This window comes from Lissotriton helveticus, chromosome 2_1 (genome assembly GCF_964261635.1).
Source record: "Lissotriton helveticus chromosome 2_1, aLisHel1.1, whole genome shotgun sequence".
In the NCBI taxonomy this organism is placed as follows: Eukaryota; Metazoa; Chordata; class Amphibia; order Caudata; family Salamandridae; genus Lissotriton; species Lissotriton helveticus.
This window is the reverse complement of record NC_136059.1, coordinates 894,324,498-894,396,586: the sequence shown is the minus strand read 5'-3', so window position 1 is coordinate 894,396,586 and position 72,089 is coordinate 894,324,498.

Genomic DNA, 72,089 nt, shown 5'->3' with positions numbered 1-72,089 from the left:
TATGGTAAAATAAGGAGGCCAAATAGATATATGTCACTGCCACAGGAAAGAGGTGGGTTGGGACTCCCAGATCTAAGGAGCTATCACTGGGCATGTCTTCTTATTGATATGGCAATCCTATTTCATCCAGGTGGTCCAACCTTTAGGCAGGAGGATATACCATCAATCTTTCAGCTAACACTGGGTAGTGAAGCAGTAGGTGTGTTGCTGAGGAGAACCCAGAAGAGCTATTATAAGAAACTTGGGTATAAAACGTTGGAAGATGTATGGCGTATGTGGTCAATCGTTAAGAAAACCCTAGTTATACCCAGGTATCACCATCTCACACCACTTTGGAATTCAACACTATTCCCAAACCTGAGTAGGGATGGACCATGGCGGTACTGGGAGAGTCAGGGTATTGTCACGTTGGGGCAAATAATGGTTAAGGATGAGTGCAGATCGTTGGAAGAACTCAAGCAGCGTTTTTTGCTACAAGGTTGTCAAGAGTTTAAGTACTTACAGATTGTTAACGGAATTAAATCAATAAGGCCACGTATCACCCTGATGAAGAGATGTGAATTATTGGAGTATTTGAAGTCGGGGGCCGGAGAATTAAGGACATATACAAAATATTTATTGAAGGGTCATCGGACGATATGGTTAAAATGGAATCAGTTTGGTCCATAAAGTTGGGAGATCCGGAAGTAGATCTGGATAAGTCCCTAGCGATGGATAAAAGATTTCTTCGATCCTCGAATCTTAGGGCCCAACATTATAAAACTTTATTCAACTTGTATTACACACCGGCAAAATTATTTTCCTGGGGGAAAATGGCGGACAGCAATTGTCCTAGGTGTGGAAATGGACCAGCTGACATTATACACATTTTCTATGGCTGCGAAAAATTGAATATTATCAAAACTGAGATAGAGTTGTTTTTAGAGGGGCCGCTAGATGTTAAGATTAATCTATCCCCAACCCTGATAATTACTGGATGTGATGCGAAATTGAATATGTGCACTGAGGCTGAAGCGCTAGTTTTTATCTTTGTAGCAATACTGAGGATTTTAATTAGCGCTGCATGGAAGGATACAGAAGCACCGACTTTTCAAATGTGGATGTGTAGAATGTTGGGTATACATAATATCGAGGAAGCATTTTATGAATTAAAGGGAGCTAAGACAAGGGAAATGGGTCTGCGACTCTGGGATCCGGTTGCGGCCTGGAGGGTGGCAAGAGTCTAATGGCTACTGGAAATTTTTTATCATTGATGGCATATATATATATTTATGTATTTAAAATGGGAAAAATTCGTTTTACTGTGTATTGCATTGTATTTGTATGAACTCTCAATAATAAATACATTTTTTTTAAAAAGGAGCCCACAAGTCTATATCAGTTTTAAATAGATCCCCTGGCACCCATCAGGGCCGGGTGCTTTGTTAGATTGTAATCGGGAAATGGCTGCTATAACCCCAGGTAATTGAAAAACAATTTGCTGATTACTCCTTTTGTCATTCAATTCCCCATCCTCAATTTCAAAGCTGTAGATGGCCTTAAAATGATCAACCGAGGCTTGTGCTGTAATTGTGCAAGCCTGGTTAGAAACATGATCATTGCTGAGATGGAGGGTAATGAGCATTCAACGTGGTAGCCAACCAAGGAACTACTTTATTCTTGAGCCATGAATAATTTTCCTGAGAGTCCTTCCTTATAGGGGGCACATCGACCAATAAAGGGATGTATGGAGTCACAGTAGGAGGCAGCTGGAGAGTGGTGTTACAAGGGAGATCCCCCAAGGGGATTATTGGGATGCTTGGGGAGCTGTCATTACCAAGGTGAAGTGATTGCTATGACCTGACAGCATGTCAAGAAACAGTAGCTGGCCGATAGGAGATGTCACCATTATCCAATGAAGAAATAATTTGATGCAGTGAGCAAGCATTAGGAGGGACGGGTAATGAGGTAGTACATATATGAGACTGAGGCTGGAGGGCACCCCTTCACCCAGATTGTGATTAGGATCACTTGTAGAAATCGTATCACCTAACATAGGCGTAAGTCTTGAGGGAAGATTGCTGGGCCGGTTATGAATGAGCAGTTGTAAATTATCCACAGACACTTTGAAAGTTCCCACTACTTTCTCCAGTGCAGTGATGTGGGTGGCAAAAGTTTTTTAAACTGCGGAAATCTTAAGCTCCAATTTATTAATAAGTTCCACAAGGAAACTCTCCATTCTGTCTTGTAGCGGGCAGCATTAATGTCCTGAACTCATTTAGCTGGGGACTTCCTAAGGCCGATTGTAGGCTTCCTATTTGACTTAATAGAGTGAATCTGTCCCAAATGTGTTGCTTTACGGCGGGCACCCAATTTTGGAGTAATTTTAGAATTCTTACATGTAATATCACTATCTTGGTGTGGTGGGCCTTGGTGTTTAGAAGATTAGCCATTGGGACTTGAGGGCGAGATGATGGCTTAAGAGAAATACTGATGGGGGCCGTACCAGAACCAGTAGCCCCCTCACTTTCTCTATCTATTTCTTGGACAGTGGCATGTTGGTTAACCGTCTACTCTATCTCAGCACTGGTGATCTCATCCAAAAGCACCCCAACAGCCTAGTTTAAAAAGGACAGTATGTTCTTTCCAGCTCTAGGTCTTTTCTCTGTCCCACAGGAGGTTACTGCTTTTCTCCTCCCCATGCTCAAAGATCTACATTTCAATGAAAATACAAGGCCACACAAGGAGATGCCACTCTGTTAGAGGAAGGCCGCGGGGCTACAAGAAAATTTTTAAATGACCACCAACTCACCACCTCCATGATGGCGCTGGAATCCATACATAAGGGGGGCCCAGTCCAGTCTTCTCCAAGCGTAGGACAGGCCCGTACTTGGTACGTGCTTTGCCCACGAGCGTCCTGTGCAGCAGGACCCACTGCAACAATGTAAAGCACCTCTGGGCGCCACGGTGACATCCACAAAGACCAGGTAGTCTGGGGGATGAAGTCCTCTCCCCACTGTGGTCATGGCAGGATTGACCCACTGCGGGACCCGCGACAACAATTTAAAGAGCCTCCGGGCGCTGCAGTGACATATACAAAGACCAGGGAGGCTGGGGGATGAAGTCCTCTCCCCACTGCGGTCATGGCGGTCACGGCAGGCACCCGGCGCTGCGGGACCCGCAGGAACAATTTAAAGCACCTCCAGACACAGCAGTCATGTCCACAAAGACCAGGGAGTCTGGGGGATGAGGTCCTCTCCTCAATGCTGTCACAGCGGGCTTCCCGCGCTGTGGGACCCGCTGCTACAATTTGAAGCACATCCAAGTGTGGCGGTGACATCCACAAAGACTAAGGAGTCTGGGGGATGAAGTCCTCTCCCCACTGCGCTCACGGCGGGCTTCCTGCACTGCGGGACCCACGGCAACAATTAAAAGCGCTTTCAGGTGCGGGGGTGATGTCCACAAAGACCAGGGAGTCTGGGGGATAAAGTCATCTCTCCACTACGCTTCAGGCAGGATTCCTGTGCTGCTGGACCCACTGCAACAATTTAAAGCTCCTCCGGCATGGTGGTGACATCCACAAAGACCAGGGAATCTGGGGGATGAAGTCCTCTCCCCACTACGGTCACAGTGGTTACACAATTAATAACAATTTTAGTATATGCATAAATGTCAATACCACAACACGAGCTCTTCAAGTTAATATTTGCTGCTAGTTACATTCACCTTCTTCATTAATTCTCCATGTTACTTTTAAAAGGCCTAAACACATCACGTTTCATGGTATTACATTTCAAAATTCTAACACTTCACTTTAATGTGATAAACGTTATATACAGGTGCACTCTACATGTGTGATTATAATACACAAATGCTACAAATAAATTGTGGTTTCCACTACATCACTACAATGCCGCAACGCTACCCAACACAAAGAAATACAACAGAACACGTTAAACTGCCTTTCTCACATACACTCATCACAGTTCAGATATGTAATTAGTTGATATCACAGAACTCCCAACAGGACCTAGCATTCAACCATGCATTTTATTCGGACTCATCTATATGTTTATATTTCTAAATCGCTCAACTCTAGAAAGACGTGAGATGGGTCCCCTGGCAGCCTGTAGTGCAGAAAACAACACCAAAAGCCACATAGTCGGCACCATTTTTTGACCTAAGACGCATAGCCCAATCTTTTCACAAACATCCATCTGAGAGCCATGCAGAACAAGTTACCCTATCTGTAGCACACCGACAATTCCACAGCATTATATCAAAAGTAAATAATTGACTAGAGCCAATTACAGTCAGTCTCCTCAGGTTGGGCAGTGATCAATCTGACATCCACACACATACTCGAGTACAACATTTTCTGACAGGTAAAACATATGTTATATATCCCATTAACACTAGGAATCATTTCTAAATAATACATTCAATATATTAGTCTTCCAGTATTCTCAAATCAATCATAATGGCACCAGTTCCCTTAACATCTGTCTATGAGAATTGCATTTAAAGGGTGTCCAGGCTCTTAACATGCTACAGGGATACAGAAACGTGCTATATAAACTGGAAAGCATGACATAACAATGCAACATCTTGTTGGTATCCAAACAACGTTATTCTATGTTTTAATAGAAGTCTGTGATCTGCAGTTTAACACTTCCTGCTGGTTTTTTTTCTTTTAGGTTTGATGTCCTTTCAAAAATCCGCTATTCACTGGTGTTTTCCAGATGGTGATTAATTTACAGGATTTTCTCACCCCATCTGCTGCGGTTACATTAGGGAGGACGTCCAATCACAGACTTGTTCTAGACAAAAGTTAATTTAATGAATATTGCAACACCTCAGAATTCCCAAATGCATATTTGTAATCTGGTTTCAAGAATAAAAAATGTCCTTGCACAGAAAATAGAGATTCTGATTGCGTTCTAAATCTTGCTGTTTGCCATAAGAAGGTAAGAAACTCTTGAACTTCCATTCTGAATTATACAAGTTTTAAACACGTTCTTAAAAAATATACTAATTTTGACAAAGACAGTGCATTTGTTGAATGCGTATGTCCCCTGGGAGCAGCCAAAAAACTTCGAAGCTCCTATTTATAATGATTTATTTATCATTGTAACAAGAAAGTAGATACTGGCAATCCCATTCCACTGTGCAATTAACAGCTTAAAAAATAGCTAAAGCTAAATCTGTGCAAATCACTACACAAAAAGGGGGCTGAGCTCCCTATCCTATCAGCTTTTCCCCTGGAGTTCCTAAAAGCATCCACATTTCATGAAATGACTCCATCCTATTATTAATATATTTAGAATGAGTCTTCCACTGAAGCAAATCCTGAGAGCTCCTGTAGCCATGAAAGGACATCCTCGCCCACTGGCAGCTCGATGGTTCTGGTCATTTCAGCATTTCTTGGCCATCAGCGATGAACACTTGCCTCTCGCGTGCCTTGCAGTACGCGGCTAATTTCCAAGTCATACTTCAGTTTCTTGTTTTCCCAAACAACTGTTTTTTATTTCCATGCTAGTTTGTGCTGACTGCGAATGCAAATTGAACCTTAATGCTGCCGCTCTTTGTTCTTTGCCTGTGGACGTGTGGTTTGTATTAGGGTGCATGCATAAAGCAGAACAGCCTGCATATCACCCTTCAGCTTTTGTTTAGCATAAGAGCCAAGAACAGATAGAGCATGTGCTTTATGCCGAACAGATGGGACAATTCGTATCATCGACTTTTTTATGTAAAGAGTTCGCGGGTTCAGTCTCCATCTGGACACTTCTTGGAGTCTACATTACATCTGAAATATGTATTCACAATGGCAATAAAAAGCAGCACTTGCCCTGGGGCTAGGAAGCATGCTGTTTTCTTGAATGTATAATAGTGGCTCGCCTCCCTGACCCGCAGCCCTGAGGTGTTTTTCCCCGCTCAATCTGCCATTGTCGCATGAAATATTGAAGTCCTGTGCCTGAGGGAAATGTTCAGAAAGGCCCACTATTGAAGACTGTCCCTGCCGCAGGACATCAATATCTGAGATAGGTGCAATGTTACATTGAAGTTAAAGGATTTCAAGAACTTGACGAAATCATGTCTAATCTATTAAGGTTGGTAAATGGTCTTTGATGACAAATCTAGGAGTATTTGAACTCAAAATTCCAGTTGCCTCAGCCACAGTCAATCTATTAGCCTTAGTGAGCTCCTAATGCTTCTTAGCAGGTGGCCCTCCCTTCTGAGTGCTAGTAAGCAAACTCAGGGTCTTATTTATGAGAAGTGATGCATCGCTGCGTGAAAACAGCGATGCGTCACTTCTCAGTGCGCACTCCTTGCGACATGATGGATGCGTCATATTTACTGTATGATGCATTGTGTTGCAAGTAACGACAGCTACGTCTGTCGGCCCAAGACTAACGCATTGCTGCAGTTTGGTCTGAAGCATTACACAACTCCAGCAATGCAGGGGGGAGGGCTATGAATATAGCACTGTGTCACCCTTATGCCTGCTAGCAGGCATAAGGATTTGATGCAATGGCGTCCTACAAGTGGTGCACTGCAATCTTATAGATTTCAGTGCGCCACTTCTACGACGCTTGGATGCGGGGTAACGGCCACCCTGCATACCTTATACCTGACGCAGGTATAATGTAGTGCAGGGATTTACAAAGTGACACATCTGCCTAGATGCATCACTTTGTAAATAGGTTGCAACATGGTGCGTCACAAAAAGTGACGCACCGGCGGAGCAAAAGTGTTGCAAGGGCTCATAAATGATCAACTCAATTCGGGAGAGGAGTAAACTGAAAGTATGTTCTAACCCCAGGAAGTGAGGCTTATAAAAGGGACGAATGTGCTACAAGTGAAAGTGGTGAAAGTTATTGCACACCCAACCATTTTTGCCGGGGAAGGGGGGGGGGGGTGCTGAAGAAGCTTTTGGTAGCCATGCCCGATGCCCCATTTACCTTGTCAGCCTGAGTGCTATTTTAGTCTCTAGGTAAGCAGCACGGAAGGGAAAAAGAAGGGTATTTTAGCTGAAACTGTCCCATCCATTCCGAGTTGGAGCCCAGGCTGCTGCACCAGCATCATGAAGCAGCCTTTCCCTCCTTACTTCATATGCTTCCAGGTATGCAAATCAAATCAGTTTCAAAGGCACTAACGCTGTGCCAACAGGCCTAGATTATTGACCCGGGGTGCAGGACTCAGTTTATTGTAACACACTATGCTACTGTGCATAGTTACAGTAGATAGGACCAGATGTAATAAGGCATTTTGCTTTCGCAAACCATGCGAATTGCTGAATCAGTCCATTTGTGAATGCAAAAGGCCTTTTGTTATGTACTAAAGCCATTCACTGTGCAATTTAGGGTGTTTGAATGGTTACCAAATCGCTACAACTGCGACTCCTAATTGGTAATCACATTTATCAATTTCCTATTCCCTGTTCGCTATTTCAATGTACTAAGGGCCATATGTATCATACTTCCCGTTTTGCGAATTCCAAATAGCGAATTTTAAGGAATCGCTATTTGGAATTCACAAAACGGTATGTATGTACAAAATCGCTATTTAATAGCGATTCCTTACCATTCCTAATTTGCGATTAGCAAATGGCTAATCGCAAATTACCCATTCATTTCTATGGGCCAGGAGGCCCATAGGAATGAAGGGGCAATTTGCGATTAGCAATTAGCTAATCGCAAATTAGGAATTTTTTCAAGGGTGCAGGGGTGTCTCAAGAACACCCTGCTGCACTCCTGAAAAAGACATTTGGGGGAATATGGCGCACATACATGCCCTAAGGGCATGTATGGGCGTCATATGGCACCTTTTGTTTTTTGGAAAAAAGATTTTTGAAAAGAATTCGCAAATTACCACCAACTAGAAGTTGGTGGTAATTTGCGAATCCTTAACGGCAATTTTTGAATATTTTTTGTTTGATACATTGCATTTAAGGAATCGCAAAATTTGCGATTCCTTAAGTGCAATCGCAAAATAAGAAATTGCAAATTTTGCTATTCCTTATTTTGCATCAAACATGTTTGATACATACCATTTGTCAAATTAGCATTCGCAAAGGCCGAAATTCGCAGAATTTCGGCCTTTGCGAATGCTAATTAGCTTGATACATATGGCCCTAAGCATTAGTAATTTGCGACTATTTGCAAAATGCTAACTTTTCATGTGCATTTTACCACCAACTCTAAACAGGTGGTACCAAGGTGCAGCCTATATAAACAGACCCAGCATGTATCTGCGTTTCCACAATGGCTGCTTTGTACGTGATGATGAGGAGGATGAGTATGTTGGCTGTGTGCAGAGAAGGAGGTGACAGGACCACATGTTTTTTAGGTAGAGTTACTGTTTTTTGATCAGACAGAGGAGGAAATCTTTGACAATTACAGGCTAATTAGTGCACTTACATTTAACAGCTGAAGTTAAACCTCAGCCAGAGAGTAACTCTTCCAGGAGCAATTCTGTATACTCACTATCCCCACCCATGTGCAGCTATTATACTCACTGCACTACTTTGTCTCTGGGAGCTACGCTAGGGCGTGACCGCTGCAACAGGTGGGGTTTCCCAAAGTGGGCTCTCATGCTTTTCCAGGGCATTTCTAGATGCAATGCTAAGCAAAATCAATGATTACATTACATTTCCTACTACAGAACAGGAATTGTAGCTATCAATATTCATTGTTATCATGTCCCTCATGTCATAGTCTGCATTGATGGTACTTATGTTCATACATGCCCTTTATCTGAGAATTAGTTTATATTTAGAAATCGTGAAAACAGTCATTCATGAAACATTCAAGTTGTCTCAAATTTAATTACTGCTATAGTGGCCAGATTCTGAGGAAGTAAACCGGATGTCTTCTACATACGCAGGCTTTTTTAGAGGAGAATTTGGTGAAATATATATACTTGGTAATTGTTTTATACGTGCCTAAGTACATAGTAAAGATGTAACAATGTATCTCCTTTGTGCAATTCATTTTTACCTTTACATTGTAGGAGGCATTGCGTTTGCTTTGTGCTCCTGGATTTGAAACCCTTATCTGAACCCAGCTTCAGCAAGTGAGAGCCTCTATAATGCTGCACTGAAATGTGCAAGAACTTTAATGAGGAAAACGTACGGGTCTCCTCATAAGTCGCTTTCAATGGCATCACAAGAGCAGTGGGGCACTACAACTTAGACAAGACACCTGCTGCCAAATAGTAGCATGTGGTATATTGCGCAACATCCCCACATTAAGGCAGGCTCATTGTTTCCTGACTAAAATGCTACTAAGGCTTGAAACCAGCTCACTTTCCCGTAACCAAATTCACCTTTTCCATAGAGGTTGGATGTTTGGATGTTTTCCACTGCACTGGTGTCTTGAACTTGGCCATGTGCTGTATCACCACTGTAGTGATCTATCTCTGCCTGCACGTTCACCTCGTGCCTTGATAATGCTGCTGTTGAATGTGTGAGCAGGTGAACAGACCAACTTCATTAGTATGCATAAGTTTGTTAAAGCATCGGTGAGTTGTGAGAAAGTGTCTGAAACAAGTGTTGTTTAGTTTTTCTAAGCCAACTTTTATTTTAATAATGCTTTATTCATTGCCACTAACTGTATCTTCATCGATGTAATGTTCTTATATTGTAGGCGTTGCACAGATAACATTAACACCTCCAAACCACTAAAAAGAGCAGTATTATCACCTTCATCTGATGCTCCACTAACACGTAAATCTCGCCTTCTGCTTGCATTGCATTGGCATTGAAGAAGGGACTTAAGCATTTATCTGGGTCTAGTACCAGAATGACTTGTAGGCATGTCTGATAATTAGTTCTCGGTTTCCTATGTAAACTCATGCAGTGGAGAGACTATTGCTCTGCTTCTGGGTGGCATGGGTGTTGTGAGTGTTGGTGTCGTAGTGTTGTCGTGAAAAAACAGTAGGGAGAGCAAGGGTTTCTGTTCACATGCGTGAACGGGGAGTACTCCTGTACCCCTGGGTATATCAATAGAAACAGAAAAAGGAGTACCACCAAAGTGGAATCACAGATTCCTAATGGGGTGTGTGGTTGTACAAAAGTGAGAAATTGTCCTTTTGTTAAAAACCCCTCACTCACCACCTAGTGGTGACATGCTTCATCATCGGGGTCCACCCTAATGACCTAGCGTCATCAGGGTGTGCTACAACACCTGTTTACAGTGGAGCAGGTTGTGAGTGAAGGTGCATGAAAAAATAATAAGTGTGTTAAAAATTGTCCTGGTTTAACTTGGGAAAAATAAAACTTTATTTTCAAGCAACTGGACAATGTTAAAAACAATGGCGAGATAAGGTGAGGGTGATTATGAGCCCATGTATCTCTATGTGTGTCTGGGCTACATGTTTCAACCGTAAAGGTATAATTTAACCAGGTTTTCTTCAGGACCAAAAAACCAAGGGAGTGGATGGTCTGCGTCCCCTAAAAGACGCACCTGGTCCTACTCTCTGGGACCACAAAAGGGCAAAAGTGTGCCTGTGGTGTCAGCTTATACCACAATGGGTAAGCGTAAAAAAATGATCAAAATACCTGTAAAAGAAGGTGAAGACAAATGTCAAAATTTAAACTTCTACATGCCTGTTACGTTGTGCAGTGCCTCAAAATCGTGCCTGCATGCTGTCACTCCCATTAGGAAAATTTAATTGCTCGGCGTCGCAAAAATCAGGACGCAAAGAGTTGCTGGATATGCCTTTTCTCAGTGAGAGGATGTGGTTGTGCATGGCCGTGGATAGGCGGTTGAAATTTACCACAACTTGCAAGCTTTACAATTGTACGTGCTGCGTGGTAACTATGTTTCTAAAAAACTCACACGCTTCTCGTCATTTTAAGTGGCGTGATCATATCTCGCATTCAGAATCGTGAGGGCGAGGCTATATCTTATATATAGAAATGCCAGAAACCGGTCCCCGGAAGCTTGTATCCTTTCTGGTGAAGAATTGGCTTGGTAGTTTGGTCTGCCCTGTTCCCATGATGCACTGGGCCAGGGACAGACTAATTTGCATATAGCCAGGTTCTGAGCTGGGATGGGGCAGTGAGCTAAATAACGGTGATGGATCAAGCCCTGATCTTTGGACTGGGTAAGAGTGGTCTGCTTAATTCAGACACTCTGTTCATCACCACCCCCTTTTCTGAATCGTTTGTGGCCACTATAGGTGTGGCAGGGTATACTCAGACATGAGTCCCTTGCTCACTGCTCCATCAGGATTCAAGCAAGCCGGGCCGACGAGGCTGAAATGCCAGAAACCGGTCCCCGGAAGCTTGTATCCTTTCTGGTGAAGAATTGGCTTGGTAGTTTGGTCTGCCCTGTTCCCATGATGCACTGGGCCAGGGACAGACTAATTTGCATATAGCCAGGTTCTGAGCTGGGATGGGGCAGTGAGCTAAATAACGGTGATGGATCAAGCCCTGATCTTTGGACTGGGTAAGAGTGGTCTGCTTAATTCAGACACTCTGTTCATCACCACCCCCTTTTCTGAATCGTTTGTGGCCACTATAGGTGTGGCAGGGTATACTCAGACATGAGTCCCTTGCTCACTGCTCCATCAGGATTCAAGCAAGCCGGGCCGACGAGGCTGAAATGCCAGAAACCGGTCCCCGGAAGCTTGTATCCTTTCTGGTGAAGAATTGGCTTGGTAGTTTGGTCTGCCCTGTTCCCATGATGCACTGGGCCAGGGACAGACTAATTTGCATATAGCCAGGTTCTGAGCTGGGATGGGGCAGTGAGCTAAATAACGGTGATGGATCAAGCCCTGATCTTTGGACTGGGTAAGAGTGATCTGCTTAATTCAGACACTCTGTTCATCACCACCCCCTTTTCTGAATCGTTTGTGGCCACTATAGGTGTGGCAGGGTATACTCAGACATGAGTCCCTTGCTCACTGCTCCATCAGGATTCAAGCAAGCCGGGCCGACGAGGCTGAAATGCCAGAAACCGGTCCCCGGAAGCTTGTATCCTTTCTGGTGAAGAATTGGCTTGGTAGTTTGGTCTGCCCTGTTCCCATGATGCACTGGGCCAGGGACAGACTAATTTGCATATAGCCAGGTTCTGAGCTGGGATGGGGCAGTGAGCTAAATAACGGTGATGGATCAAGCCCTGATCTTTGGACTGGGTAAGAGTGGTCTGCTTAATTCAGACACTCTGTTCATCACCACCCCCTTTTCTGAATCGTTTGTGGCCACTATAGGTGTGGCAGGGTATACTCAGACATGAGTCCCTTGCTCACTGCTCCATCAGGATTCAAGCAAGCCGGGCCGACGAGGCTGAAATGCCAGAAACCGGTCCCCGGAAGCTTGTATCCTTTCTGGTGAAGAATTGGCTTGGTAGTTTGGTCTGCCCTGTTCCCATGATGCACTGTGCCAGGGTCAGACTAATTTGCATATAGCCAGGTTCTGAGCTGGGATGGGGCAGTGAGCTAAATAACGGTGATGGATCAAGCCCTGATCTTTGGACTGGGTAAGAGTGGTCTGCTTAATTCAGACACTCTGTTCATCACCACCCCCTTTTCTGAATCATATCTTATAGATAGTGCATGTGCTGCCATACTTCACATACTCAACATAAAACAGACTCACTCACATTAATACATGTAGGACATACAAACATATAGTTGATAATATGAGGCTTACTCTCAATGGGGTATTGATAGACATCATAGGGCAGGGAAAGGTTATCCTCACTATGAAACGTATTCTGAAACAAAAAATCGGTAAATCGTTTCATGAATAGCGTTTTGGGGAGACCGTCAGAAAGCACTGGGCCGTGTCTGGAAAAAACGCTACGGAGCTTGGTTGAAAAGCGGTGCCCATAGTAGTTCTATGACTATGGGCAGGTCTGACAGGTTTTGAACTTACAGTTTTGATGAGAGGTATGAGGCCGTTAACCTACTTCCGTCCGCCGCCCTACTACAGTGAGACCGGGCGCTCGGGAACTGAAATACGGAAGTTGGGCTTCCGCGTAGGGCGGAGCTACGTTCCGGTCACGTGGGGCGTTGCTATGGGCGCCTGGGAGACAGCATCGAATATGGAAGCTGTATAGGTTCATACCCGGCTTTCACGGAAGGAGTTCGATCCTGGGTTGAGGGTCCGATACAAGGGTGCTAAATTAGATGGCTGGAATCATAAAACAATATTTTATGAGAAAGGAATATCCACATTATGTATCAGCAATTTTGGAATCATGATTTCCAGTTGTTAAAATGAGTACAATGATCTCGGGTTATACATGGGTCATTGTAACACTGTAATAAAGATGGGTGATACTAGCGTCATTCAGTGCAATGCTGGTAAATTTCTAGGGTGAGTTACCCAGTGGGGTGAACCTATAGTTTGGCGCTATTAACAGGAATATGGTTGAGGTGGGGTAGGGAATATACAGTTGGTCTGATTCATTTTTGTGCTGATACCAAACGCCCGGGTATGTTAATACAACTGTGGCATGACTGTCATAATAGTGGTTGATACTAGTGCCGTTCACTTCCAGAATAATAGATTATTGGGTTGGTTGCCCAGTGGGGTAAACCTAATGTATGGCGCTATTAACAAGGATATGGTTGTGATGGTGTAGGGAATATAAGGTAGGTCTAGTTTATTTTAGTACTGATGCCCACGGGATATTGTCATTAAGGCCTGTTTTGTGGGTCGACAATCTATAGACCCAGCGTTGCTCTTTTTCGTATAAGAGCTGTTGTGTATTGGGTCCAGATGGGATCTGTTCAATGATGGTCCATCTCATATCATTTGGTGTGTGGTGTGCTTCTAGAAAATGATCTGTCAGTTTTGTCGCATTCTTCTTGCAGCGTATGGTGCTGCGGTGCTCACAAATGCGTTGCTTGACTTTGCGTGTAGTCATGCCGATGTAGGATTTTCCGCATGCACACTTGATCAGGTATACAACATTTGCACTGTTGCAGTTTGTATGTGTTCGTTGTTCCCAGAGCTTTCCTTCCTCCAAATTTAGAGTCTTTGTGTTCTCTGTGAGGTGACACACACTGCAATCCCCGCATTTGAAGTGTCCTGTTACTGGTGGAAGGTTCCACACCTCTGTGACACTCGGGTTCAGATTAGTTGGGACTGAGAATCAAGTCCACATTCATACCGCCACCCCATACCATTCCTGTGGAGATTAACACGTTTGAACAGGCAGTGTTCAATGACATCGAGCAAATGAGAGTAACCAAACAATTCCAAAATAATAGCAAGGCAGAACAAGATGCCATCCTGAAACTAAAAGCAGACAACACTGTCATAATCAAACCAGCAGACAAAGGAGGTGGCCTGGTCAAAATGAACAAAACTGACTACAACACAGAATGCAGGAGATTGTTAGGGGATGTTAGGAACTACCAACCCCTACTAAGGGATCCCACAGAAGACCTTAGAGCAGAAATTCTACAACTGGTAGAGACGGCAGAGGCAACAGGAAAAATTTCCAAACAGGAAGCGGATTATCTGAGCAAGACGGAAGGCAAGATCCCGTATTTCTATATAGTGCCCAAAATGCACAAAGGAAAAATCCCCCTTCCAGGCAGGCCAATCGTTTCAGGGATTGGTTCACTGTTAGAACCACTCTCAAGGTTCTGTGACTTTTTCCTCAAAACTATCGTGCAATCTACATCCACATATTTGAAGGACACTAAAAACATGTTGGTACTCCTCAATGAAATCAGAGTTGATGATGAAACCATCTTACTTAGCTTTGACATCGAAAGCTTATACACCAGCATACCACAGGATGCCACCATCAATGTACTCAAAACCACCCTGGAAGGGAACACCTGGGAGCATCAAACACCAAAATCATTTATCCTACAATGTGCCACTCAAAAAGGAACTATTTTGAGTATGAAGGTTCACTGTACCTCCAAACCTGAGAGAGTGTCCTGAGCTTCCTCAACTCCTGCTGATGATACATCTGTGAGATATGAGAAGTATTTGAGTTTACTGTCTACCAAAGTTGTTTTTTTGCGATCAATTAAAATGTTTACTTATGACTAAGTTTCTTCTCTCGTTCTTCATTGTCAATGCTTTTTGCTTACTAGTTATGGACAGCAAAAATTGCCAAAAATAAATCTCAAACACAGGTTTACACTATGGACTATAACTCCCAGAACTCAGCAGTAAGGTAATAGTATGGATTGTTCAAGATTGTTTTTTATAAGAATTAATTAAAAAAGAGCTCTTCTCCTGAGCACGGGGGGACGGCTACGGTGGAGTTCCATGGCTCCACGTAGTTCCCGGGCTTCCTGTTCCTTGACTCCTCCCCCCTTCCATGAGGCTGATGGCGGCAACATTGTAGCGGCGTTCTTCGTGACCTTCCCAATTCCACAGACTTTCTTCGAGTGGCTCTCGAATTTTCGCGCTGGTATGCGCTGATTGAGGTAGCCGATTGTAATACTGTATTATTCAGCTTGCTGGGTTACATGCTGCAAGTTCTTTTGCTGGTCGGTCTCCGGTGGCTGAGCTCCGTTCCTATAGCTGCAACAGACCGTGTTGAAGTGCTTTATGGAATACGTCTTGGAGGGCTAGATCAAGAGCGTTTGGACTAATTAGTTAACTGCACGCTCGTATTTGCGATTGCCCGTGACAGCCCTGTCTCCGTAACTCTTTTTAAGTTTTCTCATTCTGCTTATCAAACGTGATACTCCTTCCGTATTCACCAGTGCCTGCTAAATAATATCTGTTCACCCCACTGTCCACCCCACTGTGGCAGCCTCTCTGGATACGAGGCGACCGCAGTGTGGGTAGGACTACAGTGTCCAGCATTCCCGGTGATTTGGATTGTAGCCTGGGATTTTGACCTTTTTGTCTTGACGGCATTGGGGGATAAATATCAGTAATACGATACTTTGTTTCTATGGACCGAGTACATATTTTTTAGCAGATTACGCAGCAGATTACGTTGGTAATGGGAAAGCAATTAACGGCACGTGCAAAAGCGAGAGCACGTCGTCAACAAGCCAAAGAAGTGGTAGAGGTGGCAAAACGGACTGATGTGGTAGGAGATAAAGGACTCTCTTCTGTAGAAGTCTTGGAAAGTTCTGGTGAAGGAGAAGACGAGCCCCCGGTTGTTTCTATTCCAGCCCTGCAGATTTATGCTGCGAACTCCTGTAATAACATGGCGCAAGAGGTGCTAGAAGCGCCCACAACGGATATGGATACGGATAAAATAGCGGATAAGACAGCGAATAAATCAGTGACTTTAGTAACAAAAGTGACAACAGCCACCGAGTGCTCTAGCCCAAACAGCTTGCAAATATCTAAAGATGCGAAAACACTTGGGGCACCAAAATTGCTAAAGTTACTAAACAATTCCCTTTATTTGAGAGGAAATCTATGACACCTGCACTTAACAACATGGCTCTACCGGTTATAGACCTGATGGCCGGCTCTCATGCTGAGTCCCCATTAGTTTCAGGTACTATCGTCTCTCAGAAAAATGTGGAGAAATTGAGTCTTGGACTGGGGCTAAGTCCTGCTGATATAATTGATGTAGAAGGTGTAGCAGTGACAGGCTTTTCAGCGTCCAGGGAAAATATTTCATCATCTGGCAACAAAGGAACTGGGGCTTTAGCCCTACCCCCACCTGTCGTGTCTCAATCGAGCCTAGTCTCTGTTGGCGTAACCAGTGCGCAGAGGTCGATTCTGGAAATAGACACTGAGACAACTGGCGATTTCCAGATATCAGTAAGAGATATGCTTAACCTGATTTTAGGCGAGGTGAGAGAGATGAAGCAATTCCAACAAACGGAGCTTACTGTGATTAATCAACGTTTAGACAAAATCGAGGATTCAATAACTTCATTTCACATTCGTCTTTAAGAGGCCGAGACCAGGATCTCGGGTTTAGAGGACAATATGTCAGAGGTGAAGAAGGATGCTGTAACTATGTCAAAACTCTCAAGAGACTTCGAATCTAAACTTGATGAGCTGGAAAATTATAATAGAAGGTCGAACCTTAGAATAGTGGGCGTACCAGAAAACATTGAGGGGTCGGATATGAAGCAATGGATTACTTCTTTTTTTTTGCATGAGGTTATCCCTGAGTTTAGAGGAGACTTAACAATTACTCGGGCACACCGAGTTCCAGCCCGTCAATTCTCCAATTCCACGTTTCCCTGAACTATCTTGGTGAACTTCTCTGGCGTGCGCATCAAAGAAACAATCCTTTCTAAAGCGTTTAAACAAAGATAATTTGTGGCGAATCCTACTACCAAATGTCAAATTTTTTCAGACATGTCTGCTGCCGCCGCAAGAAGGAGAAAATAATTTGTTAAGACACTCCAGCTATTTAAAGATAAAGGTGCACAAGCTATGATTGCGCAGCAATCAAAGTTAAAAGTTTTGGTAAAGGGTAAATTCTATATGTTTACGGAGATTGATGAAGCAAGGGAGCTTCTTGCCCGGATCCCACAGGGCTAAGAAGACTTATGATTCGACCTTAGCGTTTCTACTGCATCCACTATGATTCTGTATGGTGTTATAATGCTATAATATGGTGCTGTAATGAGTATTTTTCTTTTTGGCTTATTTAAGTTATTGTTAGATGGGGGCGGGGGAGTATGGAGGAACAGGGATGTCACAGGGTTAAGAGGTGCAATACCAAGGCACCTCCATGATAGGAGTTAGTACCTTGTGGCCAGCGTGGCAGGGTGAAGGAAATGAGGAGCAGGGCCACGGGGTAGGGTACAGGATGTTGGGGGGGAGGTCATGGTCATGGGAGTTGTTGGGGAGAAAAAGTGAAAAAATTGAAGTGTCTTTGGGTAAAGATAGCAGCATAAGTATACTGAGAAAGAGCATGATAATGGTGGGGAACGCTCTTCTTAAGGCGCAGAATTTTTTTTGTTTATAATGTCTATTAGGACTCTAAAAATAATTTCTTTTAATGTTAACGGATTGCATAATAAAAAAAAAATGCGAGCTATTGAGTCTTGGATTAAAACGGAGAATCCAGCAGTTGTAATATTGCAAGAAACCCATATTGCCGCTGCAAAAATGGTTAATTTTTCTATGTTTAAATTTTGGGCTTCGTATCGTGGGTTTTCATGTTCTATAGAATCTCAACGAGGTGTAGCTCTTTTTGTTAATCGTAATTTAGAACCTGAGATTCTTCATTTCGAAGAGGGTGGGGAGGGACGATGGTGTTGGGTTACATGTATAGTGAAAAATAGACACAGGCCAATTACCTTTGTTTGCTTTTACGCCCCAGTGGATGATTGCCACCAAATTTATGACAATATGTTTCAATCATCGTATATGATTCAGGGGGACATTGTGATTGGGGGGGATTTTAATATTCTCATGGATGTAAAACTGGATTCAACTGTTTTGTCTAAAAACAGTTTAAGCCCAAATCACGAAGATCTATTATCCACAATATAACAATACTTGATCTCTGCGACCCTTGGCGTCTACATAACTCACAAAAAAGGAGTTTACCTGTTGGTCGGGAAGACATAAATCTTCCTCCCGCATGGACTTTTTTTTGGCCTCCAGGCAGTTAGAATTCTCTCGTCAAAATTTCTTTCACAATGGGTTTTCAGATCACGCTATGCTGGCTATTGAATTCGTGTTTGGAGAAGATATTAAAACCCCTAAAAGATGGCTATTTAATAAGAGATACTTACAGGATGATAATTGGATTATCTCATTAAAACCGGAGATCTCAGTGTTTATAATACGTAATTCGGATACTGCCCCTCTTCATATCGTCTGGGATTCGTTGAAAGCTTTTATCCGCGGCATTATAAAAAGTAAGGATGCATCGGAATGGCTTGCTGCTTTACCAAAAAATAAATACCTTAACGTTATTACGGCAATCTGATCCCTCTAGTATTGTTCAAAATAAATTAAATGAAGTAAAACGGGAACTTAGTGACTTTTTTTTAAACAAAGCGAGAAGCAATTTCGAAGACAATCGCAGAAAACCTATGAGGAGAGCAATTTTACCGGTAAACTCTTGGCCCGGCAGGCAAAAGAACAGGCTGCCGCGAATCAGATTCGCTTGATAAAATGCCCAATTACAAGTGTAGAGACATCACAGGCGGCAGCAATCGGTACTATAATGCTCTCACATTACCAACAAATATATAGTCAACATCAAAAGGTAGATCACTTTAAACTCGCTAATTTCTTAGATAGATATGAAATGCCTTCTCTTTTACAAAGGGATCAGGAAGTAATGTCGAGCCCAATCACTAAGGCCGAATTAGAACTGGTGGTCAAGGACTTGCCAATTGGTAAGGCTTGTGGCCCGGATGGCTTTCCAGCCAAATTCTTTAAAGCCTTTTTTAACTTTTTCTGACTTATTGCTTCAATTGCTAAATTCCATGTTAGACGGTGGGCAAGTACCGGTGTCCTTCTGTGAGGGTACTGTTGTAAGTTTTCCTAAAAAAAGGTAAAGATTCTAAAGACCCTAACTCATATAGGCCTATTACCTTACTGAATACTGACAACAAGATCACTACCAAATTACTCTCTATGCGTTTTAATACCATTGCGGCGGATCTTATTCATCCCGACCAAAATGGATTTATTGCGGGTCGTCAATTGGTTACTAACACCCACTTTTTGGTTGAGGCTTTAGATTATTTTCAGACTAAAAAGATCTCTGCATTAATTGTACTGTTGGATGCTGAAAAGGCTTTTGATTTGGTGGTTTGGACAACATTATTTGTTATTTTAGCACATTTTGGCATTCCCCCACAAATTATTAGTTTAATTAAAAATCTATACACTGGTGCTAAAGCTAATATAATTATAAATTCGGCTATGGTAGGCACAGTATCGGTCCAGCGAGGGACTAGGCAAGGTTGCCCCTTGTCCCCCATTCTCTTCGCCTTTTTCATCGAGCCTTTAGCTGTAGCAATTCGGAACTCAGTAAACATTGTTTCTCCGAACTCCTCTATGGCTAAAATTAAAATGTACGCAGATGATATTATGCTATTAATTAAGCCGGATATTCAATCTCAGTCTTTGGCATTACAGCTTTTTGAGGAATTCGAAGCCTTAGGTGGCTATAGGATTAATAAAAAAAGACTGAAATATTAGTCTGTGGAGGTACGGATTTTAATTTGCACCCAGATTTAGCTGGCTGTGTCAACTCAAGGCCTAAGAGGTATTTGGGGGTCTTGTTCTCCGTTTCGGTTTCAGACTTATATAAACTTAATTTGGAACCTCTTCTTCGTAAAATTCACTCCATGTTCGTTAGATGGAATCCCTTGCCACTTTCAATTCTAAGTCGTGTGGCTTTGATTAAGATGTCCGTACTCCCGCTCCTTAATTTTCTATTCTCAACTATTCCATGTTTTTTGCCTGCAGCTTTCTTTTCAAAAGTAGAATCTTTATTTGCAGGGTTTATTTGGGCTAAAAAACTCCTAGATTAGCAACAGGGACACTCTATGCAGACATAGAACATGGAGGTCTTTCTCTGCCTAATATTAAAGATTATTATAGCGCATACTTTGCCCAATATTTAGAGCGATTTAAAACTGGAATACAAAGTCCAAATTTCTTTATTAACTTTTTTTTAATTTAATTTGTCATGAGAATCAAATTCCCTCTCCTCTGCAAATTCCTAAATCCCCAAAACTAGTGCGTTATAAGGTTATGAACTGGTTCTTTAAGCGACGGGATGCTATCCTTAAAAGATATTCTCTCCCGCATTTTAATTCTAGGACCCGTTTAAAATCTATTTTTACATATACGGGGACTAAAATTGGTCCCGATATCGTAATGCATTAGAATCGTATAGGGTTTAACACACGAGCACATTTTTTAAGGGATGAAGCTTGGTTAACCTCCGGTGAGATGCAACAGTTGATTCAGGGGAACTATTTGCTAATAGGTTCTTATACACTGATTTATAAGATGTTGGAACAACTGGACCATAGAAATATTTGCTTACTTATTCAACTATGGGATGATTTGTTTTTGATTCCACGGTCAAGGAAACCTGGTGAATGGAAACGCTGTTTAGCCCATCATATTGAGGTGGATGTGAGCTTGAAAGCCATTAAAAAATGGCAAGATCAAGAGAACCATGCTCTTTCTGGCAATGTTTGGAAAACTTTAAATAAATTGAATTTTAGTACGTTGCGTAGTTCTAACTGGAGAAGAATGTTATTTTTTAATAAATGGCTTTTATATCATACCCCGGCAGTTATCTCGAGAATGTATGTTAATACTTCTGCTAATTGCTTTAGATGTCAGCAATTTACCCCAGCCAACTGGTCCCACATTGTAGTTCATTGCTCTAAAATTGTACCCTTTTGGAATGAAGTTTTTCAATTTCTGCAAACTTACTGTGAGATTCAGATTATGTATAATGTGAAACTAATGTTGTATGGTTACGATTCCGATCTTGAATTGATAGATCAAATGGTTAAATTGCTGTATATTGCAATGGCAGTAGCAAGGTCTCTAATATTGCAAAATTGGAGATCAACCCAGGTCCCCTTGTTCCATGCATGGTTTCAAAAAATGAGGAATGTAAGAAGGAGTGAATTATTATACGCACAACGAATTGCAGGGGTAAGGAAATTTGATAAAATTTGGAGATCTTATTTTGAGTAGGTTTGGACTAATGTACTAAATGTTAAAAAAGCTGCCCTTCCCAATATTGGAATGTATTTTGTGTTAATCTTTTTTCTGGCTGTTAGATGTTGTTTTTGTGTCTGTATTGACTTTATGACCCAAAGAACTTCAATAAAAATCTTTAAAAAAAAATTAAAAAAGATCAAGTATGATTGATACACCAAACAGGAATGCGTGGTAAAAAATGTATCTTTCTTTTCGAAGTAGTCAGTGGGGCAGAAGTATCAATGTCTGACAGACCAACAATGCGTTCAGATTGAAAGGTACTCTCTACCAAGTCTTCAATAGGTGTTGCAGGTGGTTGGTTGAAGGGTCCATCGCCTATTCCCCAGACTTTTGAAAGTCTGATTGTCACCATCTTTTTGGTATGAGACCACAGATAATACCAGAGCTTTCTAATTTCTTCAATTGTACGCTGTGTCACTCCCATAGCACCTGTTTGTCCTGGATGTCCTTCTGGATTTTTCATCTATGGCCATCTCTTACCTGGAAAGAGCTTCCCCAAATAGCTCATCCTTATGTGTGAAACTCCTTCTCTCTAAACTTCAATTTCTTTTGCTCCACCCTGCATCCTTCTCATTATCTTTTCAGGATATACTGAGCAAAAATAAGAAAAATGACTCCAAGCAATAAGAAAGTTTGAGAGCTCACACAGCCTGCCTTCCTCTGTGAAACTGTGAACTCACTTCCTCACTGTAAGGTCATCAAGCTATGCTATTTCCAAATGCGACTTTCGCAATTTGCGATTACCAAAGAACAATTCTCTACTTGTAGAATCACAATTTGGTTATTGAAAAATAGCTGAATGAATACTAACGATTCGCTAATTGGGGAATGGTGACTATTATACATTAAGAATAGTGATTTCCTAACTGCTATTAGGATACAATCGCAGTTTGGAAATACCTACTCTAAAGTATTGTACATCTTTCCCATATTTACTACACATTTATGTCTTTCTTTCCTTAGGTACAAGACATAAAAAGTGGTTGTTTGTATTGCATGGGTCTTAGTATTATATTGTACAGAATGCACAATTACATTTTGCAAATGTCAGAAACTCCGCCATTCCACTCTCTTTAGAAAAAACCTTTACACGCAGAAGGGCGACCCCCTGCATGTACAAAAACCCAAATAAATTTAGAGAATCTCAAAATTGTAACTGAGATTGTTTTGTTTGCGACAATTATGTGTCAAAAATAAATTTTTGAGTGTTTATGTTCTAAAGCATAATATTCATTGGGGCATATTCTCAACGAGCTATCGCTGAGTTAACGGCACTTTATTGCAGCCAAAGCCGCAATAAATTCCTCACCCCATTCACAAGCTGTTGCTAACAGCCCATAGCACCAGTTTACCTATGATAGCAGTCGCAAAAAACATCGCCACAGATGACCCCCGCAACTATCGCTAATGAGATGCAGAGTAGGCGTTCGCAGCAGGAAACTAACACCTGCTCTGACCAGGTGTAAAGTCAGACCACGGCCTGCAACAGAAAAGGGAAGCCAGCCCACAGCCACACCTGAAGAACAACAGAAGCCATGGAGCCACTGATCATGTGGGTGAGACACCCAAGAGGGCCACAACACCCCCCCCCCCCCGGACCACCCTTCACCCCCAAACCCCAACTGCCCCCCCGGACCAACACAGAGGCAGCGCAGACAAAGACAGTGACCCTCCGAAAACGTACCAACCTCACAGACCCAACACCAGAGAATGTCATTGCCCACTGCAGGCTCGAAAGGACAACCCTCCTCCGCATCCTGACCACTATTGTACACAGGCTGACGTTGCCAACACAGCGGACAACCAACATCCCACCTCAGACCAAGCTGCTGGCCGTGACGCACCTGTTGCCCACTGGTGCCCTCCAACTAACATCTGCACGAGTCGAAGGAGTCACACAGCCAGCCCAATCCAAGTCATTCACAACGGTCATGGATGACACCATCAGCTTGGTACCCCACCATCTATACTTCCCACACACTGCGCAGGAACATCCAGAGACCAAGCAAGGCATCTATGCCACAGCTGGCTTAGCGCAAGTGCCAGGGGCAATTGACTGCCCACATGTCCTACTTGTGCCCCCTGGCAACACTGCACACAATAAGCGCAACAGAAAGCACATGTATCCCTATAATGTGCAGGCAATATTGGACCACCGAGGAATCTCCGCCAATGTCGCCGCCAACACTCCAGGGACTGTGCATGATTCCTACACATTCTGACAGTCCATCATCGACCTGCGCTACCAGGATGGCACCCACAGAAATGCACTGCTCGTTGGCCAATACCAAATGAACACACCACACACCACACCTCCACAATCATGCAACTCACAACTCTGGGGATGTACATGTCATAAGCTCACATACAACATGCACACCCACCAGACACAACAGCTAAACTTACTGTTGGAACCTAGGCCAGCCATGTACATTAGCCATCAACGGCACGTCACCTCAGCTACACAATAGAAGATGTAGGAAGAGGTGGGGACCAGGCATGTGTGAAGGAGGCAAGTGACTGTTGAATATGAAGGTACACAATGCCAAGTGTGGCGTGGTTGTGCTGGCAGATCCCACACATATCCATGTCGACAGACCCCGCTAGTGTATGGAGTGCATTGGATAGTGGACCCAACCATGCTACCCCAGCCAGTGGGGGAGATCAAGGAAAAGTATCTTGTTACGTTCCCCCCATCAGCGTGAGCGGAGTGGGCTGGCCTGGCATATGCCAGGCCAGCGTAGGGGTGTGAATAAAAGGCACATAACTCAGGGCATGTTCCTCTTCCAGAATGCCCAACGTCTCTGCCAGTGCGACACCTCTCACCCTGCCACGAGGCCGATGCCGTGAGCGGTGTGGCCTGTGATCCTGTGGCCTGCTGCACCCCGGGCCACTGGTCCCAGAACACGTCTTGCCCGCCCCTGTGCAGCCAGGCCTCACTGCTCACCTGCAGACACTGGCGTGTGTCAAAGAGGGCCCACCACATGCCGGTGCAAGCTCCAGGCCCGAGGTCCACAACCTTGGCTGCCTCCTCGGAGCATCACAGCCTCCGCAACACAGGCATGCAGAACTCCATTCATGTTGATGTACTCTACCCGCAAACACAGCGGACAAGTAGGAAACACAATTGGAACTGGTTCTTGATTACCCCATGGCAGAGAACATTATTTAAGGCTGAGGTTAAGTCTATACTCCCTTCGACGTGGTGCCACCAAGTCTGTGCATAGCATCACAACCACACGCGTCTGTGGGCCCACGCAGACTACTGCTTCCGGGCCACACTAAGCTCGAGTAGGTCACACATTTGGAACGGAGTCTTGATCATGCAATGGCCGGGTACACATGGCAATGCAGACTTTACATCACTGTACCCCCTTCGATGTGGTGACATCAAGTCTATTTATAGCATCACAACCACTTGTTTCTGTGGCCCCTTTCTGGAAACAGCTATCGCCTAGACTGCGGTCGAGTGGGTCGCATAATTGGAACTGAGCATCTATTTTTCAATGGCAGAGTACATATTGCACACAAGGAGATGTGTAAGAGGATGATGTGTTTCAGTCAGGAGCAAAAAAGGATCATATTTACGGAGGTGACCGACCACTACCGACAACTGCCCTGGTGTCACTAACTCTGTGTATCGCAAGCCAACGACAAGTGGCTGTGGGCCACTGTTGACCGCTGCCTCCGGCCTACGCTGTGGTCCAGTAGGTCACAGAGTCTTGATTTAGCAATGGCGGAGTTCATATCAGTGTACCTGCATCATTGCAGACTGCATCCCCTCTTAGCCCTGGTGCCACTAAATCTGTTCCCCGACATTCATGGGCACTCACTGGTCGTACATTGGTGGCGTCTGAGGCTATGGACTAGGGGGTAGTTTCATCCTCATGTAGCTGACACCGAATTGGTTCTGGCAATACTTCTGGATAAAATCAGACCTTCCGCATCATGCCCTGGAGGACACCTTCCACTGTCCCTCACAGCCCTCTGCCACATTCACCTTCAACGTCAATGAGGACCCGATAGGTCGCATGGCCCAACCTCAGTGCATCGCAAGTCACCATCCCATGGCAGGGTGCCAGTGCCAGCCGCTGTGCATTCAGGGCCACTAACTCTGTGCAGCTCAAGTCAGGGACCCTGTTTGATTCAATATTTGATGGCCTCTGAGGCGATGTCTTTGGGGTCGTCAACGCCATGTGTCTGAGGCCCTTCGCTGTCCGCTGCCTCCGGCCTCATCTGCGGTCCACCAGGGCTTACACATCCAATCGAGTCCTGACTGACCCGGACTTGGCATCACCGCAGGAGGCACACGCCACCATCACCAGGGCAAACTCCAACCACCATCTGCCAGAGTCAAAACAGTGGTACTGGCAGACTAACGGAGTTGCTCAGACCTGTCGTGGATGCCCTAATCTGCCTGATCCCCTGCTCAGCGCTCCAGGGGCACCGCAACCCATGGACCGTCACTGATTGAGTTTTGTGCTGTGGAAAGTTTACATAGCAATGTCACCTCTAGCAGTGAGGAAGACCTGGGACGTTGATGAGAACGATGATGCAGGTCTAACACACCCCACTGCGTCTGCATCAGGAATATCCAAAAGGGACACAGTCCTAGTCATTTTCATCACATGAGAGCACTCAGCTCTAGTGCCCCAACCTCAGTGCACTGCAACTCACTGACACTTCTGTTTGTATGTTGGGTGACCTTTGTACTTGCTCCGGATCCCTCCATGTTGCTCAGCAGTTGACTCTGTTAAGCAGTTTTCTATGTTTCCGTAGCACCGATATCCACTGTTCAGGTTGTTGCCAGCAACAAGAACTCCATGCAGGCTGGTTTACACTCACTCCACACACATCCAGCACAGGCGTCACTGTACATGTGGCCCTGCCAATAAAGGGGCCTCGGCACACGTGCCTGTAGCCAGTTCAACAAAATATCTGTGTGTGTCCCTGTGGTTTTGTTGTATGCATGAGGGCCCTGGCCCCTACGACCTTCCATTGCGCTGTGTACAGAGGACGCAGACATGTCACCGCAGTCAGCGGGTTACAGCTTGGACATGTAGCTTTGTCGTTACCCTCTCAATACGTAAGGGGAGTGGACTGGGCTGTCATACGCAGAGCCAACGTGGGTGTGTGACTGATATTTGCATGCCCCCGGGCGTGGTTCTGTACTAGGAATGTGCATCTGCATGTGTATCTATGGCAGTGTGGGTCTCCTTTGTGGGGTGTAGGTGATCCCTGAAGGATTTTAGACACCCACGTATGTGATCTAGTTTGCCTTCCATTGGTTTGGAGCCCACCCGCACATGTTCAGCCACCTTCTTTTGGCGTTCTGACACCTGGCATTGGGGTGCCATGTGTGGCTCGGTGAAGTGTTGTGAGCCAGCCGTGCTTGTGGGTTCTTCCTGCTGTGTGATCTGTTGCAGGGTCTGTGTTTTCCTCTGACTAGCTTGGCTGCCCTGGTCCTGGTGGTGGGTTGCATGGGATGTCCATGGGCTGTTGTAGGGCGTCGGTGTAGAAGGTGTGGTGGTCCTCTCTGGCATCACTGATGTGTGATCTTCTGTGCTCTGCTGGGGGTGTTGTGTGTCCCTCTGCAATGTGAAGGCGAGATGCATGTTGACATTGTGTTGACATGTATGTTGGCGCATTGTCCTTGTTTACCTACAGACTGTATGACAATGTACATTGTGACTGTTTTGCTGGTGCAGGATTTAGATGCAGGACCGTGTATTTTTGGACTACATGACAGATGTGAGGTTGTATGCGTACATTTCCATTTCACAGTTTCCAGCTCTCACAGATGTAGTAGGCCTGTTTCTGAGCATGTGCGGGCCCAGTTGTGTCCTCTGTTATGCAGAGTCATGTTTGCGCATTGTACCAAATTGTCGTCAATGTGGGCGTGCTGTTCTTGCTATGTGTGCGCTGGAGTGTGCTTCAGGGAACATGGACATGATCCTGGGTCACTGTGAGTGTGCAGTGTGCTTTACCTCTTTGTGCATGTGTGCCATTGTGCCCATCTCCCCGTCCCCAAGTCCATGGCTGTTACTCACCCTGTTGATGTTGTGTCAGGCCCTTTAGAGCTGTGTCCATACTCCCGACTCCTTGCACCGTCTCCACACTGATGACTGTGGCCTCGGTTTCCTCCAGCTCCTCCAGTGGCGCAGGACTCCCACCTCTTGTTGCAGCCTTCCTGTTGGCAGCGGGTTTGTACCTGGTTTAGGTTGTCACATCATGCCAGAGCCTCTTAGCCTCCTCGATTGGCCTCCTCGACACTCTGACTGCATTCACGGTAGTCTAATTGTGGGTCAGTTGATGGTAGTGTTCTGTCACCTCCGTGATGCTGATCCAGTTTTCCTGTGGACTGCACCCTGTCTTCCTCTCCTTCTTCTCCCTGGCCTTCCCCGACCCTGTTGTTCCTTGCTGGTGGTCTCTGGGGGTTGTGGGGTTAGCGTCTGCCTCTAAGCTGGGTCAGGGTGCCTCCATGTTGCCACCACTCTAGATTGTTTCTGGTGTGTTGTATTTGTAGCTTTTATAGAGCATTTTCCTGCCAGACGCATAGGATTTGCAGGGCTGTCACTGGATTTCACTGCTTTTTGTACCACGATTGCCCTCATTGCTGGAGTTCTTTGCGTTCGTGTTTCGCATTTTTGCGGCATGGCGTTGATTTTTACACAGATATTTGACACGTTATCTGGAGGCTATCACATGGTACCGCCGTGCTGAGAATGCTTGATTAACACGGCATAATTTTCCCGAGATAGACTGAGATGTTAGAAGTTGCGTTAAGTAACTTTTGCGATGGTTATCACACGTTCTTGGGAATATGCCCCATATGAGAGTTTGTACATAAGTGTTGTTGGTGAAAAGTCTTTGGATGTTATAGAAAATGAAGTTGTAATTTATTTTCAACTAGAGCACAGAATGCATGTTGATGACAATATGTCAATTTCACAGAGTTGTCTCTGGATTATGTTATATGTATATAGGTAGTTATAGTTAGGACCTATTTTCCATAGGAAATCCGCAACCTTCTATTTGGAATAACGTTGGTGGCGGTGGACGAATCTTCCAGATATTTTCAAAACTAGTGGGGCGCTCCGGTCCGCTCCTATCCTGAAAGTCTTGGCGTTATTCGTGAAGCGGGGGTCGAGAAAAAAGGGGGGTCCCAAAACGTGATTTCCCCATGCAATTTTCCATAGGAACCGTTCATCGCGGCTACAGCCCGAACTGCTGAATGGAATTACACCAAATTTGGCAAAGAGGTAGTCCTTGGTTCAGACTTGTGCCTTTTGCTTAAATGGTGTAAATCCGTTCAGTAGTTCCTGATAAAATCACAATTAAAAGTACATGAATGTCTATGGCCGTGGTGGATCCGCGCATCCTGAGCGCAACGTAAGCGCACCATCCCGATCACACGCTGAATGCTAATTGGCTGTCAAGTGGTTGTCAACATTCGAAACGAGGAAGTGTTGCCAGCCATTTTGGGCCTCGGTAGAAGCGAGGCTGAAAAAGTTAGTGGAACAAGTGTGCAAAACGTATAAAGGGGCAGGGTGGAAAGACTCTGACCCTCTAGACCTGCTTAGAGACAAGTAGGAAACACAATTGGAACTGATTCTTGATTACCCCATGGCAGAGAACATTATTTAAGGCTGAGGTTAAGTCTATACTCCCTTCGACGTGGTGCCACCAAGTCTGTGCATAGCATCACAACCACACGTGTCTGTGGGCCCACGCAGACTACTGCTTCCGGGCCACACTAAGCTCGAGTAGGTCACACATTTGGAACGGAGTCTTGATCATGCAATGGCCGGGTAAACATGGCAATGCAGACTTTACATCACTGTACCCCCTTCGATCTGGTGACATCAAGTCTATTTATAGCATCACAACCACTTGTTTCTGTGGCCCCTTTCTGGAAACGGCTATCGCCTAGACTGCGGTCGAGTGGATTGCATAATTGGAACTGAGCATCTATTTTTCAATGGCAGAGTACATATTGCACACAAGGAGATGTGTAAGAGGATGATGTGTTTCAGTCAGTAGCAAAAAAGGATCATATTTACGGAGGTGACCGAACACTACCGACAACTGCCCTGGTGTCACTAACTCTGGGCATCGCGAGCCAACGACAAGTGGCTGTGGGCCACTGTTGACCGCTGCCTCCGGCCTACGCTGCGATCCAGTAGGTCACAGAGTCTTGATTTAGCAGTGGAGGAGTTCATATCAGTGTACCTGCATCATTGCAGACTGCATCCCCTCTCAGCCCTGGTGCCACTAAATCTGTTCCCCGACATTCATGGGCACTCACTGGTCGTACATTGGTGGCGTCTGAGGCTATGGACTAGGGGGTAGTTTCATCCTCATGTAGCTGATACCAAATTGGTTCTGGCAATGCTTCTGGATAAAATCAGACCTTCCGCATCATGCCCTGGAGGACACCTTCCACTGTCCCTCACAACCCTCTGCCACATTCACCTTCAATGTCAATGAGGACCCGATAGGTCGCATGGCCCTACCTCAGTGCATCGCAAGTCACCATCCCATGGTAGGGTGCCTGTGCCAGCCGCTGTGCATTCAGGGCCACTAACTCTGTGCAGCTCAAGTCAGGGACCCTGTTTGATTCAATATTTGATGGCCTCTGAGACGATGTCCTTGGGGTCGTCAACGCCATGTGTCTGAGGCCCTTCTCTGTCCGCTGCCTCCGGCCTCATCTGCGGTCCACCAGGGCTTACACATCCAATCGAGTCCTGACTGACCCAGACGTGGCATCACCGCAGGAGGCACACGCCACCATCACCAGGGCAAACTCCAACCACCATCTGCCAGAGTCAAAACAGTGGTACTGGCAGACTAACGGAGTTGCTCAGACCTGTCGTGGATGCCATAATCTGCCTAATCCCCTGCTCAGCACTCCAGGTGCACCGCAACCCATGGGCCATCACTGATTGAGTTTTGTGCTGTGGAAAGTTTACACAGCAATGTCACCTCCAGCAGTGTGTGAGACCTGGGACGTTGATGAGGATGATGATGATGCAGGTCTAACACACCCCACTGCGTCTGCATCAGGAATATCCAGAAGGGACACAGTCCTAGTCATTTTCATCACATGAGAGCACTCAGCTCTAGTGCCCCAACCTCAGTGCACTGCAACTCACGGACACTTCTGTTTGTATGTTGGGTGACCTTTGTACTTGCTCCGGATCCCTCCATGTTGCTCAGCAGTTGACTCTGTTAAGCAGTTTTCTATGTTTCCGTAGCACTGATATCCACTGTTCAGGTTGTTGCCAGCAACAAGCACTCCGTGCAGGCTGGTTTACACTCACTCCACACACATCCAGCACAGGCGTCACTGTACATGTGGCCCTGCCAATAAAGGGGCCTCGGCACACGTGCCTGTAGCCAGTTCAACATAATATCTGTGTGTGTCCCTGTGGTTTTGTTGTATGCATGAGGGCCCTGACCCCTACGACCTTACATTGCGCTGTGTACAGAGGACGCAGACATGTCACCGCAGTCAGCGGGTTACAGCCTGGACATGTAGCTTTGTCGTCACCCTCTCAATACGTAAGGGGAGTGGACTGGGCTGTCATACGCAGAGCCAACGTGGGTGTGTGACTGATATTTGCATGCCCCTGGGCTTGGTTCTGTACTGGGAATGTGCATCTACATGTGTATCTATGGCAGTGTGGGTCTCCTTTGTGGGGTGTAGGTGATCCCTGAAGGATTTTATACACCCACGTATGTGATTTAGTTTGCCTTCCATTAGTTCGGAGCCCACCCGCACATGTTCAGCCACCTTCTTTTGGCGTTCTGACACCTGGCATTGGGGTGCATGTGTGGCTCGGTGAAGTGTTGTGAGCCAGCCGTGCTTGTGGGTTCTTCCTGCTATGTGATCTGTTGCAGGGTCTGTGTTTTCCTCTGAGTAGCTTGGCTGCCCTGGTCCTGGTGGTGGGTTGCAAGGGATGTCCATGGGCTGTTGTAGGGCGCCGGTGTCGAAGGTGTGGTGGTCCTCTCTGGCATCACTGATATGTGATCTTCTGTGCTCTGCTGGGGGTGTTGTGTGTCCCTCTGCAATGTGAAGGCGAGATGCATGTTGACATTGTGTTGACATGTATGTTGGCGCATTGTCCTTGTTTACATGCAGACTGTATGACAATGTACATTGTGACTGTTTTGCTGGTGCAGGATTTAGATGCAGGACCGTGTATTTTTGGACTACATGACAGATGTGAGGTTGTATGCGTACATTTCCATTTCACAGTTTCCAGCTCTGTCAGATGTAGTAGGCCTGTTTCTGAGCATGTGGGGACCTAGTTGTGTCCTCTGTTATGCAGAGTCATGTTTGCGCATTGTACCACATTGTCGTCAATGTGGGCGTGCTGTTCTTGCTATGTGTGTGCTGGAGTGTGCTACAGGGAACATGGACATGATCCTGGGTCACTGTGAGTGTGCAGTGTGCTTTACCTCTTTGTGCATGTGTGCCATTGTGCCCATCTCCCCGTCCCCCAAGTCCATGGCTGTTACTCACCCTGTTGATGTTGTGTCAGGCCCTCTCGAGCTGTGTCCATACTCCCTAACTCCTTGCACCGTCTCCACACTGATGACTGTGGCCTCGGTTTCCTCCAGCTCCTCCAGTGGCGCAGGACTCCCACCTCTTGTTGCAGCCTTCCTGTTGGCAGCGGGTTTGTACCTGGTTTAGGTTGTCACATCATGCCAGAGCCTCTTGACCTCCTCGATTGGCCTCCTCGACACTCTGACTGCATTCACGGTAGTCTAATTGTGCGTCAGTTGATGGTAGTGTTCTGTCACCTCCGTGATGCTGATCCAGTTTTCCTGTGGACTGCCGCCTGTCTTCCTCTCCTTCTTCTCCCTGGCCTTCCCCGACCCTGTTGTTCCTTGCTGGTGGTCTCTGGGGGTTTTGGGGTTAGCGTCTGCCTCTAAGCTGGGTCAGGGTGCCTCCATGTTGCCACCACTCTAGATTGTTTCTGGTGTGTTGTATTTGTAGCTTTTATAGAGCATTTTCCTGCCAGACGCATGGGATTTGCAGGGCTGTCACTGGATTTCACTGCTTTTTGTACCACGATTGCCCTCATTGCTGGATTTTTTGCGTTCGTGTTTCGCATTTTTGCGGCATGGCGTTGATTTTTACACAGATATTTGAGCGTTATCTGGAGGCTATCACATGGTACCGCCGTGCTGAGAATGCTTGATTAACACGGCATAATTTTCCCGAGATAGACTGAGATGTTAGAAGTTGCGTTAAGTAACTTTTGCGATGGTTATCACACGTTCTTGTGAATATGCCCCATATGAGAGTTTGTACATAAGTGTTGTTGGTGAAAAGTCTTTGGATGTTATAGAAAATGAAGTTGTAATTTATTTTCAACTAGAGCACAGAATGCATGTTGATGACAATATGTCAATTTCACAGAGTTGTCTCCGGATGATGTATATATATATAGGTAGTTATAGTTAGGACCTATTTTCCATAGGAAATCCGCAACATTCTATTTGGAATAACGTTGGCGCCGGTGGACGAATCTTCCCGAAATTTTCAAAACTAGTGGGGCGCTCCGGTCCGCTCCTATCTTGAAAGTCTTGGGGTTATTCGTGAAGCGGGGGTTGAGAAAAAAGGGGGGTCCTAAAACGTGATTTCCCCATGCAATTTTCCATAGGAACCGTTCATCGCGGCTACAGCCCGAACTGCTGAAAGGAATTACACCAAATTCGGCAAAGAGGTAGTCCTTGGTTCAGACTTGTGCCTTTTGCTTAAATGGTGTAAATCCGTTCAGTAGTTCCTGATAAAATCACAATTAAATGTACATATATGTCTATGGCCGTGGTGGATCCGCGCATCCTGAGCGCAACGTAAGCGCACCATTCCGATCACACGCTGAATGCTAATAGGCTGTCAAGTGGTTGTCAACATTCGAAACCAGGAAGTGTTGCCAGCCATTTTGGGCCTCGGTAGAAGCGAGGCTGAAAAAGTTAGTGGAACAAGTGTGCAAAACGTATAAAGGGGCAGGGTGGAAAGACTCTGACCCTCTAGACCTGCTTAGAGGGTCCCATAAGGACACCCAGGGCCCAAAAAATTCTTATTTTTTTCTAAAAACGGCACAGTGCGCTCAGGGTGCAGGTATCCTGCCGTAAAAAAAAAAAAAAAAAAAACGGACCTTCTTTAATAAATAGCCCCCGGGAGGGTAAATCCTGAGGGCAAAATGATTACATTTTATGGGTGGCTCAGAAGGGCACTCCAGCCCCGAAGACCGCCATCCCCCGGGGCTACAAAATGAATGGTTGGGGTGGCTCCAAGGCCCACCTAGCAAAATACGTGGGTGTAGGGGCTCAATGGCCTCCCCAAGCCCCAGGGACCACCACCCCGCGGGGCTTTGTATGTTGTGGAGCGGGGCCGTGTGGACCCCCTCCTGGAGCAGTTGAGGGCCCTAGGGACCGCCACCCCCCAGGGTCGGCTTCTGAAGTGTCCTGAAGTGTCTCGGGGTGCCCATCCCCGGGACACTGCTGTTTGCTATGGCAGGGCGGGAGTCAAGGCTCTCGCCCTGTCATAGCAAACTTGGTTTGGATTTTAAAACCTGCTCTCTCTTTCAGATTGCTTTTCCATACGGGGAGCTGCATGTTAGCAGCTTCCCGTGTGGAAAAGGAATGCCAGCTCCCGAGGGGAGCCGGCTGGGACCATGGGGGCATTGGAGCTCCCCCCACGGTCTCCAATGTTATATATGAGCCCCGGCGTATGGGGTCTCCGGAAAGAATAGAAATTAGTCATAGGTGCTATTTCTTTTTTTACGGTAAAATCAGGAGTCGAGCACCCAGAGCGGCGCTCAGCGCAGCCCCCTCGTGTGCACGCATTGGGTGAACGACTCCTAACCTGTAGGATGCGTGACTCCAGTCCGTTGGGTGCACGACTCTAATGCGTCGGGTGCCCGACTCCAAGCAAAAAAAAGTAATATTTTTCAGATATACATGAAGCTTATGTGTTTAGATCTTGGGTGGCTCTAAAAAGAGCTGTTGTGTTTATTGAGAGATTTTGGTACCTATAAGTAAATACCTATGCTGAGTCTAAAGTTGATGAGGAAGACTCTGTTACCCTCATCTGTAAAATGATCACCAAATCTCCTATAGATGCCATCCATATTGAAACCCAGATTGTTGTGGTAAATGGACCCCATCCTATAATCTCGGAGAAAAGCAGAAATAGATTTATTGACATGTTTCCTAGCTTTCTCAATCTGTGGACAAAATTGATTGGACCGGTTCCATTTCTGCCTATGGCATATGTTAGAATAGACAAAGGCAGTTTGGGGGAAAAGTGACAAACCATTCTCCAAAGGTGTCCTTCATAAGCATTTCCAGACCTACCCCAGTCAAAGTGCCTACGTCATTGCCACCACAGTGCACAATTAAGAGGTCAGGGTGTTGGAGATGTAAAAAGGATTTAACCAATTGCATCAATTGGTGCCACTTTAACCCTCCCTGTCCAATCCATTTAATGTCTACATTTGCAAAACCTAGGTCTTTGTCAATGGCTCTATTTTCTGCGTACCTTTGGCTCCAGAAAATATAGCTGTGTCCCACAATCCACACTCTAAGCATCTAAAATGGTGGATAAGATGCAGTTTTGAAAGAAGAATAGAAATAATTGGATGTTTAAATACATTCTAGAATGAAAACTAGGGTGCATGTTTTAGTTTTTTTAAAGCATGTTTCTTATTGTTTAAGAAAAACTGTTTGAATGGAACATTACATAACATAAGGTAATATTTTGAAAAGTCAAGCACACTTGCTGTTTGGATTAGCAACATTGTGTGCTGAGCTTGTGACCTGTGTGCTCAGCTAAGTGTTCCATGAACTGTTACCATGGTAACAGGCAGTAAGCAGATTGGGGGTAGGGTTCAAACTTATGTCAATTGGAAGGGGTTGAAATGTGTAACCAATAGAAATGTGTGTTAGCTTTTGAATTATTGTGGGAAGCAATGTTATTTGATATTATATTGTATACATGTGCAGAATGAGAGGGAAAGTTTGCCATTTTTTGGTTTTGCTAAGAGCAGTGCAATACAGAGATTCTGTATAAGAAAATCTGGTTTGTGACTGACATACTTCTTAATCTAAAAATCAATTTGAAAGGTGAGTTATTAATTTATGAGGTTTTGTATGTGGTGTTTTTGTTTTTGATACGATTAATGTGTTTCTCCTGGTAAAGTCGAGGGAGTAGTCTTGCTTGTCTAGAATCACATTGTGAGTCTGTGTGCATTTGGGCAACCATTGTGAGAGAAGCATTTGGTTACTTCATGTCTTTGCAGACAGATAACTGCTTTAAAGCCTGTCATGTTGTCAAGTTTTAGTAGTATTAGAAGCCAGTCATTGCTTATGCATTCGCAAAATGAGTCAGGCTATCACACTAGAGTGTAGTTCTGAACAATGTAGAATGTGTGCAGTCATCTTACACCTTACAGACTAGTGAATGTGTTTTGGTAAAGTCCAAGGAATAGTGTTGCTTGTCTAGAATCACACTGTGAGTCCGTGTGCATTTGGGCAACCATTGTGAGAGAAGCATTTTCTTAATTCATGTTTTTGCAGACACACAACTGGTTAAAAACCTATCCTGTTCTCAAGTTTTAGTAGAATTAGAAGCCAGTCATTGCTTATGCATTCGCGGAATGAGTCAGGCTTACCCATTATAGTGCAGTGCTGAAATATGTAGGATGTCTGCACTCACGTTACTCCTTCCAGACTAGTGAGTCTGTTTTGCTAAAGTCGAAGGAATAGTGTTGGTTGTCTAGAATCACACTGTGAGTCTGTCTGCATTTAGGCAACCATTGTGAGAGACTCATGCCTTACAACATGCAGTGCTTCAAACGCCTATCCACTATGCCTGCAGTCCTCTAAACACCTACACACTTGTCTTTCACACCTTCAATTACCCAGTTAGTATACATACACTCCTGCAAACACCCTGGTACTCCCCTTGCACTCCTCTAGTGAGCCATTCAGCACCATGTACTAATCCATTCACTGTGCCAAAGTTCAACCATTTATAAATTTAGCCAGTCTTTCTCTTTGCAGTACTATAATCATTCAGTTAGTACCCAAATACTCATTCAGTGACTTAGAGCCTTACCACATAGACTGCTTCAAACTCCTATCCACTTGCATGAAGTCCTCTAACCATCTACACACTTGTGTTTGAGGCCTTTAATTCCCCAGTCAGTCTCCTTACACTCCAGGAACTACCCTGTCACTCCCCTTGCAATCCTGTATTGACCCATTCAGCACCATGTACTAATGCATTCACTCTGCCAAAACCCAACCGCTAATAAAGTCACCCAGGTATTCTCCTTGCAGTACTCTAATCATTTAATCAGTACGCAAGTACTCATGCAGTGATCCAGGCTTTAGCACATGGACCGCTACAAATCTTTATCGAATATGCATGCAGTCCTTTAATCACCTACACACTTATCTTACACACCTTCATTTCCCCAGGCAGTATCAATACAATCCAGCAAACATCCTGTAACTGTCCTTGCACTGTTGTAGTGACCCATTCAGCACTATATACTAATCCATTCACTGTGCGAAAACTGAACAACTTATAAATTCACCCAGGCACTCTTCTTGTAGTACTCTAATGATTGTTTTGCTACTCAACTACTCAGACAGTGAGCTAGGCCTTAACACATGCAATGTGTTTGTATAGTAATAGAAAGGTATAATTTATACATTTATTGAAATTAATTTATTTATAATTATTTTTACAGGTATTGTTTATCATCATTAAAATAAAGTTATCATGCCTGAAAAATCAAGAAAGAGAAAACAACAGCAAAAGGACAATTATTTGAAGAAAATTGCAGAACAAGTATTTGATGACCAACATCATGTGGGTAAAAAGAAAAAGTCTTCCGGGAAGACAACAAAATAATTCATTAAAAAACGTTCAAAGCCTAGAAATAGTGTGCAGATTGTACGAAGTACAAACAATGCTTCGACCAGAAAAAAGAATATGAGTAAAAAGAAAGGAGTAAATGGAAAATTACATTCAAGAGACACAATGAATGGTAAAAGAAGGCAAAATCAGTATACAGAGATCAGGAAAAAGATGTTTTATAATAGAGTTGTTTTTAACTTGCTTAAAGATTTGAAAATATATTAAAAAAAGAGCACTATTTTATAAAAAGAAGAAGCATATTGAATCCATTGTTCAAAAAGATTTTGAATTAAAAAGGAAAATATTTATTTTAGTTTCAAACAGAATTTGATTACTAGATAAACCAATCCATTTTATGAAGGCCCAAAGTAAGAAGAAAAGAGTAATTGACAGAACAAATTTTTGTGATTTTTTTTGGGTGAATGGAAACACAGTTCAAGTTCAGAGCCTTTCTTTAATGAAGGGAGGTATTTTCAGACCAAAAATGTATTGCATGCAGTTGATACCAGTGGTCGAGCTTATGAGGTTAGAAATGGTTGTCCAATTGAGAAAGAGAAGATGGTTCCCAGAAATGTAGAAGAAGTGATAGCTGATGAAGTTCTAGGGAGACCTCCTAAAGCCCAAGTGTATACTTGGGATTGCAGTAGAATTTGTAGTATACAACAGAAATCTATTGATAGTTTACACAATTTCTTACGAGAGTATACTAAAAAAGTGTTAAACAAAAGATTAAAATGTTGCAAGGACTAGATCCTTGCAAAGTGAGAAAAAATACTGGTTTGCAAGGTCATTCTCTGGCTTGTCTTTCTAGATAAGTATGTCAAAGTGTTTTTCATCATTTCAGGATGTTAGCAGTACATCATTCTCAAATGCGGAAGTTAGTCAGAAGATTGTATTATGCAAACAGTCCAGCACTAAAATTAAATGAGTTGAACAGTGCTCTTTTGTGTGGGTCAGTATCAGATGTGAAGAAGGTTTGTGATGAAATTGAGTTTTATTACTTTGGTCCTGAACAAGAGAGTGCAGAAACTGACACATTAACAGAAGAAAATGTTGAAGAGAATGTGCAACATACTACTACAAATAATTTGAAGAACAAATTACAAAGTTTAAGGTGATTTCAGGTGAAAGGCCAAATTATTCATGCATTTGTTGCCGGCGAACTCACTATAAAAATCAGACTAGGAGTGTTGATCTGCATTAAAAAGTGAAAGAGAAAATAATGATAAGTAGAAGGAATTTGCAACTTATTTGTTGGTAGAGAATTGTCTCGATTTGGATTCTGATTAGCGTATTTCTAAATATTGTTATAACAAATTAGATGAGAATAAAATGCCCGCTAGAGCTGTCCATAACAATCTAGAGCTGGTAACTATTCCTCCAGAACTGATAGATTTAAATACGTATGAGTCTATTCTGATTCAATGTGTGCACCCATTTCAGGCTATTGTTCGTATGGAGCCTAAAACAGGTAAATTGCCTCCTACAGATTTACAGAGAGGATTAAAAGGAAGAGTTGTATATTTACCTCTAGATTTAAAGAAAAATATTTAAACTATTGGTGTAGAAAGTGAACCATTAGTTATTCTAGTTAATGGTGTTCCTACAAAGAGAAAGAATATCTAGCAAGAGTTAGTGGATGTTAGGAAAGTGCAAAAGGCAACATTATATCTCATGAAGAACAATGAGTACTACGAAAAAGTGTATGTGGAAGAAGAAGAAATACTTTTAGGAGATGATACTGAAACGTCAAGTGGTCAAATTGAAAGAGTGGACATGTCCAAAAGTGAAGAAATCTATGAACATTACAGTGTACATCCACTTCAATCAAAAGAAGTGATGGGGAATACTATCTAAATGAAAAAAGCAAAGGGAAGTCCCATGAGTGTATGGGAAAAAAGTTTGGAAGCTCGTTGTTTTCCGCAGTTGTTCCCAACAGGAAAAGGTGGACGATATGAAGAACAATCAGTGCAGATTCCTGCATCAGAATATCGGACAATAAGATTGTATGCAGAAGATTCAAGATTTCGAGAATGTATCCCATATATATTTCATCATGTCTGGAGTGTCATATGCAGTCAACCACATATTGAAAACAGGAGTACATCTTCGAAATGTTTTGGCAAAGAAATGTATGGATAAAGTACATCAGAGGGATGATCGTTTAGAATCTCAGTTGATTCATTTGATGGCATGTCAGCGTGGTACTAATGAGTATTGGTACCATCGTCATGGAGAACTTAAATGTATGCTAAGGAACTTAGGAACTCCTACATGGTTCCTTACCCTAAGCTGTGGGGAATACGCTTGGGATGATTTGCTTGAATTTCTTCGAGAGGCACATTTGAATATTAAAAATATTGAATACAAGACACCTATAGAATTGTGCTCTTTGGATCCTGTTAATGTATGCAGATATTTCAATCATAGATTTGAAGCTATGAGGTCTTTTATCTCAATGAAAAATAATCCTCCTCTTGGAGAAGTTGTGGATTTCGTTTGGAGAAAGGAATATCAAGCTAGAGGTGATCCTCATATACATATGATGATATGGATCAAGGATGCACCCTAATTCGGAACTGATTCCGATTACACTGTTTTGTCTTTTATTGAAGAGTATGCCACATGTGCTATACTAAAAAGAACAGAAGAAAACAACTTGAGACAACAAGTCTTACGATTCCAAAGTGATCGATGTGGAAAATACTGTCGAAGAAAGTACAAGTCTAAGGAAACGTTTTATACCAAATGTCGTTGTGGATTTCCACATCCTGTAATATCCAAAGGAAGAGTAAACAGTTTTATGTCAGCTATGAGACATACCATTACTAGAAAGTCTCTAAAAAATACATACAATTTGAGAAGAAGTGAAGAATCAAGATACATAAATGATTATAATCTGGTTACTCTCTCAATGTGGAATGCTAATATGGATATTCAGTACGTTGAGGATACTTCCATTGCTGTTGCTCGGTATGTAACATCCTACCTTACAAAATCAGAAAAGACAGAATTGAAATAAATGTGGGAAGAAATTTCTGACAAGAAGAGTCTTAGTAAGAAATTATACAGTTTCAGTTTGAAGATGTTATGCCATTGAGAAGTTGGAGCGTATGAATGCTCAAATCGGTTATCATCTGCAAGTTTATACTCAAAATCTAGAAGAATCATTTGGGTGAGTCTAGGTCTTGCTGCAACGCAAAATCGAGTACTTAAATCTGTTGAAGAAATCGAATATTTAGCAGAAAAAGATCCGGAAACTACAGACATTGTGAAAACAAACATGTTGGACACATATTATCCAAATAGAAGTCATCATCTTGAGAACAAATGTCTCTATGAAGTGCTGCAAAACTACACTTTTAAACGAAATACTACAGAAAACATCAATGATGGAAAATATGCAGTGATTTGTTCCGAAGGATGTTTGGTGAAACAAAGGAAAGGACATTTGATTAATCACAGAAAACTGAGTTGTGACACTCCTGATAAAAGGGAATTTTACTATTTAGCACTTTTGCAACTGTTCAAACCGTGGCGTTCAGAATTGGAATTACTTGGAGATTTTCAGAGCTATGAAGATTCCTTCAATGCTTGTAAAGATACCATAGAATGTACTGTTTTTACAAATTATGTGAAAATGTTTAGTGATGAAATTGATCAAGAAGCTACTATTGCAGCTGAGATTGCTAGAGACAGTTCTCAAGACAGTCAAAGTTCTGCTCCACTGAGTCAGATCCACTAGGAGAATCAATTCTTGAAAATGAAGCAGCAATCGCCATGAATGAAGCGGAAACAACAATGCATCAAGCTCAAGAAGATAATATGGACTTCGGAAATTTGAAAGAACAACTAAATGTTGAACAGAAAGAAATATATCAGCAAGTGAGACAACAGATTGACCATGGATTTCTTCATGAAAAGAAAGAATGTACTTCATTTCAACCTATCCAAATGTATGTGAGTGGTCAAGCTGGAACAGGAAAAAGTTTCTTAATTAAAGTAATGACCAGTTATCTACAGAAAAAAATGGACTCACATTTGTCTTGTGGTGTAACTGCTCCAACTGGGTTGGCAGCACACAACATTAAAGGAATGGCATTGCATCATTTACTTATGCTACCTGTGGAGCATGAAAACAAATTGGAATATCACAAGCTATCTGGAGAAGCTTGTTATGAAGTTATAAGAGTGCTAAAGAAAATGAAACTTCTGATTATTGAGGAGATAAGCATGGTCTCCAACTTAATGCTTGCTTTTGTGCATTTAAGAATGCAGCAAATTCTTAAAACAGAGTATGATGTCTTATTTGGAGGAAAACATGTAATCGTTTTTGGAGATCTACTGCAACTTACTCCCATAAAAGGACAACCAGTATTTAAAACACTTGTGCATGAAGACACCAGAAAGTCTTTGGGTAGTGTTGGAAACGTTAATATTTGGTCATATTTTGAATACAAAGAACTCATTACAAATATGCGACAGACAAATTATGTTGATTATGGAACTATTCTTCAAGATATAGGAATTGAAGTACTGACAGAACATGGTAAACAAGCTTTGCAAAGTCAAATACTTTCCAATTTGTTTCCAAATGAAAATATAGTTCCTGAGAAAATATATATGAAAATTGCAGAAAATAAATCTATAATCTACTTAATGCCAACACTGCGCGAGTGTTCTATATTCAATGAACAACTTTTTAAGCTAGAAAATGAAGAAATAGTAAAAATGGAAGCCATTGATAAAATAGAGCATGAAGGAATCACTATTATTTTGACAGAAAATTTGAAAACAAAATTGGATTCTTTAGAAAAATCAATATTTAAAACTGCTGGTTTAGAAAAGAATCTATATGCATGTATAAACTGTTGGGTAATTTTAAGGCGTATTTTGGATGTAGACAAAGGTTTAGTTAATGGAGCAATGGGTAAAGTTGTGGATTTTGTTAATTATTGGAATAAAGATGGAATTTAATTTTTTTAAATTAAATTTGATCAGATTGAAGAAGTAAAACAAATTGGTCGCTGTTCAGATCGTTTTTTTGCTTGTTAAAGATTTATATGTCCGTAGTAAACGGTTTCCACTTTCTCTGGCATATGCAGTGACTATTCATAAATCTCAAAGTTTAAGTGTAGATAGTGCTTTGGTGAACATTGGAAGTACTGTGTTTAAAGAGGGTGTGGCATATGTTGCTTTGTCCCGAGTCAGAACTTTATCTGGTTTGTTTTTGATTGATTTTGATGAGACAAAGATTACTGCAGATGCCAACTGTGAAAAAGTGTATAAAAGGTTAAGAAGAGCGTATGCTCCCAATTTAGGTCAATATCTTGTATTTGAAAAGGATGTGGTAGGTCTAGAAAGAAGATAGAAGAATATCTGTAGTAAAGTTATAGAGAAGGAAAAAAATTAAGATAATGTTGTGATTGCAAGCAAAAAGAAAAAGGACACTGTTGAAGAGATTGTTGGTTATCAGTTTAAAAATAGTTCAGGTATCAACTGCTATGCTAATGTAGTGGTCAATGTTGTTTTCTTCTCAAAAGTTTGCAACAGCAAATTATGGAGAATTGGGAAAAACTATTTTGTTCCTTGTTGCATTGTATTCATGAAAAATTGAGAACTGATAAAAGTAAAATGCAAAGCGTTTCTGATATTCGTAATCTTTTGGATATATGTTCTTTTTCTGCGCAGTTTACGCAGAATATCCAACAAGATGCTCAGGAATTTCTAATATATATGCTTGCAGTATTGGAAAATGAAGGAATAGAAATTTAAAATCTTTTGTCCATTATAAATGGGAACATCAGTGTGAAAATTGTATGTTTACATATAGCACTAACATAGACACTGAAAGATTTATATATTTGACATTACCAGACTGTAAATCAGTCTCTTTCAACAAATTAGTTAAAGCAGCAAATCAAAACATGGAGTGTAGCCAATGCAAATCAGAAATGTTATCAACAATATTTATACAAAGATATGGACAATATATAATTTTAATGACACAACGTTGTACAGCTGATAGAAGAAAATTGGAAACTTTAATAAAACATTTTGTAGCAAGTCAACTATCAATATCAGGAAGAACTTTTGTAGCAGTAGCAATAATTTTCCATGATGGTCCTTCTACAACATCTGGACATTACACTGCCTATTTAAAATGCGCTAAAGGATGGACATATTGTAATGATGCTCAATTGGTTTTTAAACAACATTTGCCTCATGAATTACCAAATTCCTACCTAATATTTTTAAAGCCAAAGTTTTAGGAACATAATTCGGCCTCTGAGGAATTTATTAATATGTATTAATACGATTACTATTGGACAATTTCAATATAAAGGGTTTCAAGAATACTATTTGGCCTAGAGGAATATATGAATATTTGAATTAAGGACTTTTTTTTGCACATTCGGTCAGCATATATTTTTAAAGAACATTATTTACAATGTATGAAAATTAAAAATAATTGTTCATCATATTATTATTTGAGTTCTTTCATATTCAAGTAAGAAAATTCTGTTAGAAGAAAACATTTTATATATGTGTGATTTGTATTATATGGTTTGTTATTGAGGATGTCGTTTTTGTGGAATGTTCAGAAATAGTTGAGTCTATTAAAAATATGTTAGACGTACTTTTTTTTTTAAACAATCTTATTGATTGGTTTTTTTTGCCCGCTGTTATGTGATGAGTAAGATTGAAATCACTTTGTAGTGACATTCAATATATTCTGAGAACAGCAAAAAAGGCAAAGATAATAATTTATAAAATGTTAAAATTATGTTGTGTTGTAAAAAATATAATATTATATATTATAACTGTATTTTTTCTTCTCTTTCATAGATCCTACTTCTAAAATATGAAATTTTCAGAAATTTAAATTATAAAAAAAAACTGAAATAAATGTTTAGTGTTTTTTATATCTATTACTGTGAAGGTAAGATTAACTAAGTATTAAAATGCACAATGGGCTGTGTTTACACACGGGTGAAGAAAGGGGGGATGGACGGAGTAGATAAGTGTGGAGAGATGCTCTGTGGGTGTTTTAAGTTACGAGATAAAGTTGCCTTGAATTCTGACTGTCCCTGGGGGCCAACGAACACACCAGATATGTGTAGAAAGTGCCAGAGAGTTGCATTGCAGAGAGGTGTAAAATGGGACATAGCTTTGGACCATCTGTCTGCAACGCAGCTGTATGGTGTTCAATAGAGAGACATGGTGGGCTAGTAGGACCCAAGAACTTTCTGGATTAAAAGAGACTAAATTCCTCAACTTAAAACATGTCACAGAGTGTGTTTGCACATGTCACATGAGGCCCCATCCCTTACCTTCACCACTCTATAAACAAGTCCTATCACTTTCCCAAAACCTAAGTACTTATAAATGTATCTTGTTCTCTCTTTGCAGTACTGAAATTACTCTACTTATTAGTCATATAGTTAAGGATTAAACTAGCCACTAAGCCTAGTACAAGTCAATTTATAAACTATGCATGCAGACCTGCAAGCTATAAAGTATTAATACAGTCTTCAAAATACCCTGTTTATACCTATGTAGTTTTGGAATCACTCTGTCATAGGATCCCATGTGACCTGAAAAAAAAAGATTTGATTGGTTTATAACATTTCCCATTGTACGTATTAAAGGACTGCAATCATTTCAATCATTCTTCTTTGAGCATCTTTGGAGAAATAACTCTGTGTTTACCTCTTGTCACTCTCATGCAATTTTTCAATCAATGAACTAGAAATATGTTCTTAGTGTAACAGTCTGCCAAAACCTAAGCACTTATGGGGCAAATTTAGAAGCACCCTGTGCCAACAATATGTCACTTTTTGTAACATAGTGATGGCACAAGACACTCTTTTATATGTACAAGGAGAAGAAAAGGCACTCTGTGTAGCTTTTCGTCTCCATGTAAATACGACCTCATCATACACGACTTTGCATTAAAGGGGCGTTCTATAGGTGTTGCTGTCGGTGTTTGCACAGAACACTCATAGAAGAAGACATATCTCCAGATTTATCAGAAACCATAAATCTGGATATGTGTGTGAATGCTGCACCATCCTCCAGTTGGTGTAGCAAGGCACACCAAGGAGAATTGTTTTTATTTCTCCTCATTTTTTCTCTTTCAATATATGCTTCATTGCACAGCATACATTGATGGAGAAAAATGCCTTTCTCTGATTGTATTTGTGCAGGAAGGTGTGTCTTCCTGCACAAAAACAAACTCCGCACGACACAGATATCCTTGCACCTTGGTGCAAGGGTGCCTGTGTCACCGCATGGCTGCAGTTTAAGCAACAGTGTAGATCGAAGCATAGACTGGCAACATATTTATGTACATATGTTGCATCCCTGTGCTTCGGAAGTACCACAGCAAACTGCAGCTACAGAGCTTACAGTGTCATGCTGCAGCACTTCCTTATAGTTCTGCACTTATATATTCACCATACACTACTAATGCATTATTTCCGTCAATCATGCACTACGCATACATTCAACTAAACTTTCACACACTATCATAAAAATATAGCTCTTTTTTTAACCAGAGAAGTTAGTTCTGAAAATAACTTTTTTTTTAGTTTTATATATTTTTTGTACTTATTTGAATGATATTGTAAATTTTTTGGTTTTTTTCACAAGAAAAAAATTGAACAGGAGGAACAAAACAATCAACTTCAGGAAAAAAAAAATTCTAGTACCGATGATTTTCCTGTGCTCTGCAGATTAGATCTACGGACTGCTCTCTGTAACACAGTAATTTGTTGCACTTATAGTGCACCTTCAGTTGACCAAATTGTGGACGTATGTCCGGATGTTGTGGCGATGACGATGTACCAGAAGTACTTGCCACTGCAGGTGAAGGGTTTTTGCAAAGTCTTCTGCACTCCTCATGAGCCAGGTTGACGGGGTGCAGCATCTTGAGGTGTTTGTACATGCTTGGCGTACCACAGGAGTATTGTTTGGTAGGATCACCTCTCGAAAGAACCCTTTCGCAAATCCTGCAGGTCACTTTGGTTGCTTTTACTTTTTTGGGCCTTCTGGGATCGTAAAAAATTTCCAGACCACTGAAGTGGCTCTTTGAGGGCGTGGAGGCTCAGGAAGAAATTTTTGATCCAAAGAGTGCTCTGAATCTGATGGTAGTTGCTGTCATGAAACCATTTTGTGCAGTATTGAGTAAATAGCACAAAGGAATGGAATCAAAAAAGGTTCTTCTCAGTTGAGAGATGTTCCTCCAAAGAAGGTCTAAGAAGAATGATTGAAATGGGTGGGGTCCTTCAATAGTTAGAATAGGAAGTGTTATGAACAAAGCAAATCTCATTTTTTCAGGTCACATGGGGTCCGCGCACCGTGCGCACAGGCAGCACGCACCCATCGCGACTTCGCGAAATTGCGTTTAAAAGTAATATAGGTTTATTAAAAGTAAAAGTATATTATTTTTATGATTAGCTTAGATAATGTATTGCCCTAATATGTACATTAAATACATATATATCATTATAGACCTTAAAAAGGAGTCGCGCACCCACTGCGTCGAACATGTATATGACGTCACGGCGAAGCGTGCCAGCATCGCGTAAAGTAGGTTCCGCGCAGTGATCGAGAAAGGTACGCTTTGGGTGCAGGACTCCCCCAAAAAACTTTAAAAAAACAATAAAGAAAATAATCACCACCACCTGTGCCTCGGAGGTCCGTGTGCCTCTGGATGAATTGGTCACACGGAGCAGGGATTCCACGGAGCGTCAGCTACGAGGAGTTCCATCTTCGCAGCCGAAAAAAAGAGGGATTATACTGGTTAGTGCTTCCTTGCCATCACCTTGGGTGAAAGCTAAATACATCAGCATAGTAGCCTTGAATAGTAATGAGGTACATATGGACCAGGAGTGGCACAACAAGAACAAATATATGGACAGAAGTCATAAAACTGATATAATTAATCAGAGGGGCTGTAGAGAGCACGGTGGTATTCAGGGTGAGAAAAGCAGTAACCTAGGCGGGTGGATAATGCAGTGGACCTATATGAAATTGTGTAGGTCTTCACTCATATTGAGCCCTTCAGGGTCCTTGGTATTCAGTTCTAGAATATACCTAAACTCGAGTTGCAGGAGCTGACTCTCTCTGTTCCCACCCCTCCGGAGTGGTGGCACACAGTCTACAACAAAGTACTTGAAGTGGTCCAAGTTGTTATTATGGACATCCTTGAAGTGTCTGGCAACAGGATACGTGGGATCACGGTTGACAATCCCCCTCAAATATTGAAGGATACAGAGATGTACCTGCTGTTTAGTGCTGCCCACGTACCTGAGGCCACATTTACATTCCAGGACATAGACTGCATATTTGGTTCTGCAGGTCAGTCTTTGTTTGATGACTATAGGCTCACTTCTAAACTTAGCTGTGACCTGACTTACAATGCTCCTAAATCTGCACACCCTGCAGTTGCTGCATTTGAAGAATCCCTTAATACCGGATAGATTTCAGGACTACTTCTGACTATTTAATCATGCATGGAATAGGCCCTTCTATGTGTGATGTCTGGTCGTTGGGCTACCATGAGACCAAGGGTGGGGGTCTGATTTAATGATGCCCCAATGCTTGTTAACAATCGTACTTATGGAATGCTCTTCTGTGTTATGGGTGATGATCAGGCGGGTGCTGACTGTGCACATAGTGGGCGGCTCAATCTGTGTATCAGTAGTAACCACATCAGTGGTCAGTCTACCTTGCAGCAATGTGTCCCGGGGTATAGCGTTGGCCTTGCTAATGGCCACAGTGATGACTTTGTCCGTGTAGCCCTGGCTCTGAACCTGTTGTATTCGTCCCTTTGACAGGAGACCAAGTCATCGGTGCTGCAATAATGATAGATAGATAGATAGATAGATAGATAGATAGATAGATAGATAGATAGATAGATAGATAGATAGATAGATAGATAGATAGATAGATAGATAGATAGATAGATAGATAGATAGATAGATAGATAGATAGATAGATAGATAGATAGATAGATAGGTAGGTAGGTAGGTAGGTAGGTAGATAGATAGATAGATAGATAGATAGATAGATAGATAGATAGATAGATAGATAGATAGATAGATAGATAGATAGATAGATAGATAGATAGATAGATAGATAGATAGATAGATAGATAGATAGATAGATAGATAGATAGATAGATAGATAGATAGATAGATAGATAGATAGATAGATAGATAGATAGATAGATAGATAGATAGATAGATGATGCTCTAGTCCACTATTCATTATTGGCAAGAGACTGTCCAAAGACATAAGTGCAGAAACAGTTATGCCCTGACTGCTATTCAAGGCTCCACCCTCAGTAACTGAATGTGGGTGTGGATCAAGACCAAGATCTATATGAAAGCCCTGTTGCACGGCAATGTTGTGCAGCACACAACAGGATACAAGAAACTTGCACACGACTTCCCCAATACTTAATGTCAATACATCTGAATCGCAACATAAGGTCCCCAAAGTGCATTACCATATGGCATGTGTACATATGTGTGCACTATTGTACTTCTGGTGGAGAAGTGTGATTGAACGTCTGTAGAGTGTGAAGAGGTGGAGAGAGAGAGCATCACCTACAACAAAGACATGAACAATTTCTTAAAAGGGGCTCTATTCTAAATGAACTATATCATGCCAACAAATACGCAGTTTGTGTCAGTGTAATGTGTCTGTGTATTATGTTGTAGTGATTCTTGAGTATATTTAAACAGCCCCACACGATACAGGTGTGAGATGTTCTTACTTACCAATAAGGTATACCCAACATGAACAGCCATACTACCCAGAACCTGGGGCATTAAATAATAGCACAGCAACAATGGTTCAGGAACCAATTCATTCACACCAACTCAAGTTGAAAAGTAAAAGAGAAGAGGTACCCACAACAGTAAATAACAATAAGAATGTTCTAACTTGATAAAATATTTACAAAGACATACATTCATATAAACTTAAACCAAAAAGTTGTGCTCACTACATACTCTATGTCTCCTCTGCAACGTGGGGCAAGCTGGGGCTGCCCTCAGTTGCCGCTCATATCTGCCGTGGTCCCTGAGCCTCTAGCCACGTGGATTAGACAAGGTCCCCTGATTAGGTCGATGGACGGATGGAAAGTCTGCATCTCCTTATATGTAGATGACATTGTTCTGTACCTCTCTGACCCTCTCACTCCCATCGACAGACTAATGCAGAGCTTCATAATATTCCAACACTACTCAGGATACACAATACATTGGGATAAAACACTCATGTATCTTCCACATGGAAAGGCCCTGAGACTGCCCTGGGCTGTACGGTAAATGTAGCGACAGATGGGTTAAAATACCAGGGAATTTACATATTTGGGAATTTTTAGACCTTCTGCGCTCAAAATCAATTACCCCCCCCCCCCGGATGCGTCTTTGATATGATATATCCAACCTTGGAGGGCTCTGCCTCTGTTCCTCCTGGGGCAAGCTCCCCTGTTTAAAATTATAGTAGAAGACACAAGGGTGTTGGCCCTAGGGTGGTGAGGTAGGGCCAAAACAATTTATCAACTAAGAAAGGACCCAACCGCCTGATTTCCGGTGCTGAAATGAATTTCCCAGACTGAGAGCAATGACATATTTGAATGCGCTAAAGCATTTATTAGCTTATCATTTATAAAGTTTTCAGTTAACCATACGACAGACCATCTTCACAGTGAATTACATGTATTCAACAAACATTATGAATTTTCAACTTAAATGAAATTGAAATACATTCAATATACACAATAGACATAAATGATGATACATAAAACATAAATGGCGAAATGCATTGAAGTTGAATCTAGTCAGTTTAAAATACAACAACCAGTATTTAACTATGCAGTACTAATTCTGTGTAGAAAATCAAAGATTGATAGCTACTGGGTATATGTAACTATTATACAAGGGCAATTCATTTACACTTGCTCCCTGCATTAAAACATATTTATTGGTTGATTTATCCCAGCAGTACTAGACACCGATGCGTTTTGAGCCCCATCCTAGTTATGGGGTATTCCTCAGGGCTTTTATTAAATTAAAGGCGCTGAGGAGAACCCTGTAACTAGGATGGGGCTTGAAACCTGTCAACCAATAAATATGTTTTAATTCAGGGAGCAAGTATAAATGAATTGCCTTTGTATAATAGTAACATGCCAAATGCTGCAATGCTGTCTGTAAGGGCATTACAATAAAAATATCAATCCAGGACTCATGATTTGTGTTAAAATGTTAATGTATGGTCCATCCCAAATGCATGTTGCCAACAGGTATGGTACACTAGTAGTTTGTCAACTGTTGTTAAAGTGAGATTGAAGTGACTACAACTGCCAAGAGGCCCTCTCACTCCAACTCTAACCAAGATGCTACACTCCCTTTTGCCTTTCTCACTTGTCTGCCATGTTAATGCTGATCTTCACCAGTCATGCAGCTTACCCTTTATCAAGTGTTGGTAAGTCTAGTTAGAAATGATTTCAACTACCATGAGGCCCTGTTACTGGAACTCTAACCAAGATGCTAGACTCCTATTGCCTCTTCTCACTCGTCTGCCATGTTACCCCTGATCTACACTTATCATGCAGGTTACCATTTCTCAAGTGGTTCTAAAGTGAGATTGAAGTTACAACAGCTATCAAGAGGCCCTCTCACTCCAACTCTAAGCAAGATGCTAATCTCCTTTTGCCCCTTTTCACTTGTCTGCCATGTTACCACTGATCTACACTTATCATGCAGGTTACCATTTCTCAATTGTTGGTAAAGTGAGATTGAAATGGCTACAACTACCATGATGCCTTGTGACTGGAACTTTAACCAAGATTCTAAACTCATTTTGCCTCTTCTCCCTTGTTTGCTATGTTACTACTGATCTTCACTCCTCATGGGCTGTGCAATTTACAGACAATGCTTCACTCAGAAAAATGTCTGAATATTTTGCTTGATGGTTATCCTGGACCCATCAACTGAAACTATTGATGGCATGAGTGACACCATAACAATGGTATACCCCTAATACATGGAGGCCAATAAGGCAACTCAGCTGAGTAGCAGTGCCAGGAGACCCCTTGACTCTGGACTTCTCACATAATGAGCAATGCTAAATATACAAATAAGCTGAGTGTTTGCCTGTCTTAGACACAACGTGGCCTTAGAATTGACAAGAACACATGTTATGACTGCATTGTGTTTGTAGCAGAGTTTTTGAAATGTCATGTCTATCACTAAAGCCAAAATGCCACATATCTGCACAGCTAATGAGCTGATAAAATCTACTACATCTATTAAATGTCAACAAATGTCTAGTATCCAACTTCAAATCCACGCAAATAAGTGACAATTCTGATCTCCATCCATTTTCTTCCACTCTAGGTCCCCATTTACTTTGACACAAACAACATGAATGTAGGTACCTCACTTTCACCATTAATAATGTTTGCTATTTCTCAACAGGACGTTAAGCCACTGCACCTGCACAGAGATTGGAGACCAAAAAGAGTTACTCTCCACCTCAAGATGACACCCTCAGTGATAACAATGCTCCTGAAGAGGTGGACGTGCATGATTGTCCTGGCCCATCTGGTCAGCCTGGGCAGAGGCCAACAGCGCAGATCACTGGGCCCGATTCACAGAACTAACTTAAGACAAAATCCTAAGCTTACTACCATTTTGGTATTCACAGAAGGCACTTACTCATTTTGGTATTCACAGAATACACTTACTCATTTCGATATTCACAGAAGTTAGGAGTCCTAACTTTAGGATTCTTACATGCCTTCTGTGAATACCGAAAGTCTTAAAGTTAGGATTTTTCTCAATTTAGTAGTAGTAAAGTTAAGACTCCTAACTTTAGGACTCCTAAATGCCTTCTGTGAATACCGAAAGTCTTAAAATTAGGATTTTTCTCAATTTAGTAGTAGTAAAGTTAGGACTCCTAACTTTTGGACTCCTAAATGCCTTCTGTGAATACCGAAAGTCTTAAAATGTTTTTTTTTCTCAGTTTAGTAGTAGTAAAGTTAGGACTCCTTATTTTAGAACTTCTAAAAGCCTGCTGTGAATAATGAAAGTCTTAAAATTAGGATTTTTCTCAATTTAGTAGTAGTAAAGTTAGGACTCCTAACTTTAGAACTCCTAAATGCCTGCTGTGAATACCGAAAGTCTTAAAATTAGGATTTTTCTCAATTTAGTAGTAGTAAAGTTAGGACTCCTAACTTTCGGACTCCTAAATGCCTTCTGTGAATAGCAAAAGTCTTAAAATTTGGATTTTTCTCAACTTTACTACTACTAAACTGAGAAAAATCCTAATTTAAATACTTTCGGTATTCACAGAAGGCATTTAGGAGTCCGAAAGTTAGGAGTCCTAACTTTACTACTACTAAATTGAGAAAAATCCTAATTTAAATACTTTCGGTATTCACAGAAGGCATTTAGGAGTCCGAAAGTTAGGAGTCCTAACTTTTCTACTACTGAATTGAGAAAAATCCTAATTTTAAGACTTTCGGTATTCACAGCAGGCATTTAGGAGTTCTAAAGTAAGGAGTCCTAACTTTACTACTACTTACCTGAGAAAAAACCCCATTTTAAGACTTTCGGTATTCACAGCAGGCATTTAGGAGTTCTAAAGTAAGGAGTCCTAACTTTACTACTACTAAACTGAGAAAAAACCCAATTTTAAGACTTTCGGTATTCACAGAAGGCATTTAGTAGTCCAAAAGATAGGAGTCCTAACTTTACTACTACTAAATTGGGAAAAATCCTAATTTTAAGACTTTCGGTATTCACAGAAGGCATTTAGGAGTCCTAAAGATAGGAGTCTTAACTTTACTACTACTAAATTGAGAAAAATCCTAACTTTAAGACTTTCGGTATTCACAGAAGGCATTTAAGAGTCCTAAAGTTAGGACTCCTAACTTCTGTGAATACCGAAATGAGTAAGTGCATTCTGTGAATACCAAAATGAGTAAGTGCCTTCTGTGAATACCAAAATGGTAGTAAGTTTAGGATTTTGTCTTAAGTTAGTTCTGTGAATCGGGCCCACTGTTCCCACAACAACACCTCCCACCAATTGTTGAAATCATAGGCTGACATGACGTCAGAAACAAAGCAAATAAGACATGATTCAGTGTCAATTATCACATAATCAGTTGCAGACTTTACAACATGGAAGGAGGGGAGACATTTGACAAAATCCAAAACAAAAGGGAACAATAAATTAGGTGTACATAATCAGCAAGAGCCATATTGCCCACAAAAGGAATCCAACATCTAATAAACAAATGAAATGAAATGAAATGAAAAATTGCATTTGTATAGCGCATAGCTGCCCTAGGGCCTCGCAGCGCAACAAATAAACAGACACGCCAGTACAACAGTTTCTGACCACACGGTCATTCCAATCCAGTGTTGGTTGCATCTGGTGAAATGTCACAAATAAATGTTAGTGATGTGCCACAAGCACTTTGGCCTACAATGAGGAGACACATCTACAGCTATGTACAGTTCATACCCAATGAGGAATTAGTGAATGTGAAGGCAGGATAGAATGAATTGGGCACACCACAACATTGTGTTGGAGCACATGATAGCACACATATTGCATTAGCACCAACACACCACAAGGAACAAGTCCAATGGAAGCCAGGTAACTTCCAACATATCTCTGTGCAAACTGTCTTAGGACCTGCTTTGTACTCCAAAACTCTGTGATAGACATCCCCAGGACCAATCCATGTCCACTTCGTACATCTGAACAGGATCATATACCTGCTAATGTCACAACTCTGAAATGTCCAAATGAAGATGACATGGCGGAGGTACCCAAAACATACCAGTACAAAGAGATTAGCAAGGAAAACATACATATGACACACACCACATATGTCAACAGTTGTCAACTTCTAGAGAACACAGTTTAAGACAACATTTACAGCTGAACAAAGCTACATTTAAAAAACAAACACCTTTCCCCAGATATTTTCAGACCCATATATTACTAGTACGTGGCATTAACATCCTTCTCACAATGTCACTACAAGAGTTGCAAGATATGGTCAAAGTCATCATATCTCACACCATACTCACACTCAGGAGAAGTAGTTTTAGATGAGTTATTGACATAAGTCAGCTCCTTCCTCTTCACCACTATCATCATCTTCATTTGGCATTTCAGAGTCCCCACCCGGTGTGTCTTCATGGTTTGCATCCTCTGTGATGTAAGGTATGTTCCGTTGCAGGGCAATGCTGTGAAGTATGCCGCAGGCCACGGTGATTTTGCAGACCTTTCTAAGTGAGCAGAGGAGATCTCGCCCAGTCTTGTCCAGACATCTGAGTCTGTCTTTCAGGAGCCAAAAAGCCCACTCCACTGGACGCCATGTTCTTCAGTGAGCCTCATTAAAGCGGAATTCCCCTGCTGTTGTATGATTCCTCGCGGTACAAAAGGGGGTGGTGATGGACGGAGCATCTGAACCAATCAAACTCTCACACCCAGTCAAGAGATCTGGGTTTAATCCATCACCATTCTTTAGCCCACTCTGCCACCCCAGTTGAGACATGGCCATATGCAAATCAGTCTGACCCTGTGCCTCATGTAAACAGTCCAGCCCGAACTGCCAAGCCATGCCTTCCCTGGACCGGAAACAAGCTTCCTAGAACCGGTTTCTGGCATTTCAGCCGTCTTCAGCCAGGCTTGCTTGAATCCAGTGGCAAAGTGAGCAAGGGACTCACGTCTGAGCATACCCTGCCAACTTATGGCGAACAAAGCGGTACAAAAGGGGGTGGTGATGGACGGAGCATCTGAACCAATCAAACACTCACACCCAGTCAAAAGATCTGGGTTTAATCCATCACCGTTCTTTAGCCCACTCTGCCACCCCAGTTCAGACATGGCCATATGCAAATCAGTCTGACCCTGTGCCTCATGGGAACAGTCCAGCCCGAACTGCCAAGCCATGCCTTCCCTGGACCGGAAATAAGCTTTCTAGGACCGGTTTCTGGCATTTCAGCCGTCTTCAGCCAGGCTTGCTTGAATCCAGTGGCAAAGTGAGCAAGGGACTCATGATTCCTCAGCGATGTCTACAACCAAGGCCAGTTGAGATACGCTGCGTCCCCTAGATGGAAAACAGACAGAAGTGCAACATTTAGTTATAGACTTTCAGATCATACTACATGACATTACCCACACAATGGGGTCGATTAGGATCGCGGACGGACTTGAGTCCGTCCGCGACCCCTGAGGAGGAGGGAACGTCCGCATGGGCTGCGGCGTTCCCTCCAATCTGATTAGGATGTGACCGCCAGGGTGGCGGTCACATCCTCTATCTCTAACATTGCGGCGGGTGCAGCTTCAAGCTGCACCCGCCCCAATGTATAAAATGCATGCACAGCATTTGCGTGCACAAAGCGGCAGGCACCGCGCGGTGCCTGCTGCATTGTGCACGCAAATGCAGGGGGGTACCATAGGTACCCCCCATGTGCACCCCCCACCACCCCTTCACCCAGGGGGCCCCCGAAGTGAAGGTCCGTATGCTTTTTCACGGCGGAAAAGCCACAGTGGAAAAGCATAGCATTGCAGACATCCTAATATGCCTGGCGGTGTCTGATAGACACCGCCAGATGTGTTAGTGCTTTGCCGCCGCGGTCGCCTTCCGACCGCGGCGGAAAAGCTGCGGACAGATTATCAGACCCACCAGCCATCCTAATTTGGCGGTGGGTCTGTGGAGGCTCCGCTGCGGTTTTCCCGCATCCTCCGGGCCGGCGGTGCCTTCCGCCGGCCCGGAGGATGCGGGAATTCCGCAATCATAATGACCCCCAATGTTAGGACAAATCACACTTACCTACAAGCCATGCTCTCTCCGGTAGTAGTTGTGACATCAGCTAGGGTATCGTGCTGCTCCTCAGTATGAACAAATTATGTGCAGATGCTGGGAATTGGGCACAGTCGTTTGAGATGTACAAATCCAGTAAGCAGACAACTTGTACTTTGATAGAATGGAAGTGCTTTCTGTTGCGGTACATTGACTTGCGGTGGTACTAAGACAATATGGGTGCCATCAATAGATCTAATTACATGTGGGATGTGACCAAATCCATAGAAATCCGCCTCATAGTGGCTAAAGCCTCACATCTGTGGAACTAGATATAGCTGGTCACATGTTTCAAAAGTGCCGCTAGCACCTCTGAGTACCCCAACTGAACATAGGTTGTGACATTCCACCTGACATAGCGATCATGAATTGAAATGAGCCAGTGGCCAGGAAATGCAAAACTGACATGAGTTTAACAATTGGTGGTATTGATGTAGGATTATTGATGTGAGGTCAAAGGTCAGGCTCCAACTGATTACATAGATCAAGCAGTGGTTGATGATTCAAACAGAACTTCTGGATAACAGTTGCTCTTCCATGGAGTATAGGTCTGTAAAAGGGTGGTACACTGGAGCCTGACGTGTCCTCCCTCTCCCAGGGTACCTATGTGAGGAGTAAGACAGAAATATATATGCTCTATGGCTCACCAGAGGAACAGGTAAGTTTCTCAAATACATATTGAACTCCCTTATGGTATATGTTTATTGATATGTATAGGCTCCAATCCATGAGCCAATTCTGTAAACTGTTGACGATAATGTTAGCCAAGTGTGCCATCCCACAGATCACTCAGCCCACACCTGATTTAGTAAAATAGTTGTCTGGGAGGTAGCTATACCTCACAGCCCCTTCAGAATGCTGCACAACCCTATGTTCACAAATAAAATGGGCTGAAGTTTCACTTTTCTGAATTGAAATGGTGGAAATGTGAGGTTCATGTGGGAAAAGTAGCCTCTGCCTGCAGAGAGCAAGGCTTGACTCTGGCAGAACTGATGCAGAGACTAATATCCCTGTAGACTTGCTGATCCCTGGATGTTCACAGAAAGAGTTATCTGTACCACTAGTGGCCCTGATAGCTGTTACATGGATAATATGAAGCATGGTGACTGAGGTGATACCCTGACCTGATACTTCTTTAATTTGACCCACGGTGTCAATGTGTCTGTCATTAATGAATGCCCCCTTACTCGCAAAGGTCTGTTGACACTTTTCTAATAGTCTTGCTTTAACTGTACAGGCCTATTGCACATATGAGACATCAACAGTGTAGATAGTGGGTTACCTTTGAATAGATTTAGAAATGTGAAACATCCGTTTGGCTAGAATATTCCCTATCACAGTACACATACAATAAATAGTATGGTGATTGTCATCCCTGTTACAGTGCCACATATGGCAAAAGGGATGTCCTGTGAAGGCAGTACAAACAACACAAACATATTATTATTTACTAGGATATTCAAATGAGTCCACATGTCCACACAGCCCCCAGAGAGGTAGCTCTCAGTGTCATACATACCAGCCCTTACATTGTGACTTTAGTCTGAGGATGTTGTTTATACTATGGTTTTCTCCTCCTTGGACGATATATGCATCAATGCAATGGGCCTGGCAGTAAAGGTGTCTGGACAGTCATGTACAGGTAGTTACCCTTCAGAAGGTATAAATGGTGTGTTGTGTGTCATGGTATCTCACATCAGATTCCAAGTAGGATGGCCCTCGTACATGATGTTAGTGGGCTGCCTCAGTCAGTGTAGGTCATGACCAGGGTTGAGGTTAGTAATCAGATGGCTACGAATTTGTGTATCCATGATTTAGTTGTGCTTAGCATGTGACATGTACACATGTAATATGTTGACTCTTGATGAAGGCTTGTGCTAGATGTCAACGTAATGTGTGTCAAGCTGACAGTTATCATCAAAGTTCCAGTTGCAATCTGTTTCTACATCTAATGCCTCCATAGAGAACAACGCCCATCAGAAGAAGGTCATTTGGATCGCCATCGCCCGGAAGGTGTAGACCCTGTAGTCTACAACTGGTGCAGTACCCACTGCAAAAAGAGGTGGGTGGACCTGCAGTGCTGAACCCGGCAGATCATGGAGGTCCAGCTGGGGAAGTTCTCCCAACATGGAAAGGGGCATGCGTTAGACCCTGACCTCCCTGATGGCTCGCATACTGGCTGTGGCCTACCCGGATCTTGATGGGCAGTTGAGTGCCTAATAGCAGCTACTGGGGCGGGGGGGGGGGGTGTGAGCCCTGGCCAGAGTTATAAATGTTATATTGCCAACTTTGAGTGTTACAGTCAGGCTTTTCACCAACCATATTTGTGGTGGTCTATGTGCCACACATAAGATGAGTCATTGTTAGCGGTAGTAGCTGCATGCTGCTGTGCTGTGACCATTGTCTTTCTGACCTGAAACACAGTAGAATCCTGTCCACATCCAATTCTCTCCTTTTGTTCAGACACATGGCTGAGTGAAGTGAGTAAGAATCTCATGTTCTCAGTAAACCTGGGTGACAATTGTACCACACAGGCAACTGGTCTTGATTGTGTGGGGATTGATTTTCCCTCCTTACTGTTTCTCATTTGATGGTGGCCCTATTGCATGTGACATGACATAGAATTCACAGTACATGCAGTGACTGTACAACAGTTCCTATTGGTAAGTACTGGTTATACAGTGAAATGAGAGCGCAAACATCACTGGTGCCATCAGCATTAGTGCCTACATGTTGGCTAGTGTACATTTTCCAGTTGATGTTTCATCTGCAATAGTGTTTCGAAACACCCATTCACTGTCTGGTGACATGCATGAAGGAGTGAGATGTAAAACTGTAGAAATCATTTGAGAGTGCCTACACTGACCCCTTCAAGGCAATCTGAGTAAGCAATACCAAAGAGTGGTCTGATGTGCTTGTCCATTGGGACTCCAGTGATCCCACATCCTAATCTCATGGATGTTCAGAGACACACAAAACCTTCAAAGGGATATAGGCTTGTGGATTTACAATCAATGATTGGCATCATCGCCTGTACCAAGCAGGACTGGGGATGTTCACATTGCTGTATGGAGTCTCGGATTGTGTGAATTCAGAGCATCTGTCTTCCAAATGTTTGGATCTCAATGTTTTCAGGAAATGTTATCTGTTACATGTGATACATAACTAAACTTATATGTGTCCAGCTTCCATTTGACTTTTAAGTAGTGGACATATGATGTGATTTGGAGTTTAAAGTGTCATCAGTGTGCAATGAGCATTTGCATGTGACATGATGTCTGCCACAACATTAATTGATGGTACATTGGTGTTGAACTTGACCTTCAGCACGTCATAATGTGTTATGAGTAATAGTTTGATTTTTTTGACTCTGGGGCTTGTGTGAGCATTGCGTAAATATCACACTTGGATCCATCCTATTTATTTACATTTGTTTACAATGGTACACATGTAAGGTGATCAACTATCTATCCTAGTATGGACAATAGGATGGAGTGTAGATAATTCCATCAATGAATTTGGGCCTGTCTGGAGTTATGATGATGAGTGGACCCAATTGTTGGCAGGTTATGTAGCATGCATGCATGTGCTCATGCTACATTTGAAGCCTATGGACTGAACCAAGAAGGTGGTGTGATATGTGGACTTCTTAAATGTTTTCTGGTGATTTTGTATGGTCAGGTGTGGAAACATTGTTGCAATGAACCCATGTTAGATGTAATTTCAGATACATCCATGGCAAGTGGCGGTGGCATGTTGGCGGTGATCCAGCTGGTCACAGCAGTTTCATACATGAGATGTAAGATACAGAGTGACCCAGTGACGAGGAGGTTGTGAGGAGTGCCCTGGAGGACAGCAGCTCAAGTTCATCATATTCTGAGTCATCCTCCTGTGGACACCCCCATGTTGTGGCGGACCCAACAGGATTAGTTTTACCTCTATTCTTGTCCGCCAACTTCAGTTCCATCGCTACCCTCCCTGTTGTCCCCCCACAAGTTGGCCTCTCCCGCTCCCCTAATTGGGGAGCAGTCCCCTTTGCTCCAGGCACCTCAGTCCCTGTCCCTTTTAGTCCCGCTGCCCTGAGTGAGGATGCTATTAACCTCATAACGAGCATCTCTGTGGGTCAGACTGCAGTCCTCAATGCCATCCAGGGGCAAGGCACCAAGCTCACCCAGATGGTTGCCTACTTGGAATGCATTTACACTGCCATGTCTGCCCTACAGAGTTCTTTTCAGGCTCTTTGCTCCTCCCTCACGGCAGACCTCCACCCATCCCAACCTTCCACGCTCCTCCTGCCTCTTTCCCAACCACATTCCTTATTCCTATTCCTATCCCAGGCACACGCACACCTAAGCATGCACAAATTTCATCAGACACAAGCACCACACTCAAACAGAAGACAACTAAAAACTCAAACATGCAAGCACACAGCAGACACTCACCTTCCTCACTACCCTCACCACCCCCATCACCACCAGCATACCCCCAGACACCACAGCAACACATGTAGAGCCCTCCACAAACACACCCATAGCAACAGATATAACACCGACACACACTGATCCTTCCACAGACACACCCACAGACACCACACCAACACACTGACTCCCCCAAAGACACAACCATACCCACAGACACCACAGCAACATTCACTGACCCCTCCACAACACCCAGCACAGCAACATCAATCCCACCAAAAAAAACGCAAATGCTCACAGTCACCCACACAACAGACACCAACACAACACATGGGGCAGACAGCAGACCCATCTCACACTTCCACTCTCTCTTCCTCCCAACCCGAACTCTATCCAGAACACCCTATCCGTTTTCCCCGTGAGGATGTCATGTTTGCCATTACCCCTCTGAAACCTGACACCCCCTTCCAAAGCACGAAAAACCTCTTCCAACCACATTCCTTCAATTTCCAACTCCACTCCTGAAAAACAGCCTCCCCACCACCCTGGACCCAGACCAAAAAAGATAAGAACCCAAAAAAACGCTCCTAAACATAGACCCATCCATTCCACCTGCCACTCCACCCCTGAAAAACAGCCTCCCCTCCACCCTAAACCCAGCTCAAAAGCCACCAAACCCAAGAAGACCCCTTAAAACACTAAGGGCCCAATTCACAAAAGTAATCTGAGATAAAATCTTACCTTTACAACTTTCGGTATTCACAAAGTGAATTTAGGAGTAGTAACGTTAGGAATCCTAACTTTACTACTCCTAAATGCCCTTTGTGAATACCGAAAGTCATAAAGTTAGGATTTTGGCTCAGTTAAACTTAAGCTTTGTTAACTTAAGACCAAAACTTAAGTTTAACTTAGACAAAATTTTAACTTTATGACTTTTGCTATTCACAGAGGGCATTTAGAAGTAGTAGAGTTAGGATTCTTAACTTTACTACTCCTAAATGCACTTTGTGAATAACGAAAGTCGTAAAGTTAGGATTTTGTCTTAGATTACTTTTGTGAATCAGGACCTCAGCCCATGACTCCCTAAACCTCTGACCACCCCTTCCCAAGTACCATCTTCGAGGTGCCTGCTATGTCCAATGGATACCCCTTTGTGAAGAGGTTCCCTAGCAGTGTCAAAAAGCGCAAGTGTCTTGCCACAGCATTGTGCTGTGGCACAGGTTGTAAAATATGGACTGGCCATTGACTTATGTTTAATTTGATGATTTTTTTCATCCATGCATTATAAACTTTTAACTTTTAACTTTTAACCTTTTTAGTTTGGAAGACATTGGTCCTGCTATTACTTTTCTGACTATTTGATGTTATTTTATAGTTAGTGGTGTGTGAGTACAGCTGTGTTTGTTTAGTCTCTTATTGCTGATCCAGTTGAAGTGGTTTGTGGACAAGGATAAATGTTGGATGGATGTCTATGTGGAATGACATCCAAATGAGGCAGACATTGCTTGTTATATGGTAATTATTTCAGCTTGGCCTGGTCACTGTCAACATCATTTAGGTTGCATTTCTCACAATTATGTAAGATGGATATGTGTGAAGTATTGGGTTTATATATTTGTGTATCCACATATGGGGGTGTCAACTTGTCATATCTTTGTGGAGTTCTGCATGGGTATGTGTCCATCCAGATATACATCAGTTCCCAGGGCCAGTGCACATAGTTTATCAGGCATGTGCAAAATGTACTGTCACCCAGGGACCCAGCCTTTCAGGGTTCCCCCTGATGGGGGCATAGCTATCCTGCAGAGATTGTTTCAATTGTACCTTTAGAATGCTTCTCACACTGATTCTATGTATTCCTATTGGCTGACATTGCCTTTTTATGCGAGTGATGTGTGAGAATACAATCCAGAGATGTAGCAGAGAAGGTATGTTTCCTTTTAATGACACATCCATACAGCTGTTTTATTATATCAAAATAGGACCTGAGATGTGTGCAATGTGAGTTTGTCATATTCACTATAGCATCTTGTTTAGAGTTGGAGTGAGAGGACCTAATTTTAATGTCACTTTACCAACACTTGAGAAATGATAAGCTGCATGAACAATGAAGATCAGTAGTAACATGACAGGCAAGTGAGAAGGGGCAAAAGGAGTCTAGCATATTGATTAGAGTTCCAGTCACAGGGCCTCGTGGTAGTTGTAGTCATTTGCAATGTCACTTTACCAACACTTGGGAAATGGGAAGCTGCATGAACAGTAAAGATCTACAGTAACATGGCAGACAAGTACGAAGGGGCAAAAGGAGTCTGGCATCCTCGTTAGAGTTCCAATCACAGGGACTCATGGTAGTTGTAGTCACTTTAATCTCACTTTAACAACACTTCGGAAATGGTAAGCTGCATAACTAGTAAAGATCAGTATTAAAGTGGCAGACGAGTGAGATAGGGCAAAAGAAGTGTGGGACAGAGATCAATAGGCGTGATATTGATGAGGAGGTGGTGTTGTGGAACACAAAATAATGCACACATCACAATCACTGAGTATATATTTTGTAAACACATGTCCATTTGTGTGGAGTATGCCTGTGCAGTACCAGAATATTGGCCTAGAAGGGCATCTTACAGATGTATTTTTTTATATTGTTTTGAAACCATCTGAGACAGGGTCCCTGTTTATATGTAAATTACTTAGTACCGCAACTCCCTTGCTTGGTCCATGGCAGGGCATCCTTTTTGCAGAGGAGTCTACGGAAACTGGTAGTTGTATGACTTACCACCGATTTCGTCCTTGACGGAGTGTATTTTGAACGTGGTAGAGCAGTGGCAGGACATGTCCGATGGGCTCCATGAGGGTAGAAGATGAGTAGAGGTGCGTACAGGTGAGTTTCGGCCTTATATCCCTCCCTTTCCACCATCTCAGATGTGGTGGTAAAGCGATTCATAATTGGGCCGGCGGTTTCACTGGTGGTCTGAGCCTCCCACAGAGTCATTGGCCCATTCCGCGGCAGCTGAGGTCGGAGTTGGCTGGTGGTGTCAGTGGTTCAGCGCAGTCTTTGCAAAGCCAATCCGCCTATCTCATAATACGGCGGTCGGACTGCTGTGCTCAACGCAGTCGAAACACCGATACGGCGGTCCACGGACCGCCAAACTTGTGATAAGACCCGAAGTTATCAGACCATTAGCATGTATGGGACGATGGTGTAGAAGGTGTTTGTCCAAAATATTTTGTTTGAAATACCAGGTAACCATAATAGTGTTGCATTTATATCTTGACTTAAAAAATATCATGGACAAGAATATTAACCCCTTCGCTGCTAGGCCTTTTCCCCTCCTGTGCTAAGCCTTTTTTTGGCGATTTGGGGTAGTGCGCGCTTAGGCCCCTGTAACGTTTTGACCACATAAGGTATCCACGCCAAATTTGCGTCCTTTTCTTCCAACATCATGTGGATTATAAAGGTGCCCAGGGTTTGTGGATTCCCTTGGAGGGGTCCCAGAAATTAACCAAAATATTGTGAAATTTTAGTTTTTTTCAGAAAAATGGGAAAATGGGCTGCAAATTAAAGCCTCTGGGTTTTTCCCTGCAAATGGTATCAAAAAACGGGTTGTGGGCTGAAATCTCCATTTTCTCAGCTTTTAGGGAATGACAGTCTTTTGTCAGAGAACCAACATTTTTCACACTGTTTTGGCATTTTTCTGGGACATAGGCTATTTTTGCTATTTTTAGAGCTTTTCACCTCCTTCCAGTTAATGGTAGAAATGAGTTTGAAAGCAATAAGGGATCCTGGAAAGCTATACATTTTCGAAAAGTAGACACATTTCTGAATTCAAAAAGGGGTCATTTGTCTAAATCCATGACGGTTTCTTTGTAGAAACTAAAAGTTAAATATTGGAATAATTGAAAATTTGTTGAAAAAAACAGCCTTTTGTCTCAACGTTTTCACCTATAACTTCTTGTAATTTTGACAGCTCTTGGAAAGCAATGTACCATTACATTTTTTAGACCTTCCTGGTTGTGGGGATATATGGGACTTGTAGTTTCTCCAAGAACCCGACGAACCCAGATCCAAAAACTGAGCAGCAACTTGCAATGATTTTTTTTTTATTTACTGGGTATAGAGCACTTATTCTTGGGAAATGTATATGTGGAAAAATCGGTATGAAAGACACCAATGTATTTCTGAATTGAGTACAAATTATAGAGTCTAGAAACAGTATATAATTGCACATTTTCAAAATTGGGAATACTCATACTAGCATGAGAATTATTGGTCATTTTTTAAAAAGATTTTTTTTTTACACAATGTCTTTCATTGGGAAGGGAGAAATGCATGAAACCTCACTTGGTAATAACAGTTGATTTACAAATTTGAATTACCCTAAGTCTCCCGATAAAAACGGTACCTCACTTGTGTGGGTCGGCCTTGTGCCTGCGACAGGAAACGGTGCAAAATGCAATGTGGTCACACCTCAATTTTGCAGTTAAAAATTGACCCTTTTATGGCAAAGTGCCTACCTGTAGTTTTTGCACCCTAGCTCTGCCGGCACCTAGGGAAACCTAGCAAACCTATACATTTTTGAAAAGTAGACACCCAGGGAAATTCAGGATGGGGTGACTCGACTGCCTACCACCAGCTTTTGTTACCCAGAATCCCTTGCAAAGCTAAGAATTTGACAAAAAAAAACACATTTTCCTCACATTTCTGTGGTGGAAAGTTCTGGAATCTGTGTGGATCAACGAATTTCCACCCACCCAGCGTTCCCCCACGTCTCCCAAAACAAATGGTACCTCACTTGCGTGGGTAGGCATAGTGGCTGCGACATGAAACAGCGCAAAACGCAACGTGGTCGCACCTCAATTTCCCAGTGAAATCTTGCCCTTTTTGGATAAAGAGACAACCTTTTGTTTTTGAGCTCTAGCTCTGCCAGCACCTAGGGAAACCTAGCAAACCTATACATTTGTGCAAACTAGACACCCAGGGAAATTCAGGATGGGGTGACTCGACTGCCTACCACCAGGTTTTGTTACCCAGAATCCCTTGCAAAGCTAAGAATTTGACAAAAAAACACATTTTCCTCACATTTCTGTGGTGGAAAGTTCTGGAATCTGCATGGATCAACAAATTTCCACCCACCCAGCGTTCCCCCAGGTCTCCCAAAAAAATGGTACCTCACTTGCGTGGGTCGGCATAGTGGCTGCGTCATGAAACAGCGCAAAATGCAACGTGGTCGCACCTCAATTTCCCAGTGAAATCTTGCCCTTTTTGGACAAAGAGACTACCTTTTGTTGTTGAGCCCTAGCTCTGCCAGCACCTAGGGAAACCTAGCAAACCTATACATTTTTGAAAACTAGACACCCAGGGGAATTCAGGATGGGGTGACTCGACTGCCTACCACCAGGTTTTGTTACCCAGCATCCCTTGCAAAGCTAAGAATTTGTCAAAAAAAAAAAATTCCTCACATTTCTGTGGTGGAAAGTTCTGGAATCTGCGTGGATCAACAAATTTCCACCCACCCAGCGTTCCCCCAGGTCTCCCGAAAAAAATGGTACCTCACTTGCGTGGGTAGGGATAGTGGCTGCGACATGAAACAGCGCAAAACGCAATGTGGTCACACCTCAATTTCCCAGTGAAATCTTGCCCTTTTTGGACAAAGAGACTACCTTTTGTTTTTGAGCCCTAGCTCTGCCAGCACCTAGGGAAACCTAGCAAACCTATACATTTTTGAAAACTAGACACCCAGGGGAATTCAGGATGGGGTGACTCGACTGCCTACCACCAGGTTTTGTTACCCAGCATCCCTTGCAAAGCTAAGAATTTGTCCAAAAAAAAAAATTTCCTCACATTTCTGTGGTGGAAAGTTCTGGAATCTGCGTGGATCAACAAATTTCCACCCACCCAGCGTTCCCCCAGGTCTCCCGAAAAAAATGGTACCTCACTTGCGTGGGTAGGGATAGTGGCTGCGACATGAAACAGCGCAAAACGCAATGTGGTCACACCTCAATTTCCCAGTGAAATCTTGCCCTTTTTGGACAAAGAGACTACCTTTTGTTTTTGAGCCCTAGCTCTGCCAGCACCTAGGGAAACCTAGCAAACCTATACATTTTTTAAAACAAGACACCCAGGGAAATTCAGGATGGGGTGACTCGACTGCCTACCACCAGGTTTTGTTACCCAGAATCCCTTGCAAAGCTAAGAATTTGACAAAAAAACACATTTTCCTCACATTTCTGTGGTGGAAAGTTCTGTAATCTGCGTGGATCAACAAATTTCCACCCACCCAGCGTTCCCCCAGGTCTCCCGAAAAAAATGGTACCTCACTTGCGTGGGTAGGGATAGTGGCTGCGACATGAAACAGCGCAAAACGCAATGTGGTCACACCTCAATTTCCCAGTGAAATCTTGCCCTTTTTGGACAAAGAGACTACCTTTTGTTTTTGAGCCCCAGCTCTGCCAGCACCTAGGGAAACCTAGCAAACCTATACATTTTTGAAAACTAAACACCCAGGGGAATTCAGGATGGGGTGACTCGACTGCCTACCACCAAGTTTTGTTACCCAGAATCCCTTGCAAAGCTAAGAATTTGACAAAAAAACACATTTTCCTCACATTTCTGTGGTAGAAAGTTCTGGAATCTGCGTGGATCAACAAATGTCCACCCACCCAGCGTTCCCCCAGGTCTCCCGAAAAAAATGATACCTCACTTGCGTGGGTAGGCATAGTGGCTGCAACATGAAACAGCGCAAAACGCAACGTGGTCGCACCTCAATTTCCCAGTGAAATCTTACCCTATTTGGACAAAGAGACTACCTTTTGTTTTTGAGCCATAGCTCTGCCAGCACCTAGTGAAACCTAGCAAATCTATACATTTTTGAAAACTAGACACCAAGGGGAATTCAGGATGGAGCGACTCGACTGCCTACCACCAGGTTTTGTTACCCAGAATCCCTTGCAAAGCTAAGAATTTGACAAAAAAACACATTTTCTTCACATTTCTGTGGTGGAAAGTTCTGGAATTTGCGTGGATAAACAAATTTCCACGCACCCAGCGTTCCCCCAGGTCTCCACAAAAAAATGGTACCTCACTTGCGTGGGTAGGCATAGTGGCTGCGACATGAAACAGCGCAAAACGCAATGTGGTCGCACCTCAATTTCCCAGTGAAATCTTGCCCTTTTTGGACAAAGAGACTACCTTTTGTTTTTGAGCCCCAGCTCTGCCAGCACCTAGGGAAACCTAGCAAACCTATACATTTTTGAAAACTAAACACCCAGGGGAATTCAGGATGGGGTGACTCGACTGCCTACCACCAAGTTTTGTTACCCAGAATCCCTTGCAAAGCTAAGAATTTGACAAAAAAACACATTTTCCTCACATTTCTGTGGTAGAAAGTTCTGGAATCTGCGTGGATCAACAAATGTCCACCCACCCAGCGTTCCCCCAGGTCTCCACAAAAAAATGGTACCTCACTTGCGTGGGTAGGCATAGTGGCTGCGACATGAAACAGCGCAAAACGCAATGTGGTCGCACCTCAATTTCCCAGTGAAATCTTGCCCTTTTTGGACAAAGAGACTACCTTTTGTTTTTGAGCCCTAGCTCTGCCAGCACCTAGGGAAACCTAGCAAACCTATACATTTTTGAAAACTAGACACCCAGGGGAATTCAGGATGGGGTGACTCGACTGCCTACCACCAGGTTTTGTTACCCAGCATACCTTGCAAAGCTAAGAATTTGTCAAAAAAACCAAATTTTCCTCACATTTCTGTGGTGGAAAGTTCTGGAATCTGCGTGGATCAACAAATTTCCACCCACCCAGCGTTCCCCCAGGTCTCCCGAAAAAAATGGTACCTCACTTGCGTGGGTAGGGATAGTGGCTGCGACATGAAACAGCGCAAAACGCAATGTGGTCGCACCTCAATTTCCCAGTGAAATCTTGCCCTTTTTGGACAAAGAGACTACCTTTTGTTTTTGAGCCCTAGCTCTGCCAGCACCTAGGGAAACCTAGCAAACCTATACATTTTTTAAAACAAGACACCCAGGGAAATTCAGGATGGGGTGACTCGACTGCCTACCACCAGGTTTTGTTACCCAGAATCCCTTGCAAAGCTAAGAATTTGACAAAAAAACACATTTTCCTCACATTTCTGTGGTGGAAAGTTGTGGAATCTGCGTGCATCAACAAATTTCCACCCACCCAGCGTTCCCCCAGGTCTCCCGAAAAAAAATGGTACCTCACTTGCGTGGGTAGGCATAGTGGCTGCAACATGAAACAGCGCAAAACGCAACATGGTCGCACCTCAATTTCCCAGTGAAATCTTACCCTTTTTGGACAAAGAGACTACCTTTTGTTTTTGAGCCCTAGCTCTGCCAGCACTTAGGGAAACCTAGCAAACCTATACATTTTTGAAAACTAGACACCCAGGGGAATTCAGGATGGAGCGACTCGACTGCCTACCTCCAGGTTTTGTTACCCAGAATCCCTTGCAAAGCTAAGAATTTGAGAAAAAAATCACATTTTCCTCACATTTCTGTGGTGGAAAGTTCTGGAATCTGCGTGGATAAACAAATTTCCACGCACCCAGCGTTCCCCCAGGTCTCCCCAAAAAAATGGTACCTCACTTGCGTGGGTAGGCATAGTGGCTGCGTCATGAAACAGCGCAAAATGCAACGTGGTCGCACCTCAATTTCATAGTGAAATCTTGCCCTTTTTGGACAAAGAGACTACCTTTTGTTGTTGAGCCCTAGCTCTGCCAGCACCTAGGGAAACCTAGCAAACCTATACATTTTTTAAAACTAGACACCCAGGGAAATACAGGATGGGGCGAGTCGACTGCCTACCACGAGGTTTTGTTACCCAGAATCCCTTGCAAAGCTAAGATTTTGACAAAAAAAACACTTTTTCCTCACATTTCTGTGGTGGAAAGTTCTGGAATCTGCGTGGATCAACAAATTTCCACCCACCCAGGGTTTCCCCAAGGTCTCCCGAAAAAAATGGTAACTCACTTGCGTGGGTAGGCATAGTGGCTGCAACAGGAAAAGGTTCAAATCGTACGGTGGTGAATTTAAAATACCCTATAGCAAAACTACCTTGATTTTTTGGGGGGAGCACCTGAGTTTTTGGCCCGGGGCTCAGTGGCCATCTTTTGAAACTACGAAACCCAAACAGTTCTGAAAACTAGACACCCGGGGGAGTCCAGGGAGGTATGGCATGCGTGGGTCCCCCAATGTTTTCCTAAACAGAAATCCCTTCAAACCTTAAATTTAGGTTATAAAAACTACTTTTTCATACGTTTTTGGGTGGGATCTCCCTGCCGGCACAAATGTCCTACCACCCAGCGTTCCCCTTGATCTCCCGTGTAAAATGATACCTCACTTGTGTGGGTGGGCCAAAGGCCTGTGACTAAGGTGGGGTGCTTAATTTGTCAAACCTAAAAACGACATTTTTTAAAAATTCATTTTCAGCCTGTTCTGCTTTGGGGCACCCACACAAGTGAGGTATCATTTTACTCGGCATAACAAGGGGAACGCTGGGATGTAGGACCTTTTTGCCCGCACGGAGATCCCACGCGAAAAAGTTTGGAAAAGTAGTTTTTTTACCTAATTTTAAGGTTTGCAAGGAATTCTGGGTAGGAATACATTGTGGGACCCATGCATGCCATACCTCCCTGGACTCCCCCGGGTGTCTAGTTTTCAGAACTGTTTGGGTTTGGTAGTTTCCAAAGATGGCCGCCGAGCCCCGGGTCAAAAACTCAGGTGCCCCCCCCAAAATCAAGGTTGTTTCGCTATAGGGTACGATTTGGACCTTTTGGACCCCTCTTGCAAAAGCTGGTGGATTTGACAATGGTGACAATGTCAAAACCACCAGCTTTTGCAAGAGGGGTTACCTGGGTTTCTGGCCCCGTGCTAGACGGCCATCTAGGGAAACCTACCAAACCCACACATTTCTGAAAAGTAGACACCCGGGGGCTTCCAAGGAGGTATGGCTTGCATGGATCCTCCAAAGTTCCTTTACCTAGAATCCCTTGCAAATCTCAATTGTAGCTGAAAAAAATCAGATTGTAGCTGAAAAAAATCAGATTTTTCACAGACTTACTTGATCACTGAGCGCTGCTGCATCTAGCGCTGCATTGCTGCTGCTGATTTTAACCATTTTAAAATAAAACCTATTTACTGTATAGCGCGTGCGCGCTGTTGATTCTGGCGCTATTTCACCTTAAGCGCTTTGCTGTTATTCCTCCCCTCTTACTTGCACCTTAAATCGTGTCCTCATTCCGCATTTAGCGGGAAATTGACCAGCTCAGGGAACCGAGGGCTCCTGGAGACATCGCGCTGTTGTGTTTGCAGCCGCCATCTTGGGTGAGTGAGGGAAGCCAAGGAGTGCCGAATTGCTGGCGCCATCTTGGTTGGGGGGTCTAGTGCTCGCACTACAGGACTGTAGTGACTGGAAGGGCATAAAAAGCAGAACCCTCCTGTGCGTGGTCAGACTTACTTGATCACTGAGCGCTGCTGCATCTAGCGCTGCATTGCTGCTGCTGATTTTAACCATTTTAAAATAAAACCTATTTACTGTATAGCGCGTGCGCGCTGTTGACTCTGGCGCTATTTCACCTTAAGCGCTTTGCTGTTATTCCTCCCCTCTTACTTGCACCTTAAATCGTGTCCTCATTCCGCATTTAGTGGGAAATTGACCAGCTCAGGGAACCGAGGGCTCCTGGAGACATCGCGCTGTTGTGTTTGCAGCCGCCATCTTGGGTGAGTGAGGGAAGCCAAGGAGTGCCGAATTGCTGGCGCCATCTTGGTTGGGGGGTCTAGTGCTCGCACTACAGGACTGTGGTGTCTAAGGCTATATAAGATGGCTATCCCACGGGCGCGCAGCGTGGGCGCGCAGCGGGAGCGCAGGCGGAGCGCCGGAGGTGCGCCAGACGTAAGCCCGTTTGCGCCCGTTCGCGGACGGGACGCGCCGGCGGCCAGACGGACTGCCTCTGGGAGCTCAGGTGCTCCCCCCTACTCGTACTCTCGCGAGGAGCTTTTGAGTTTCAACTCTGGTCCGGTCAACAATCCAAAGGACAACTCCTCCAGCAAGCATCCCGTTGCGGTGTCCTGTGGGCTGCTGAATGTGCGCTCACTCGTCAAACACTGCGACGAGATTGCGTTACTTATAGAGTCTCTGCATATCGACCTTCTCTTTATGACAGAGACGTGGACAACATCTACTA